This window comes from Triticum aestivum, chromosome 6D, assembly GCF_018294505.1.
Source record: "Triticum aestivum cultivar Chinese Spring chromosome 6D, IWGSC CS RefSeq v2.1, whole genome shotgun sequence".
NCBI lineage: Eukaryota > Viridiplantae > Streptophyta > Magnoliopsida > Poales > Poaceae > Triticum > Triticum aestivum.
The window spans coordinates 176906591-176978679 of NC_057811.1; positions in this window are offsets into that span (position 1 = coordinate 176906591).

Here is a 72089-nt window from a genome sequence, read left to right on the forward strand (position 1 = left end):
CGCCAGACTCTACCCATTGGCGGATGCATTTTGATGGTTCAAAAATGCGCACCGGTCTGGGAGCCGGCATCGTCCTCACCTCTCCCAAAGGCGACAAGCTCAAATATGTGCTACAAGTCCATTTTGCCGCCTCCAACAACGTAGCTGAGTACGAGGCACTCATACACGGGCTCCGGCTTGCCAAGGAACTCGGCATCCGCCGGATCCTGTGCTATGGTGACTCCGACTTGGTGGTCCAGCAGTCGTCAGGCGACTGGGATGCCAAGGATGCAAATATGGCAAGCTACCGCTTCCTTGTACAGCAACTCAGTGGGTATTTTGATGGATGCGAGTTCCTCCATGTGCCGAGAAATGACAACAAGCAAGCAGATGCCTTGGCACGGATTGGCTCCACCCGACAAGCGATACCAGCCGGCGTCGCCCTCCAGCGCCTCCTTAAGCTGTCTGTCAAGCCATCACCAGAGTCCGACTCCATCTTCGTGCCGGCCCCTCCTGAAGCAGTCGGATCCGACTTGGTGGCCCCAGAAGTTGGCGCAGGAACTTTGGCAGGCGGCCCGGGGACTGCTGCCGTCGCACCTGGCCCGGGGACTTCAGAACCCAGCCCGGGGACTACAGCAGTCGGCCCGGGGACTTCTTCAACTCAGCAGGCGGCAGCCAACTCCAACCCGCCGCCTCCCGGCCCAACCGCCCTTGTACAAGTTGCAGCCGTGGCAGTCGAAGAAATAGCAGCGCCTTCATGGGCTCAACCCATCCTCAACTTTCTGGTGAACAAAGAGCTGCCGACTGATGAGATTATAGCCCGACAAGTGCAACGGCGGGCAGCAGCTTACACCATAGTCAGCAAAGAGCTGGTACGACGCAGTGTCACTGGTGTGTACCAGCGCTACATGGAGCCGGACCAGGGCCAAGCAATCCTCAAAGATATCCACCAAGGCGAATGTGGTCACCACGCGGCTTCAAGATCACTTGTTGCCAAAGCTTTCCGCCATGGTTTCTTCTGGCCGACTGCTCTAGAAGAGGCCAAAGAATTGGTCCAGAAGTGCAAAGGGTGTCAGAAGTTCCGCTCCAAGCCACACTTACCGGCTTCTGCACTCAAGACTATCCCCATTGCCTGGCCCTTTGCTGTTTGGGGGCTGGACATGGTGGGGCCATTCAAGACGGCTCGTGGCGGCATGACTCATTTGTTTGTCGCTGTGGAGAAGTTCACCAAGTGGATAGAGGCAAAGCCAATCAAGAAGCTGAATGGGCCGACTGCCGTGACTTTCATCGCCGACATCACCACTCGGTACGGCATACCACATAGCATCATCACCGACAACGGCACAAACTTCGCCAAAGGAGCCTTGGCTCGTTTCTACGCGACGCGGGGCATCCGACTGGACTTAGCATCCATTGCCCATCCGCAGTCAAATGGCCAAGTAGAGCGAGCAAACGGCCTCATTCTGTCCGGCATCAAGCCCCGACTAGTCGAGCCTCTAGAGCGTTTGGCCGGCTGCTGGCTCGATGAGCTGCCGGCCGTCCTCTGGAGCCTGCGCACAACTCCGAATAAGTCGACCAGCTTCACGCCCTTCTTCCTCGTCTACGGCGCTGAAGCCGTCATCCCGACGGACATAGAGTTCGACTCCCCGCGAGTCACCATGTACACCAAGGCGGACGCCAAGGAGGCACGAGAAGACGGTGTCGACTTGCTGGAAGAGGGCCGGCTGCTGGCACTCAGCCGGTCCACCATATACCAGTAGAGCCTGCGCCGGTACTACAACCGCAAGGTGAAGCCAAGATCCTTCCAAGAGGGAGACCTTGTGCTCCAGCTGATCCAGCGAACAACCGGCCAGCACAAGCTCTCGGCACCTTGGGAAGGTCCTTTTATCATCAGCAAAGTGCTGGGCAACGGTTCCTACTACCTGATCGACGCTCAGAAGCCCAGAGCATGCAAAAGGGATGACTCACGCAAGGAGACGGAGAGGCCATGGAACGCAAACCTCCTCCAAAGATTTTACAGTTGAAAGCAGTATGTATCACGCTACCTTTTGTATTAAGTACGAAGACTCCGGGTTCCCCGAGAAGAGCTCGGGGACTACCCTCTTTTATCTATATGATAAGTGTTCTGCCTATGAACGTGTTGTTTTATTATTCCGCCTGGCACCGGGTTCGACCAGTCGGCCCGGAGGCTCGCCGCCCTCTGCTATATGCCACCTCCTGCAGCCGGACAAGTAGTGTGTCGACACCAAAAAACTTCCCCTGTCAGAAGCCGCAGCTTGCAGAGCAACTGTACGACGGGCAGGGGTTGCAAAACAATGCCCACATGAAAAATGGCCAAGGAAAGTACGCATATAGCCGAGGCCGGCACCCTACCTCTTCGGCCGGTTGCCGAGCAGCCGGCCGACCGGCTTCCGCAGCTAAGTACTTGCCCTCCCACAAACAGCTAAGTACTCGACCCAGCCACAGTCCGCAGAGCGGCTGTTTGGCTGGTAAGAGGATAGCCAAGGGAGGGCGGCAAAGGAAAAAAGCAAGGAGCATAAAGCAAGAAAAGTCAGAAGCCGGCAAAGCAAAACATGAATTACGAGAACATCTTTACATAGATAAAGGCCCACTGGCCAGCATTCAACAGCGTTTGATATACACCCCGCGGGTGGAATTGTGCAAATTTAACCAAAGTTTGTCCAGACTAGTGAGGAGAAAAAGAAAAAAAAGATAACACCCTAAGGGGCAGCAGAAGGCTCCGGCTGGACTGTGGAGTCGGCAGTGCCGGTCGGCGCAGCAGAGGGATCTGGCTGGACGACAGGGTTGGTGGTGCCAGTTGGGGCAATGGACGGCTGGACGACAGAGTCGGTGGCGTCCGTCGGTGGAATGGGCGGCTGGTCAGTCTCCGCCTGGCCGCCTCCAGTAGCAGTTGGCGCTTTGGAGCGCGGGTTGTTGCTCGAGGCCTGGTCAGGATGAGGCTGGCCATCCGCTCCGACCTCTGGCGCGTCCTCTTCGCTTTCCTCCTCCTCCTCATCCTCCCCTTCATCGTTGGAGTCGATCACCTCAGCCGAGTCCTCGCTGTCCTCCGGGTTCAGCCCGAACCACTCCAGTGGTGCTTCGGCGCCATCTTCGACCACTTTCGGGATGAAGACGCTGGTGTCAGTGTAGTCGGCGATCGCCGCTGCCCTGCTGACATGGTCGGCCTCCACCGTCACCAGCTCCTCCTGTGCCTCCTGTTGAAACATGGTCAGCTGGGCCAGGTCCAGCCTAGGGTACCACGCCTTGGCGAACTCCAGGGCCCGGCGCACCCCAGCCCGAGCCGCAGAGCCCTTCCACGCCTCCAGGCGACCGGCTGCCACCTCCAGCCAGTCGGCAGTCCGTCTGGGAGTGCGCGGAGGTTGCACGCCTGGCCAAAGGACAGAGATCTCCTGGGCCCCGACGCGCTGAAGGCGGCGCAACATCTGATGGGCAGGCCGAAGACGAGCTTGGATGCTGAGGAGCTACTCATTGAGGGTACGAGGGGCATCAGTGGCAATCTGCACACCTGCCGCCCTCCGCTCCTGGCGTTGGGCCTCGATGATCTGGTTCATGGCAGTGGAGTGGCCTGGGAAGAAGTCTGTTTGAACAAGGGGCAAGAAAAGCCAAAGGTTAGAAGCTAGCAGTCGGCCTAGTTAAGGGCTGGCGACTCAAAGCAAGAAAGAAAAGAAGAAGAGGATTACCGTCGACCAAGTCTTCAATGCTGCTGAAGCAGGCAGTCATCCGCGCCTCCTTGTCGGCCAGGCGGAGCGCTCGATCTCGAACTCAGCAAGGAGGTCGGTCTGCTTCGTCTTCGCCTCCCTCTGAGCCGTCTTGAGGGCCTCCGACTGCTCCGCGAGCTGAGTGACCAGTCGGTCACGCTCCTCGGCCAGTTTGCTGCACTCCGCCTCCTTGCCGCGTAGTGTGGTGTTGGTTTCGCCCAGCTGCTGCTGCAAGGCGGCGTTGGCCTCTGCAAAAAGGAAGGAAGAAAAGAGCGTCAGTCAATCAACAAAGAAGGGACGCAGTTGCCAGGGAGATCCGGCCCGACTGCTCGGCAGTCGTCCCGAATCTCGGGGACTACAGCCCGCGGGTGCGCCAGCGCGCCCCCGCGAAGGAAGGAATTCAAAACTTACGCCGGCTCTCGGATAAATAGGTGGTCTACTTCTCCAGCTCTCGGACCTTGGAGTTGAAGGAGGACGCACGAAGGTTGTGATAATTCTGCAAGAGGGATGTCAGATGAAGTTAGCGTTCGACGCTTGCAAGTTAAAGTTCCGGACCGCGTGCTCAGCAGCCGGCCCGAAACTTGGGGACTACACGCAGTGGGTGCGCTGGTGCGTCCCCACGAAGGAAGCAAGAAGACCAAAAATAAAAGAGAAATAAGAAACTTACTCGGATGGCTGCCCGTGAATCTAGGAACGTCTCGTTGCATCGCTTGAGGGCTTCGGCTTCAGCCCGGAGCTTGGCCTGGACGTCGAGGGCCGCCTGGTTCAAGGCTCCCGTCCCGCCTCCGCATTCCCAGCCGGCGAGCGCAGCGCTGGTTGCCTCGGCGTCGGGGATCGACGAACTCGCGGCACCGGCCTCCAACGGCCACGGTGCCGAGGCCGCCCTGGAAAGACGGCGGCGCACGGGTGTGCGGACCTCAGGAGTTAGGTCCATTGCCCCCTCGTTCCCGGCTGATGGTACCGGCGGGGCGGCCGGCTGCCCGCCTTGCGCTCCGCCGGTTGGCGGTGGCGGCGGCACGATGACGTCCGGCATGGCCACGTCGCCGCCCTCCCTCTCCATGGCCGGCTGCTCATCGCCGGCTCCCCCAGTTGTCGCCACAAACTCTGGTGGAGGTGGCGCAGTGTTCAGGGGAGTCACGAACAACGGCTCCTGACGGCGCGCAGCCTCTGCAAGCCGCTCCTTCGCCGCGGTGTCAGCCTCTGCCTGCGCCAGCTTCCTCGCCGCAGACGCCGCCGCCTTGTCAGGATCCGCCTTTGCCAGGCGGTCGGCTTCCTGCTCCTCGCGCACCTCCCGCGCGTTTCGCTCCTGCGCCTCTTGGAGGTCGGCAGCCAGGTCGATTCGCCGGGTGGTGGTGGAGGTCTCCGCCGAATTGATGACCGAGGCAGTGGCCGACTTCTCGAGGGTGAGCGGGGCCCTGAGATAAGAAAGCAAGATAAAGAAGTTTTTAGGCCAGATCGGCAGAAGAGTGGAAGCGTAAGGAGGAATGCTTACGCTGACACCATGGCGGCACCTTCGGTTGCCTTTGGAACTTGGCCACCTTCGCCGCGGCTTCTTTCCGCCTGGTCGCTGCGGCCGGGTTCTTGGGTTTCTTCGGCGCGCTGCCGAACAGGGCGACGCCCTGCTTCTGCTTGCGCTTGCCGCCTTGAGTGGATGGCCCGGCAGAGGGACCTGCGCCGGTGTTTGCGGTGCTCCGGGGGGGGGGCTCATCTTCGTCATCATCATCGGGCCAGGTCTCCACGCCGCCGCCTTCTTCGGAGCCGCTTGCTCCATCGCTGCCGCCTGCTGCGTCGTCCTCCAAGGCGGCCGCCCCCAAGTTGGGGTCGTCCTCGTCGCTCACCTCCCGGTCCGGCTGGTAGTCACTGCCCGGCCCCACGACGGCGGCCGTCGCCGCAGACATATAAATTTGTGCTCCATAGAAGGAATGGTTTCACACCAAGGACAAGACTGAAATCAGATCCAAAAAGAAGAAATCAAGAGACTTACGATAGGCGGAGGGTTGTCACGGGAGTACGGTCGCTTCCCGAAACGCCAGGCACCCTCTGACACCTTGAGGTCGGAGATCTCGTTCACCATCCTCGCCACCTCGGCAGATGGCATATCCTTTGTGCACATCCTGCTCGGGTCGCGATGCCTGCTCATCCGACATATCAGATGAGGGCGGCGCTGAAGCGGGAGAACCCGACGCTCGACGAAGGCGATGAGCAGGTCGGACGCCACGAGACCCTCCGACTCCTGGAGCACCCGGAGCCGGCCGATGGCGGCAGCCGCGTCCGCCGACACCGGCTTCGGCTTGTAGCCCCAGTTGGGCCGAAGCCCGATAGGGGGGCTGGCCTCGTAGGCCGGCAGGTTGATGAAGTCGGCTGCCGGGTCGACGTTCTCGATGTAAAAATAAGATTGCTGCCACAGTTTCACCGACTGTGATAGCTTGATGACCGGGAAGGCATTCCTCTTCGCCGGCCGGCGCACGGCGACGTAGCCTCCGCACTCAGCCGCCGTCTCCTTGGCAGAGGTGCCCAGCTTGCCGTAGAAGAAAGCTCCCCACAGCTCGATGGTGGGGAGGATGCCGAGGTAGCCCTCGCACGCCGTGACGAAGGCGAAGAGCAGCGTCACGGTGTTGGGCGTCATGTGATGCGGCTGGAGGCGGTTGAAGTCCATGAACGAGCGAAGAAAGCCACTCGCCAGGAGGCCGAAGCCGCGGAGGAAGTGTGAGCGGAAGACGACCCGCTCGTCCCCCCGCGGCGCCGGCGAGATCTCCTTCGGTGGCGGCACCCGCACCTTGACGAATGCCGCGTCGGGCATCCGGCGCGTGTTCCGGAGGAAAGTGAGGTGATCCTCGATCACCGTCGAGCCGTCCCAGTCGCCGCCCTTCTCACGCGCCATGGCTTCGAGTGGAGCTGCGTGGGGGGAGAAGCACAACGGCGGCGAACTGCGGCAGCACTTCGGCGAGCACTGAGCAGCAGCAGCAGCGACAAAGAGAGGAGGAAGAGAGTGCGGGGAGGAGGGCGCGCGTGCTCCGCCGCTCCCCTACCTCCCCTACTTATAGCCCTCGGGCTGCGAAGCCGAGGGGGCGGGGCGAGAGATCATGGGATTAACTGTGCCCGCGACCCCACGCCCCCCGATTACTGCGTAGAGTTACTGCGCCATAACGCCCACGGGAATCGCAACCGTCCGCCGCAGCCACAGCGGATCCGCCCGCGTGCCGAGGCCCGGTAGTGGCGGGCCCGATCCACTGTCACGTCCCATCAGGAGCGTGGCGTGGCAGGCCGGCCGGGCTGACGAGTGCCGCGTGGCGTGCTCGTGGCGGGCGGCAGGCCTGGGAAGCTTAGCAGGCACGTCACCTGTTTCCCGCCTTGATGTTCGAAATTGGCAGATGATCCCGCCTTGTCAAACCAACTCCCGCAGTCGGCGCATCGCAAGGCGGATCAAGCATTACCTCAGAGCATGGTGAGAGGGGAAGCTGCTGAGACTTCATGACCCCTCGGCCGTGATGCCTCACCAGCTTCGGGGACTACTGTCGGAGTAATGGGCCACGGGTAGCCTCACCCGAGGCCCCGAGCCTTTCAAGACTTTGGGCCGGCTTCGCCCCAAGACACCTCATATCGAAGCGCCACCTCCCGGTGGCCGGCTGGCTCAACGGCCGGCTGCCCGAAGGCGGCCAAGCACCAGTAGACGACACCAAGACCGACCGGCTCCTTGCAGAAGGCCTCCGGAGAGGCCGGCGTCTGACAGGCGGACGGCGAGCGCCCTCAGAGTCTGTGCCCTCATCAAGAGGACAAGACAGGGCGAGGCTATAGCGTAGCCCCTCACCCCCGAATCTTGGGCCCGGCGTGGCTACAGTGCCCCGTACAGGCGGAGATCTCCGCCCGGCGCGGCACTGTTGCCATTCCCCCTTGACGTCACTCCTGACAGGAGGAGTCCTGCTCCCCACGATGACCTGTCGGTACGGCCAGCAGGCGGCGGGCCCTACCAGGCAGAAAGAGCCCGGAAGACGGCGGAAGCCAGACCAGCCGGACCTAAGGGAGGCCGGTCTGCAAGAAGGCGGCCAGTTCCTCGTTCGGGACCCATGCGCCATCAACCAGATAAGACGTGGTATGGCTACAGTGATCTCCCACCAGACGGCGGGACTGTAGCCACACTTCACTGACCAAGCATGCGTCATTAGCAACACAGCTACAGTGATCAGCCGCCAACCTGACCCGCCAGCGGCGGGAGCAGCCTGTCGGCTCCGTACCAGACCAGTCGGTGGGGCCCACCAGGCGGCGGGCCCCAGCGGCCGGCGGAGAAGCCGGCAACCAGAGACGCTGACAGCTGGGCCCAGCACCCAGCCAGATTACCAATGTACCCCTGGGGGTAGGCCTATATAAACCCCCCAGGGCACCCATGCAAAGGGTTCCCACTCCATTAGAACTAGCCAATACCCTAGGGGAAGAAGAAGAGCTAGCCCTGCCACCTTCTGCCTCTAGCACACAGCTCAAGGAGCACCATTGTATCACTTGTTCCTTAGTGATCATGCGGAGACCCTGCAGAGCAGGACTAGGGGTGTTATCTCCTAGGAGAGCCCCGAACCTGGGTAAAGTGTGCCAGCGTTCGTGTCTACGCCTCATCCCGCTTCCAGGCACCGGATACGTTCTACTCGCTCCCACCATGATAAGCCATCCTTTGGCATATGTCGCACCCAACCCCTGACAAAGAACTCAACAACTTCGAGCATAACCAAGTGTGTAAATTAGTGCCAAGGCCAACCGGGAATCATAATGTCATTGGAACCAAGTGGATATTCAAGAACAAGCAAGATGCTCATGGGATCATTGTTCGCAACAAGGCTCGTTTGGTGGCTCAAGGCTACTCCCAAGTCGAGGGTATCGACTACGGTGAAACCTTTGCTCCCGTTGCTCGCCTTGAATCTATTCGTTTGTTGATTGCTTATGCTTCTCATCATAATTTCACGTTGCAACAAATGGATGTGAAGAGTGCTTTTCTTAATGGTCCCATAAATGAGTTGGTGTATGTCAAACAACCCCCCGGGTTCGAAGATCCCTATTTCCCCGATCATGTGTACCAACTCCACAAGGCGCTCTATGGCCTTAAACAAGCCCCACGTGCGTGGTATGAGCATCTTGCGGAGTTGTTACAAGATTGTGGGTTCGAAATCAGGAAAATCGACCCCACTCTTTTTACTAAGAAGGTCAAAGGGGAGTTGTTTGTGTGCCAACTATATGTTGATGATATTATTTTTGGTTCCCCTAACAAAGCTTTCAATGAAGAATTTGCCACTCTCATGACCTCAAAGTTCAAGATGTCTATGATGGGAGAGTTGAAGTTCTTTCTCGGGTTCGAAATCAAGCAAAGAAGAGAAGGAACCTTCATCAACCAAGCCAAATACACTCAAGACATGCTCAAGAGATTCGAGTTAAGTGATGTCAAGCCGGCCTCCACCCCAATGCCCGTCAAATGCCAACTTGACATTGATCCCAATGGTAAAGCGGTGGATCAAAAGGTATATCACTCCATGATTGGATCCTTGCTTTACCTTTGTGCGTCTAGACCGGATATCATGTTGAGTGTGGGAATTTGTGCACGGTTTCAAGCCGCACCTAAGGAAAGCCACTTTGTGGCGGTCAAGCAAATCTTTCGATATTTGGCTCATACCCCAAACTTTGGCTTATGGTACCCAAGAGGAGCCAACTTTGATCTTTTGGGTTATACAGATTCAGATTGGGCGGGAGACAAAGTGGATAGGAAGTCCACCTCCAGAGGGTGCCAATTACTTGGTTGCTCTTTAGTGAGTTGGTCTTCTAAGAAGCAAAGTTGTGTGTCTCTCTCGTCCACCGAAGCAGAGTATGTGGCTGCCGGTAGTTGTTGTGCTCAACTTCTATGGATGAGGCAAACTTTAAAGGATTACAGTGTCACTTGTGACGAAGTGCCTATTTGGTGTGACAATGAAAGTGCCATCAAGATCTCTCTCAACCCGGTGCAACACTTCAATACGAAGCATATTGAGATTCGGTATCACTTCATCCGGGATCACACTAGGCGGAAGGAGATCAAGCTCAAGTATGTCAACACTCATGATAACCTCGCAGATATTTTCACGAAGCCCTTGGATGAAGTAAGATTTCGCGAGTTAAGGCATGAGCTAAATATCATTGATTCGAGCAATGTGGTTTGAACCTTTGCACACCCCACCATATTCATCATGCCTTCTTGTCTAGGTGTAGGCATGGACATAGGGGGAGTGTTGTTCTCTCAATGAACTCTTCCTCCCCCCGTCATGCATAAATTGATCGAGTCTTTCACATTAACCATTTTTGATGGTACTTGTGCTTAAAAAGACGAGTTTTGGTCATGGGCCCAAGGTTAAAATCTTCGCGGCGCCGTACCTCTTGACTCAAACATAGGTGGCCTCGGCCACCGCCTCTCTCTTGAAGAGGTGTGTTTTCCTGTCCTCTTGCTAGTGTTCTTTTGTTGGATCTTAGTTTCCTCTTCTTGCTGTCGGTTTCCCTTCTTTTTGAGCCGAGCGTTTGTGTCTAGTTGTGAGTCATGCTGGGCGGTACTACCACTGGTGGTGTGCGGTACTACCGCTTATGTTGATAAGCGGTACTACCGCCCATCAGCGCGGTACTACCGCTGAGGGGCGGGACCAGGGGGTTATGTCGAGGCAGGGGGAGGTTTCGTCTCCCCCATACCCATTCGCTTCGCCCCCTCGTTCCTCTTCGTCTCTCCAGCGCCGTCTCGCCGCGGGAAGGATCCGGCGGGTGTCCGTCTCTGGGCCGTCCCTCTCCATTTCCTTCGGTGGAGTCGATCCCCACCTCGTCCTCTTGCCATGGATGCCGGTATTGCCCCCGTTCCTCCTCTCTTCTTGTCTAGATTTTAGATCTAGTGTTTTAGGGGCAATAGTGGTTGCATCTCTCGATTTTTGGCTAAATCTAGGCTTGAGTAGGTTGGAGAAGGCAACTAGACTCTGTGGATTGTTGTTTGGTAGGCTTATTTTTGAATTTGGCATCCCCGGTAGTGCCGGATCTGTCCACGGCAGTAGGGAACCGCCGTTCCCCGTCTCGAGCGGTACTACCGCCCATCTTGAGCGGTACTACCGCACGAGCGGTACTACCGCCCAGCTTGAGCGGTACTACCGCGCACGCGGTACTGCCGCGGTAGGGTCGCGGTACTACCGCTGGATGCCGAGTTCCATCATCTCCTACCACATTTTGATCCATGTTTGTTTTGTTTGGTGGCTTATGCTCTTTCTTTCGTGTTTCTTCTTCTGTCCATGTGTTTGGTTCCAGGTGATGAACATCCTGAGCAGTAAGTCCGCCGTGTCAACCCCGGGCGTTCAACGTCAAAGCGCTACCGCACATCTGAGTCAGCAGGTGGTTCCTCAAGTGCTCCACCTCCGCCTCAACTCAAGAAGAAGCCAGCCAACAGGCCGAAGCCGAGGGGCAAGACTGTGACTGAGATGACTGCCAAGGAATTCTGGGACAGGCGTCGCCGCAACCCCTATACGGAAGACCAAGAACCCAATTTGGTTAACCGCCCGTTCTGGAACCGTTTTCAGTATGCCACCTACTTTGATGTGATCAAGACTAAGAAGAACCTCTATGTCGATGTACGTTCCATCAACACGGATGCTATGGAAGAGGACCCTGAGTACTTTGGTGAAGCCCTTCAGATGTGCTCTCAGCTGAACATTCTCAGGATCATGCAGTTCAACAAGGACTTTGATGCAGATTTGGTGGCTCAATTCTATGCCACTGTCCATCTAGGAACTGATGAAGAAAGGACTCTGACTTGGATGACTAATGGCAAGTTGCTTTCTGTCAAGTGGAAGGCCTTCATGGAGCTACTTGAGGTGGAAGACCACGGGCTTGAGACTCCAGTCGGCTTTCGTCCTCACCGCAATGCTACCTCCACTCACAAACAAGCCCTCTGGCCCTACCGTTCTTTGAAGATTCACCCCGAGACTAAGAAGGAAACCTATGAGCTTCCTGCCTTTCTGGACATCCTTCACCGTGTCTTCCGCAAGACTCTCTTCCCTCGTATCAGGAATCTGGATATGGTTCACTCCTATCTTGTGGACATGCTTCTCTTCTGCCAGCATGAGAAGGAAGCAAACACTGGCGAGTCCCTGGACATTTCTCATGCTATGTGGTCTGAACTTGTTTCTGCTATTTCTGAGTGCAAGTGCCCGATTTATGGTCCGTTCATCATGTTGCTCATTGAGAAGGCCTGGAGACGTACCTATCCCACAGTGATGCTGGAAACTGGAGAATTGGTTTCTCATGAGATCAAGTGCCTGAGGATAAAGGACAATTGGGGCACCTCGGTCCCTAAATCTGGGGGTCCATCTTCTGCTGCTGCCATGGAGACCGAGGGCGAGGCTGATGCTGATGATGACGATGACTATGAGCCTTCTGGAACAGAGCCCTCTTGGGCAAAGAAGCTCAAGCACAAGATGAAGAAACTTTTCTGCATGGAGTCTCATGGTCAGTACATGACTCATGTGGCTGAGAAGAAGGCCAGGGGACGTCACAAGGAGCTTATGCGCCAGTTGGGTGCGACCGTTACCAGCGGATCTGAGGGCCAGATAACTGAGGAGGAGGAGTGGATTCAGCAGCACTGCCCGTGGACCGATTCCGACGCCGAGCAGTTTCCGACCGATGACGGCGGTGCAGACGATCCCGCTGGGATATGATGTTCGAGATCCTCAGCTTGCTTTCACCCGGAGTCGTAGCAACGCTCTTTGCCCCTTTTGGTGTCTCGATGCCAAAGGGGGAGAGAGTTTAGGGATTTTTGTCGTTGAGTTGCGAGTGTTTCTTTGTGGTTTCGTTGTGTTTTCTCGCCGTTTGCTTTGTTTGGTTTTGTGCCAGTGAGACCTAAGTTCCAGACATATGGTATGAGACATATGCTACCTTATCTTTATCTTATCATTATCTATGTCTATCTAGTCCGTTGGTATCTTATGAGTTGCATCCTTATCCTGTTATATACCCTGCTCTCTTGGATCCTGCTTAGGTTGTTGGTCTCTAAAATATAGGGGGAGTGTTGATCCTAGTATGTGTGCCGTGCAGTCCAAAGCACTTATCTAGATAGCACACATCTAGGGGGAGCCCGTCTATATTTTAGAGATGTGGGGTTTGCTTATGTCCTATGTCTTTTCCCGTTTGTGCAAATCCCGTATTGTCATCAATCCACCAAAAAGGGGGAGATTGTAAGGGCATATTTATCCCTAAGATGTTTTGGTGATTGATGACAATGCTTTTGCGGACTAATCATGTGCACTGAGTTTTTCAGAGATTCATCCTTTGGCACGAGACGATTCCCTCCCCTCGGAGTTTGAAGCGAAGACGGTGTAGCCCTTTCGATTCAGTTTTGGTGGACTAGTTTCGTAGGAGTCACCGTACTATCAAGAGGGGGTCTGCCTTGGTAAGGCTAGGGTGGAATCAACACGTACACATCCGCTTCAATGGAGAGCTCATTCCACTTTAGTTGTGCTTCTCTTGGTCCCAGTGGTAGTACCGCGGGCCACAGCGGTAGTACCGCCCGAGTGCTACAAGCGGCAGTACCGCTCCTCAGCGGTAGTACCGCTTGGATCCCTTAGCCGTAGTACCGCTGCGGCTCCATGCTACTACCGCCTCGACTCGAGGGCCCTTTTTCTCGTGTCGGGTTTTGCGGTACTAAGTGCGGCAGTAGAGGCGGTAGTACCGCTCTTAAGCGGTAGTACCGCCCTTACCACCGCAGTAGTACCGCTCTGGGCCTGGGTCCTCCATCCGCTCCTCGCCCCCTGGCTGCATGGCAGTACCGCGAGGGGGAGCGGCAGTACCGCTAGGGCCAGCGGTAGTACCGCTGCCCCCTGCGGTAGTACCGCCCTTTGCGGGGCTGCTTTGGGGGGTAACGGTTGGATTGTTCCCCCCACTATAAAAGGGGGTCTTCTTCCCCAAAGTTGACTTACCTCTTCCCCCAAAAAGCTCCATTGTTGCTCCAAGCTCCATTTTCGCCCGATCTCTCTCCCTAGCCAATCAAACTTGTTGATTTGCTCGGGATTGGGTGAGAAGGCCCCGATCTACACATCCACCAAGAGAAATTTGATTCCCCCCACTAATCCCTAGCGGATCTTGTTACTCTTGGGTGTTTGAGCACCCTAGACGGTTGAGGTCACCGCGGAGCCATAGTCCATTGTGGTGAAGCTTCGTGGTGTCGTTGGGAGCCTCCAATTAAGTTGTGGAGATTGCCCCAACCTTGTTTGTAAAGTTCCGGTCGCCGCCTTCAAGGGCACCAATAGTGGAATCACGGCATCTCGCATTGTGTGAGGGCGTGAGGAGAATACGGTGGCCCTAGTGGCTTCTTGGGGAGCATTGTGCCTCCACACCGCTCCAACGGAGACGTACTTCCCCTCAAAAGGAAGGAACTTCGGTAACACATCCTCGTCTTCACCGGCTCCACTCTTGGTTATCTCGTGCCTTTATGTCGGAGTAAATGACCACGGGTAGCCTAACCGACTCCCCCTGGCTCCTCAAAAAATTATCAGGTCATTTAAGCCTTCAAGCATACGAAGCATAGGGCCGCCTTCCCCCGGCCGGCTATCCCCAGGGCCGACTCCCAGAAGGCGACCCAGTCCCAGAAACCTTCCCCAAGAAAGCTACGAGATGGCCGACTCCAGGAAGCCGGCTCCAAAACGACCGACTCCCAGAAGCCAGCCATGAAGAACGCCGACTCCCAGAAGCCGGCCAAGACCGCACCCGCCAAGACTGTGTCCACCTAACGGTGATAAGACGGGGCGTGGCCACAGTACAGCCCACTACCCCCGAATCCCGAAGCAGGCATGGCCACAGGACGCCGTACGGGTCAGCCATCTCCCGTCTGGCACGGCACTGTAGCCATGTTGGCCTCAACGTCATCCACGACAGACGCCAGTACGGCCCGCGGGCGGCGGGCCCCTTTAGCCAGAGAGACGCTCGAAGGCGGCCCGGCCTCCCCTAGTCGGCCAGGGGCGTAGCCGGCCCCCAGGAGCCGGCTACCTCCCTCCCTCGAAACATGTGCCACATTAAGGAGACAAGACGAGGTAAGGCTATAGTGAGAGCCCGCAAGGCGGCTACGCTGTAGCCATGCTTACCTCGACAAAGCCCTCGTCATCAGGGGCGAGGCAACAGTAACCAGCCGCCGACAAGACCCCCAAGCGGTGGGGCCGGCCTGTCGACCAAGAGGCCGGCAGCCGGCGGGACCCACCAGTCGGCGGGCCCCAATGGCCGGCGGAGAAGCCGGCGAACACAGACACTGATGGCTGGGACCCGCGCCTAGCCGGATTACTATTGTACCCCTGGGGGGTAGGTCTATATAAAACCCCCGGGGCACCCATGCAAAGGGTTGGTCTCATAGAATTACACACACCATATAGAGAGAAAGGGAGAGCTAGCCTTGCTCTTCTTCTCCCTCGAATCCGACAGCTCAAGGAGCAGTTGTAGCTACTCGATTTGATCTAGTGATCATGCGGAGACCCCGCAGAGCAGGACTAGGGGTGTTATCTCCACGGAGAGCCCCGAACCTGGGTAAGATTCGCCGGCGTGCATGTCTTCTCCTCATCCCGTTTCCAGGCTCCGGCGACGTCTTACTGGCTCCCACAATGATAAGCCACCCGTTGGCATATGTCGCACCTACCACCCGACATTTGGCGCCCACCGTGGGGCCAGGTGCACCGTCGTCCGGAGACCTGTTCTGGACGGGAACCCTTTTCCTCCCCCGCGAGCGCAGCCAGCCTGCTGCGCCCGACGGCGTTTTCCCCGACGCGCTGCAAGGCGTCGACGACGTCTGCGCAGCGAGCTGCCTCGCCGATCAGCTCGGCGAGACTTGCATCTCTGACGAGCCCGCGTCCGACGCGGGCATGGACTACCCCGAGAGCCGCCTCGTCAGCCTCCTCGACCAACTTCACGTCTCGAGCGAGCTTGCTATGGACTTGGAGTCGGTCGGCTCCACCGACCCGATGCTTGTCGACTCCGACACGACATCGCTCGATGCCTACCCCTCCGACGTGGTGGTCTTCGTCGACCCTCTCCCTCGAGCTGACAGCGGCAGCAGCGCTGTCACCGAAGTGCTGGTCATCAGCCACATCGCCAACTCGGGCGAGAACACCCACGACGCCCTGCAAGCGGCGATGCATGACTTATCCGTCCCCATCCCGGTTGACGCCGACGCCGAGACCTTGGAGGCACGCCGCCTCGCCCTCATCGCGGAAGGCCAGAAGATAGCCTCCATGAGACGCCTCACCGAGGCTCACCAGCGCGAAGTCGACCGCGCCGCCTTTGGCACGCCACCTCATGGCGGGCCGAGCCGAGCCGGCCTCGTCCAGAAGCGCGGCGCGGCCATCGCCAGCATGCTGGGGGCGGACCGCCCCGTCTACGCCACCACGCTCGAGAATCTGCGAGCCGCTCAGGCGGCCGCTGAAGAGCTAAATGGGCCGGGAGCCGATGAGCTCCCCTACATGACAAGGCGAATCCAGCAGCTGATCGACGCGGCCGTGGAGCGGCACGAAGCCGGCGCCCGCGCTGAGAGTCCTCCCCCGCGCCGAGAGCACGCCGCGACATCCCGGTCGCCGACTGCGAGCGGCGCCCGCGCGAGGAAAGACAAGGAGCCGGCTGCTAGCCGCAGCCGGACTCGAATCACCATCGAGCGCGACGCGGAAGGCCGCCCTCGAGCAGTGGAGCGCCAAGGAAATCTGCCTCCTCCCCCACCTCGAGGGGAGAGATATCCCACCCCGCCGCCTGTCACGCATCCGACTCTTGGTGGCCGACTAGGCCACCGCGAAGGAGTCGACGAGAACGACGCCCGCCACCGGATCGACCGCCTGGCTCGGTCCCTGGTGCTAGAAGAAGAAGACGATGTCGGCCCGCCATGCTTTGGCCCCCGCATTCGCGACGAGCCCTTCCCCAAAGGGTTCTCGCTCCCTAGAGACACGCCCAAGTACAACGGCTCTGTGAAGCCGGAAGATTGGCTCATCGACTACTCTAATGCTGTCAGCATAGCCAACGGCAATCGGCGTGTAGCCGTGAAGTACGTCCCCCTCATGCTACAAGGCACGGCGCGCACCTGGCTCAACAGCCTCAAGCCCTACAGCATCAACAGCTGGCTGGACTTCACGGAAGTCTTTGTCCGCAACTTCACCAGCACGTACAAGCGGCCTCCCAAGCCTCACCAACTCTCCCTATGCGTCCAAGGGCCAAACGAGTCGACCCGCGACTACCTCACGCGGTGGGCCGAGCTCCGCAACTCCTGCGAGGGGGTGCACGAGGTTCAGGCCATCGAGTACTTCACCGCCGGGTGCCGAGAGGGCACCCTCCTCAAGCACCGACTCCTCTGCGACGAGCCGGCTACCCTCGACGAACTGCTGATCATCGCGGACAAGTACGCCATGGCCGACTCCTCGATGAAGATCGAACTCCGAGTGGACGCCTCTGGGAAGATGATTGCTCCGGCTCCCAAGACGCCGGCTGGCGACTCCAATCGGCGCCCCTACCAGAACGATCACAAGCGCAAGGCCCCTATGCCGCCTTCCACCAGTCGGCAAGTGGCCACAGTTGAAGATGAGCAGCCCGAAGAGCGGCCCGCTCCCAAGAAGAAGGGTGGCAGGCCGGCTTGGCAGCCGGCTTTCTCCTACGAGCAGACTCTCGATGCCCCCTGCAAGTTCCACAGCGGCGCGAAGCCGTCCAACCACACGACCCGAAAGTGCCACTAGCTCACACGGATCTCCAAGGGCGAGGGGCTGGTGCCGCCTCCGCCTCCCGGCCCGCCGCCTCCAGCCCCCCAACAGCCGGCGGCTCGACCAGCAGTCGGAGCCATTCAAGATGAGTTCCCTGAAGAGCACGCCGCCTACGTAGTCTTCACAAGCCAAGTTGAAGACAAGCGCAGTCAGCGCCGACAGCACCAAGAGGTCAACACAGTCGCCTCCCACAACCCCGAATTCATGCACTGGTCCGAGAAGCCCATCAACTGGAGCCAGGCCGACCACCCAGAGGTGATGCCGTCCCCTGGCTCCTACGCACTAGTATTGGATGTCACCCTCGCGACGGAGAGGCGAGCTGCCCAATTCTCCCGCGTCCTGATCGATGGCGGAAGCAGTATCAACATACTATACCGCGATACCATGGAGAAGCTGAACATCAAGGCGAAGCAGCTCATGCCAAGCCGGACCGTGTTCCATGGCATCGTACCCGGCTTGTCCTGTTCCCTGATCGGCAAGATCAAGATGGATGTTCTCTTCGGAGACAAGGATCATTTTCGCCGAGAAGCGATCTGGTTTGAGGTAGTGGATCTGGAGAGCCCTTACCATGCTTTGCTTGGCCGACCTGCTCTGGCCAAGTTCATGGCTGTGCCCCACTACGCCTACCTGAAGATGAAGATGCCGAGCTCGAAGGGGATCATCACTGTAGCCGGCGACTACAAGAAGTCCATCGAGTGCGCTATGGCCAGCAGTCGGCTGGCCGAGTCCCTCGTAGTGGCAGAAGAGAAGAAGATACTGGAACGGGTTGTGGCCATGGCCGGCAAGCAGCCGGCCTTGTTCCCCAACCCCAAAGATTATGATGCGCAGGGCTCCTTCTAGCCAGCCAAGGAGACGAAGAAGATACCTCTGGACCCGGAAAACCCGGAAAGGTTTGCTGTCATTGGGGCAAACCTGGACAGTAAATAGGAAGGCGAGCTCGTCGACTTCCTCTGTGAGAATCGAGACGTCTTTGCATGGTCCCCAAAGGACATGCCGGGTGTCCCGAAGGATCTCGCCGAGCACAAATTACACGTCCGAGCCGACGCGAAGCCGGTCAAGCAGCCCCTCCGCCGACTGTCAGAAGAGAAGCGAAGAATCGTAGGAGAAGAGATAGCCCGGCTCCTCGCCGCTGGCTTTATTATGGAAGTATTTTTCCCAGAGTGGCTTGCCAACCCAGTCTTGGTATTGAAGAAGAACAACAAGTGGCGTATGTGTATAGACTACACCAGCCTCAACAAGGCCTGCCCCAAAGATCCGTTTGCTTTGCCATGGTTTGACCAAGTGATAGACTCCACGGCCGGATGCGAGTTGTTGAGTTTTTTGGATGCCTACTCAGGGTACCATCAGATCAAGTTGGACCCAGCAGACCGCCTGAAGACTGCCTTCATCACACCATTCGGAGCTTTCTGTTACCTGACTATGACATTCGGCTTAAGGAATGCCGGTGCCACTTTTCAGCGTTGCATGCAGAAATGCCTCCTCAAGCAACTCGGCAGAAATGCCCACGTCTACGTAGACGATATTGTGGTGAAGACAGAGAAGCGCGGCACCCTGCTGGAGGACCTCAAAGAAACATTTGCCAATTTGCGCCGATTCCAGATCAAGCTCAACCCCGAGAAATGCGTGTTCGGAGTACCAGCTGGCCAGCTGCTAGGCTTTCTGGTCTCCGAACGCGGCATTGAGTGCAACCCTGTGAAGATCAAGGCCATTGAGAGGATGGAGATTCCCACCAAATTGCGGGACGTGCAGAAGTTCACTGGGTGCCTGGCCTCCTTAAACCGCTTTATCAGCTGGCTAGGAGAGAAGGCCCTCCCCCTGTACCGACTCATGAAGAAATCCACTCATTTCGAGTGGAATGACCAAGCTGACTAAGCCTTCCATGAGTTGAAGAAAATGCTGACTACTCCACTTGTCCTGGCGGCGCCGACTGAGAAGGAGCCCATGCTCCTCTACATTGCCGCGACTAGCCGAGTGGTCAGTACAGTTGTCGTGGTCCAGCGCCCGGAAGAAGGCCGAGCCCAGCTAGTCCAGAGGCCGGTGTATTATCTAAGCGAAGTACTATCCAGCTCAAAGCAAAACTACCCGCACTACCAGAAGATGTGCTATGGGGTGTACTTCGCCGCCAAGAAGCTGAAGCCCTACTTCCAAGAGCATCCCATCACGGTCGTGTGCACCGCCCCGCTTGCCGAGATCATAGGCAGCCGGGATGCATCCGGCCGGGTGGCTAAATGGGCCATTGCGCTGGCACCATACACAATCTTCTACCAACCCCGCACCGCCATCAAGTCCCAAGCATTGGCCGACTTCCTCGTCGACTGGGCCGAGACCCAGTACCTACCGCCGGCTCCTGACTCTACCCATTGGCGGATGCACTTCGACGGGTCCAAGATGCGCACCGGCTTGGGAGCTGGCATCGTCCTCACCTCTCCCAAAGGCGACAAACTCAGATACACGCTGCAAATCCACTTCGCCGCCTCCAACAACGTGGCCGAGTACGAGGCGCTCATACATGGGCTCCGGCTAGCCAAAGAACTCGGCATACGCCGGATCCTGTGTTATGGCGACTCAGACTTGGTGGTCCAGCAGTCATGTGGCGACTGGGACACCAAGGATGCAAACATGGCGAGCTATCGATTCCTCGTCCAGCAGATCAATGGGTACTTCGAAGGGTGCGAGTTCCTTCACGTACCACGGGCCGACAACGACCAAGCAGATGCCCTGGCGCGGATCGGCTCCACCCGACAGGCTATACCGACCGGTGTCTCCCTCCAGCGCCTCCTCAAGCCGTCTCCAGAGTCGGACTCTATCTTCGTACCGCCTGCCCCCGATGCAGCCGGATCCGACTGGAGGGACCCCACAGGTGGCACGGGGACTTCGACAACCGGCCCGGGGACTGCCGTAGTCACACCCGGCTCGGGGACTACAGCAGTCGGCTCGGGGACTGCAGCAACAAAAGAAGCGGTGGCCGACTCCAATTCCACGCCACCCGACCCACCCACCCGAGTCATGGTGGCAGTACTAATAGTAGAAGAAGTCACAGCTCCATCATGGGCCTAGCCCATCCTCAAATTCCTAGTCAACAGAGAGCTGCCGGCTGATGAGATCTCAGCAAGACTAGTGCAACGACGAGCCGGAGCATATGCAATAATAAACAGAGAGCTTGTCAAGCGCAGCGTCACTGGAGTCTTCGAGCGCTGCGTCGAGCTAGAGAAAGGAGTGGCAATCCTCAAGGATATTCATCAAGGTGAATGCGGCCACCACGCAGCCTCAAGATCACTTGTGGCCAAAGCTTTCCGCCACGGTTTCTTTTGGCCGACTGCTTTGGAAGATGCTAAAGAGATAGTCAAGAGCTGCAGAGGATGCCAAGTCTTCAGTTCCAAGCAACACCTGCCGGCTTCTGCACTCAAGACCATCCCCCTCACCTGGCCCTTTGCCGTCTGGGGACTGGACATGGTGGGCCCATTCAAGACAGCCCGCGGTGGCTTGACACATCTGCTTGTCGCCGTGGACAAGTTTACCAAGTGGATCGAAGCGAAGCCGATCAAGAAGCTGAACGGGCCGACTGCCGTGACATTCATCACCGACATCACTACTCGGTACGGCGTGCCGCACAGCATCATCACCGACAATGGCACAAACTTTGCCAAAGGAGCACTGGCACGTTTTTGCGCGACGCAGGGTATCCGACTGGGCTTAGCGTCCGTTGCCCACCTGCAGTCAAACGGCCAGGTCGAGCGAGCAAATGGACTCATCCTCTCCGGCATGAAGCCCCGACTGGTCGTACCACTGGAGCGATCGGCCGGCTGCTGGCTCGATGAGCTGCCGACTGTCCTCTGGAGTCTGCGTACTACCCCTAACAAGTCAATCGGCTTCACTCCGTTCTTCCTTGTATATGGTGCCGAGGCTGTCATCCCAACCGACATCGAGTTCGACTCGCCTCGGGTCACCATGTACATGGAGGCGGAGGCCAAGGAAGCGCGAGAAGACGGTGTCGACCTGCTGGAAGAAGGCCGGCTATTACCACTCAGCCGGTCCGCCATCTACCAGCAGGGGTTGCGCCGTCACCACAACCGCAAGTTCAAGCCAAGATCTTTCCAGGAGGGCGACCTTGTGCTTCGGCTGATCCAGCGAACAGCCGGCCAGCACAAGCTCTCGGCCCCTTGGGAAGGCCCTTTCGTCATCAGCAAGGCACTAGGCAACGACTCGTACTACCTGATCGACGCGCAAAAGCCAAGAGCACACAAGAGGGATGATTCTGGCAAGGAGTCGGAGCGACCATGGAACGCGAACCTCCTGAGAAGATTTTACAGTTAAAAGCAGTGTATGATGCTACCCTTTTGTATTAAGTACGAAACAACAGGCCCCCCGAGGGGCACTCGGGGACTGCCTTCCTTTATCTATGAATGATGAGTGTCATATTCATGAATGTATTATTACATTTGATTTCTGTCTCACACCGGGTTCGACTAGTCGGCCTGGGGACTGGCCGCCTTAAGTTATATTAAAGTTCTACCTGAAGTCAGACAAGTAGTGTGCCGGCTCCCGAGTCCTCTCTTTTTGAAAGTCGCAGCTCAAAGAACCGACTGTCCGACTAGCAAGAGCCAAGGCAGAAAGGATGCCCACACAAAAAACGGCTAAGGACTAATGAACTTGTATAGCGAAAAGACGGCCTCCAACCACGCTTGCCGGCTGTTAGAACAGCCGGCTGGCCGGCTTCCCAAACACTTCGCTATAATCCAACAAAGCTAGAGTACTTGCCCTCCCAACTGGCCAAGCACTTCTCCAGCCACAGATTGCAGAGCAACTGTCCGACTGGGGAGGCGGCAACCAAGGGAGGGCGGCAAAGGAAACAGCAGAAGGATGAAAAGCAAAGAACAAGGGAAAGCCAAACACATGCATAATCATATCTACATATAAAGCCCCCAACAGGCCGGCAATCAACATAGTTCGAATACACCCCCAGTGGGTGGAATTGTGCAAACTTACCAAAATATTGGTCCAAAAGTGATAAGACAGGAAAATAAAGATAGCAGACTAGACTAAAGGCGCGGTGTGGGAGCCGGGTTGGTCGGTGGAGACGGCGCCACCGACTAGAGGAGTGGCCGACTGGCGGGTCTCGGCTTGATCATCGCCGGCTGCAGGCGGTGCACCCGCGCGTGCCGTGTTGCTGGAGGCACGGTCAAGCTGAGGCTGACCGGCCGCTCCACCATCCGGCCCGGCGTCTTCACTCTCCTCCTCCTCCTCTTCGCCCTCGTCGCTGGAGTCGATCTCCTCCGCCGAGTCTTCGCCGTCTGCCGGGTTCAGCCCGAACCATTCCTCCGGCTGGGCAACACCGTTGTCGTCCACCTCAAGGGCGAAGGCGCTGGTGTCGGTGTAGTCGGCGATTGCTGAAGCCCGCCGGATGATAGCCGGCCGCGCCGGCTCCAGCTCCGTGCCGGCCTGCTGCCGCCAGGTGGCCAGCTGGTCCAGACTCAGCCCAGGATACCAGGCCTTGACGAACTCCAGCGCCCGCCTAGCGCCGGACCGAGCCGCCGAAGCGTTCCAAGCCTCAAAGCGGCCGACCGCCACCTCCAGCCAGTCGGCAGTCCGACTGGGGGTGCGGGGAATCACTTCACCAGGCCAGAGAGCGGCCAACACCTGCGCCCCGACACGTTTAAGCCGGCGGAGCAGGCGATGAGCCGGCTGGAGGCGAGCCTGGATCGCCAAGAGCTGCTCCTCCAGCGACCGGCGAGCGTTTGGCGCGATCTCGGCGCCAGCCTGCCTCTGTGCCTCGCGGCGGGCCTCGTTGATCTGGTTGGCGGCGGTAGAGTAGCTAGGGAAGTACTCTGCGCAAGAAAGAAAGAGAAAGAAGAGAAAAAAACACCAAGTCAGAAAACGAGCCAAAACGGCAAGGGGCAAGCAAGGACGAAGAAGAAGGTGGCTTACCGTCAACCAGATCTTCGATCTGGCCATAGCCGTTGATCAGCGTCTGCTTTGCTTCGGCCCAGCTAGCCGCCTCTATCTCATACTCGGCCTGGAGGGCGGCCTCGCTATCCTGCACCGCCTTCAGGGCCGCCTTGTGGCTCTCCTCCTGGTCGGCCAACCTCTTGGCCAGGCGGTCACGCTCCTGCGCCAAGGCGGCAAACTCGGCCTCCTTAGCACGGAGGGCGGCCTGAGACCCTCCCAGCTGCTCCCTTAGACTGGCGTTGGCCGCTGCAGGGATGGCAGAGAAAAAAGAAGCAATAAGAAGAAGTCGTCAAGGAAGACCCGACCCGACTGCTCAGCAGTCGGCCCGAATCTCGGGGACTACACCCAGTGGGTGTGCTGACGCGCCGCCATGTGAGATAAAGGACGAAGCACTTACCCCGGCTCTCAGATAGGTCAACAGTCTTCTGGGTGAGCTCCCGAGCCTGGGAGTTGAAGGCAGCCACGCGGAGGTTGTGGTAGTCCTGCAAGTCAGGCAGAAGAGCGAATGAGAACAAGAATAGCAAAACAAGGTCCGCTAGGAAGTTCCAAGCCGCCTGCTCAGCAGCCGACTCGGAACTCGGGGACTACACCCAGCGGGTGCGCTGACGCGCCCCCACGGAAGAAATCAAGATCAAAAAAGCAAAGACAAGAAGACTAACCCGGATGGCCGCCCGCATCGCAAGGAACTCGTCGTTGTACTTCCTTAGCGCCGTAGCCTGGGCTTGGAGCCGGGTCCGGACGTCCTGCGCGGCCACGTTCATCACGTCCGTCCCTCCGCCCGACGTCCACCCCGAGCTGGCGCTGGCCGCCTCCATATCCTGGGCCGACAAGCTGGAGCCCACGGCCGGCTGCGGCTCCGATGCAGCCTTCTGCGGCTCTGATGCGGCCTTCCCCGCACGCTGGCGCGACGGCGTCCGGACCACCAGATCAGTCCTCGCGGCCGGCTCGCCCCCGACCGATTGCACAGGCGGCAAGTTAGGCCGGCCGCCTTGAGTCGCCCCAGTCGGCGGGGCCGGTGCCGCCTCCCTCTCCAGGACGACGACGTCGTCCTCCCTCTCCAGCCCCGGCTGGTCACCGCCGGCTTCTTCTGGCGAGGGCTCTGGGGCCCCAGGCGCCGCGACGCGCAGTGGGGTGACCAGCAAGGCCCCCTCCGCCGTCGCCGCAGCCGCAGCCTCTGCTTGGGCCTTGGCCGCGGCGTCGGCGCGCGCCTTCGCCGCCTCCTCCTCCTGCGCCGCCTTGGCGGCCGCCGCCCTCAATGCCTCTGCCTCCCGCGCCTCCCGCTCCTCCCGCGCCTCCCGCGGGTTCCGCTTCGTCGCCGCCTGAAGATCGGCACGGGGGTCCACGCGGCGAGTAGTGCTCCCGGATCCTCCTGGCGACCCAACGACGGAGGCGGCAGCAACCCGCTCGAGCGATAATGGAGCCCTGGTTTTTTGAGAAAGGACAAGGATTAGGAACTACCAGAGAAAAGAAGAAAGAATACACGAAGGAGCGGGCCGCCTTCGCGGCGGCCTCTTCCCGCCTGGTCGCCGCCGCCCCGCCTCTGGGCTTCTTCGGCCGACTGCCGAACAAGCCCGGCGCGGCACGACACTTTTGCCCGCCGCCCCGAGCAGGCGGCGGCGGCGGAGGAACCCGCGCCGTGGCCAGACGCCGGCTGGCAGCGTGGGACGACTTCCGCCTCGTCGTCGTCTGGCCAGTCGTCGAAGCTGACTCCAAGCCCGGAGCCGCCTGCCTCGCCGCCGGCTTGGCCACCGCCCGCCTCGGTGTTGTCATCCATGGCGGCCGCCCCCAAGTCGGGGTCCTACAGGTCGTGCTTCGTCCGGTCGGGGACGAATCGGCGCTCCGCGTCCGACCCGCCTGCAGGCCGAAGAAGAGGGCTCTGTCGAGACAAGCCGACTAGTCAGAGTCGGCCAAAAGGAACTCGGCGACAAAACTGAGAGAAGAAAGGGAAAAAGAGAACATACCGTGGGAGGCGGGTGAGCTCGGCAATATGGCTCCTTGCCAAACTGCCACTCTACGGAGAGCTTGCAGTTCGCAAGGTAGTTCACCATGTGGGCCACTTCGTCGCGCGGCATGTCTTTGGTGCACATCCGACTCGGATCGAGCTGGCCGCTCATCTGATAGATCAGATGAGGGCGGCTCTGGAGCGGAAGCACCCGGCGCGTGATGAAGGCGGCCAGCAGGTCGGGCCCAGATAGGCCCTCCGACTGGATCATCACCCGCAGTCGGGCGACAGCCGCGGCTCCAGCCGGCGTCAGCTTCACGGCCCGATAGGACCACTGGGGCCGCCTACCCGCTGGCGGGCCGGCTTCGTAAGCTGGCAAATTGACGTAGTCGCCTTGCGGGGCGACGTTCTTCACATGGAAATATGACTTGTGCCAGAGCTTCACCGACTGGATCAGCGTGATGACGGGGAAGGGGTTGTCGGCTGTCACCCTCCGCATCGCGATGAAGGCGCCACTCTGAGCCGGCACGCCCTGCATACGCGTGCCCAGGTTGGACTAGAAGAACTCCCCCCAGAGCTTGAGGGTGGGGAGGACGCCGAGGTAGCCTTCGCACAAGGTGACGAAGGCGGACAGCAGCACCACCGTGTTCGGGGTGAGGTGGTGCGGCTGGAGTTGGTAGAATTCAAGAAAGGAGCGGAAGAAGGCGCTCGCGGGCAAGCCGATGCCGCGCAAGAAATGCGAGCTGAAGACCACCCGCTCGCCCTCCTCCGGCTCCGGCGTGATCTCCTTCGCGGGCGCGAGACGGACCCGCACCTTGTCCGCGCCGGGCAGCCGCCGCGTCTTGCGGAGGAACTCGACGTGGTCCTCATGGACGTTGGAGCCGTCGCAATCCCCGCCGTACTGCATCGCGGCATGAGACCGGCGGGAATGAGCGCGGCGGCGGAGAAAGGAGTGGTGGAACGGTACAGCGGCGAGACGCTACTGTGAGGGAGAGCAGAAGGAAGAAGATGGCGGCGAGGAGAGGTGCGTGCGAGCGCCTGCCGCTTCCCCCTCCCCCTACTTATAGCTTCGCGCGGCGAAGCCGAGGAGGCGAGGCGTGGGGTGGAACGTGGGATTAACTGCACCCACTCCCCCACGCCTCGCGATTACTGCGCCCTAAAGACGTGCCGAAACCGCCGCAGGAAGACGTGCGGGCGGCTTTGGGCCGCAGAGAATCCGCGCCTGGGCCCGGGGGTAGGAGTGGTGGGCCCCCGACCTGCGGCGACGTCTCATCGCGCGCGTGGGCTGGCAGGCTTTTTAGCCAAGGGATGCCATGTGGTTCGCAGGCGGCGAGTGGCCGGCCCGTAGCCCAGCGCGCGAGCCAGCAGACTCCCGCCCTCCGACTTCAAAAAATTTCGCCAAGGCGGTGCGCCCAACCGAAGCCGGCTCCCAGCTGCCAGCTCGTCAAGATAGGAAGCTGACCGAGCTACTCGACTTCCACCCAACCTCGAAGCCCAATCAGCTTCGGGGACTACTGTCGGAGTAAATGGTGACGGGTAGCCTAACCGACTCCCCTGGCTCCTCAAAAAATTATCAGGTCATTTAAGCCTTCAAGCATACGAAGCATAGGGCCGCCTTCCCCCGGCCGGCTATCCCCAGGGCCGACTCCCAGAAGGCGACCCAGTCCCAGAAACCTTCCCCAAGAAAGCTACAAGATGGCCGACTCCAGGAAGCCGGCTCCAAAAGGACCGACTCCCAGAAGCCAGCCATGAAGAACGCCGACTCCCAGAAGCCGGCCAAGACCGCACCCGCCAAGACTGTGTCCACCTAACGGTGATAAGACGGGGCGTGGCCACAATACAACCCACTACCCCCGAATCCCGAAGCAGGCATGGCCACAGGACGCCATACGGGTCAGCCATCTCCCGTCCGGCACGGCACTGTAGCCATGTTGGCCTCAACGTCATCCACGACAGACGCCAGTACGGCCCGCGGGCGGCGAGCCCCTTTAACCAGAGAGACGCTCGAAGGCGGCCCGGCCTCCCCTAGTCGGCCAGGGGCGTAGCCGGCCCCCAGGAGCCGGCTACCTCCCTTCCTCGAAACATGTGCCACATTAAGGAGACAAGACGAGGTAAGGCTACAGTGAGAGCCCGCAAGGCGGCTACGCTGTAGCCATGCTTACCTCGACAAAGCCCTCGTCATCAGGGGCAAGTTAACAGTAACCAGCCGCTGACAAGACCCCCAAGCGGTGGGGCCGGCCTGTCGACCAGGAGGCCGGCAGCCGGCGGGACCCACCAGTCGGCGGGCCCCAATGGCCGGCGGAGAAGCCGGCGAACACAGACACTGACGGCTGGGACCCGCGCCCAGCCGGATTACTATTGTACCCCTGGGGGTAGGCCTATATAAACCCCCGGGGGCACCCATGCAAAGGGTTGGTCTCATAGAATTACACACACCATATAGAGAGAAAGGGAGAGCTAGCCATGCTCTTCTTCTCCCTCGAATCCGACAGCTCAAGGAGCACTTGTAGGTACTCGTTTTGATCTAGTGATCATGCGGAGACCCCGCAGAGCAGGACTAGGGGTGTTATCTCCACGGAGAGCCCCGAACCTGGGTAAGATTCGCCCGCATGCATGTCTTCGCCTCATCCCGTTTCCAGGCACCGGAGACGTCTTATTGGCTCCCACAATGATAAGCCACCCGTTGGCATATGTCGCACCTACCACCCGACACTTTACTTGTGCAAGCTTATTTGTGTTGTATCCCTTGCTTGCTTGTGTGCTTGTTGTTATTGCATCATATAGGTTGCGCACCTAGTTGCATATCGAGACAACCTACTTCGATGCAAAGTTTAATTTGGTAAAGAAAAGCTAAAAATTGTTAGTTGCCTATTCACACCCCCCTCTAGTCAACTATATCGATCCTTTCACCGGTATAGAACCGAAAGCAAAGAGGCAACGACTTCCTAACAAGGTCAGGACTACTAGACTGGTGGTCACGGAGGTGGACGGCGGCAATTTTGAGCCAAACGCGCCCGAGGAAGCGCGCGCGTGCTACGGCAATCAAATAGGCTGCATCATACGGACAACCGCCACCATCAACGATGAGAAACTACAGAAGATAGATAATATGAAGCCCTCCCTCCTAAAGAAGCTGCACCAGATATTCTTGTTCCCGGGCCGGAATGAAAAGGATTATAAAGATCCAGAAGGACCCGGCAATGAAGAAGATAAACAAACACGCCATGACCAAGTTTAGCGACGCGTTGTACGCCAGGAAATCAAGGGTGAAATATCGGATCGTCAACAAAAAGGAACCCTGCTATGAGATTGTAAAGGATAATCCGACAATCATGGCAGAGCACTTTGAAATATTCAAGGTGGCTTGCGAGGCCAAAGCTGCCAAAAAAAGTCGAAGTACATGAAGGGGCTTCAACAGAGGAACATTGGGTGCCACCACCTCGGAAGCCGTGGTTACAGCAGGAAGAGGTCCATATGGGCCAAGGAGGACGCGGAAGCCGCGTGTCTGGGCATCCCAGACCCCTTGGCAGAGTTCACCGTCCCGCAGGAGCGTGACGTCCTCAGGGCCCGGCACCGTTGGGGCCCAGTGAAGAAGATTTTCAAGACGAACGCGGTCACGACGGAGTTCATGAGACTGCTGGTAATTTTAGTTTCTGATCAATTCGACTGCACATTAGTCATATTTGTAAACGATCCTTGTGCCTTTTGCAGAGAGAGTAGCACAGGATTGCGGCCGAAAGCGACTCGCCGTCTGAGGCATTGGCGAGGCCCAAGTGGGACACTCCATTCAACCTGGCGTTGAACATATTGAAACGACTCCCGATGGAGACTCGACCGTCGTATGGACGCATGCACGGTGTCGGAGACGGCGCCACGTGGAAGAAGTACTACTGTGAGACCACGGAGGAGAGAAAGGAAAGACAGAGGTTAACTGAAGAAAACATCGACAAGAAGGTTGAGATTGCGGTTGAGAAGAAATCATCTGAGACAGTCGCAACAGCGGTAGCTGCCACAAAATAGGTGCTTGTAGATATGTCTACTTCCTTGGTTCCGTCTGTTTTCAATTGGAGCAGGCAAAATCCAGAAAAAAATGCAGCGGACTTTCCCCTTGCTCACTTCTTGGGGAGCAGCTCGACCAGCGTTGCACCAGCACCTGCAGCGGCACCGACTCCCGCACCGGCTCCTGCACCTGCTCTGGCACCGGCTCCGCCACCGGACGTGCTCGGCGGTGCTTCGTCTTTGGCTGAGCTCGACGCCCTCACGGTATCTGTCACACCGGCCCCCTTCAATAGATGTATAATCTCACGTTTTCATTGCCTTTCGGATGTCTCACCTCGCAGACTTTTCTTTGCAGGCCGACGAAACCCCGTGCACCATATTGTACACCATCGGCGACAAGAAGGTGGACATGGGGAAGGCGACGATAATGGAGCCTAAGGAACCATTGTTCCACAGCCGGCCAATCCCCCCGGACGTCTTCAAGGTTTCTGTGGCCAGTGTCAAACCGGGCCACGAGAATTTGCCTCCTCTGGTACTGGTGGGGGATGACGACGAGACCCCGCGGTGGCTTGGTGATTGTTGCAATGGGTGGGTCCTGTTGTGGCCAAAGAGTCTGCTTCGTCTGGAGGCGGCCGGGAGCACACCCACGAGCACACAGTTAGGTATGAACATTAACACCTCACCCACCCAATTAGCGCTGGCTGTTGTGCTGGGTGATAGCGGAGGGGGTGAGGAAAAGGCTCCATTGTCGCTAGTGACGTCGCCATAGATGAGGATGAGGATGAGGATGACACTCAACAGTATGTCAATACTGGCACCTACTTAGGGTTTGAGCGTCATGAGTCGGTGCCTGAATTGCCGTCTCCGGAGGCTGAACGCATTATGGACGACCTTCCGGTAGTAAAGAAGTCTAGGAAGAGACCGAGGAAAGGCAAAAAAGCTGCTTCTATGATCCAGCCGCCTCAGCAGCCTCGGGTTCAAGACCGTATAGATATCCCCGGTGCGGAAAAATGGCATATCCCCGGTCAACCAATCCTACCTGAAGCAGTGCTAGGGGCCAGATTCGGTGATCTAAGGAGACTTCATGACGATGTGCTGCGGATAGAGAAAGGTCTCATCGCCTCGAAAGATCCAGGATACCCACTCTATGTGGTTAACGTTCCGCGGCAATTGTCGTACAACGACACATTCCCCGCGGAGAAGTTCTTCCTTCGATTCGATTACATATTCGACATGTTTCACGTGAAGAAGCTAGATTTTACGTTTGTCCGCCTTTATTCCTTGCACATGAACTACATCATCGGGGTTGAGCAGATACCTCATATCTGTGTCGCTGACCCGTACTTCATGCACGAGAGCCTCTTGGGAGTCTGCGCAAAGCACCGTGAATACGAGAGGGAATACATCGGCAATTTCATGCTCGCCAATAAGGACAAGGAGGCGACTCTCGTGCCTTGTCATCCCCAGTAAGTCATCCGTGCGGATATCCTTCCTTCGATTTCAATCACTCATTTGCACGGTGGAGGCTAATTAATTTGAGGTGTACTTATTTTGCGCAGCGGCGGGCGCGCCGTCCTCATCATCCTCTACCCCCGATACTCCCATGCTCTTTACTTGGACTCATCGAAGAACATTAACAAAAAGTATTACACCCACATCAAGGATGTTCTCGACAGTGCTATGTTTTACTACGACGCACGGGGTGGAGAGGTCAAGGACAAGAAGAGAAGGGACGGCAGGCCCGCCTTCGGCCATAAGACCGACTTCTGCTGCATCCAGCAACTGAGTGATTCTCTTAATGATGGATTCTATGTCCTACACCACATGCTGGAGTACAGACGGGATCACCAGAACCTTCGCATGTCACCTACATCCGGCGATGCCCATATTCTGCAATGGGCAAAGAACGTAGGAGATATCAAGGATCATCAACTTCGAGCTGAGTTCTATCACATCCAGCGCGAACTTGCCCAAATCATCATGAAGGAGGTCATCGGAAAAACAGGGATGTTCTATGAAGAAGGACAAATGTCGTGGGAAAACGTCCGAACACGGGTAGCCGCTCAGCGTCTCGACCTGAAGCCTTTCACTAGGCTCGGGGACTATCTCCCTGACTTGGATGGATGGCACTACATGTTGGAGTGATTGTCGATATATGACAATGTGTCAGTTTAGTCCATACTTTCTGTATGACGAAACTTTGAGTTATGCACGACGAAACTTTATTTGCGATGTAATTAAACCGTCCTCCTCGACTAGCGACGATCACTCTAGTTAGGGCATTTTGGGTACGATCAACTTTGTTATTTATGCTTATGATATGTTGCTTCTATTTTTGCCAAGTCTGTCTCTTTCTATTGCTCAACTATATATGTTGCATACCAACAACTCATGTGACGATGCAGGTGCATAGATCATCGATGGCGAAGAAGTGCTACGCCAGGAGTATATATACGATGAGTGGCCAGAGTGTCAGGCTCAGGTGTACCGGTTTCCGGTTTTCGAGCGACAGGCAGTACTTAGTTTAGGTTCACGCTAATGCGAGAGAGGGATACCAACTCATGTACTGCATAGTTCCACTCTCACTCAAAGTGATAGCTCTTCTCGCGTATATAATTGTTTAGATGGATGACGATGTAGTTGCAAGTAATCGAGACTTGTGATACGTCTCCAACGTATCTATAATTTTTGATTGTTCCATGCTATATTATATTCTGTTTTGGATGTTTAATGGGCTTTATTATACACTTCTATATTATTTTTGGGACTAACCTATTAACCGGAGGCCCAGCCCGAATTGCTGTTTTTTTGCCTATTTCAGTGTCTCGAAGGAAAGGAATATCAAACGGAGTCCAAACGGAATGAAACCTTCGGGAACGTGATTTTCTTAACAAACGTGATCTAGAGGACTTGGAGTGGACGTCAAGCAACCGACGAGGAAGCCACGAGGCAGGGGGCGCGCCTACCCCCCTGGGCACGCCCTCCACCCTCGTGGGCCCTTCGTGGCTCCACCGACCTACTTCTGCCTCCTATATATACCTACGTACCCCAAAACCATCAGGGACGAAGCCAAAACCCTATTTCCACTGCCGCAACCTTCTGTACCCGTGAGATCCCATCTTGGGGCCTTTTCCGGCGCTCCGCCGGAGGGGGCATTGATCATGGAGGCCTTCTACATCAACACCATAGCCTCTCCGATGATGTGTGAGTAGTTTACCTCAGACCTTCGGGTCCATAGTTATTAGCAAGATGCCTTTTTCTCTCTCTTTGGATCTCAATACAAAGTTCTCCTCGATTCTCTTGGAGATCTATTTGATGTAACTCTTCTTTTTGTGTTGTGTTTGTCCAGATCCGATGAATTGTGGTTTTATGATAAAGATTTTCTATGAACAATGTTTGAATCTCCTCTGGATTCTTTTATGTATGATTGGTTATCTTTGCAAGTCTCTTCGAATTATCAGTTTGGTTTGGCCTACTAGATTGATCTTTCTTGCAATGGGAGAAGTGCTTAGCTTTGGGTTCAATCTTGCGGTGCTCGATCCCAGTGACAGTAGGGGAAACGACACGTATTGTATTGTTGCCACCGAGGATAAAAAGATGGGGTTTATATCATATTGCACGAGTTTATCCCTCTACATCATGTCATCTTGCTTAAAGCGTTATTCTGTTCTTATGAACTTAATACTCCAGATGCATGCTGGATAGCGGTCGATGTGTGGAGTAATAGTAGTAGATGCAGGCAGGAGTCGGTCTACTTGTCACGGACGTGATGCCTATATACATGATCATACCTAGATATTCTCAAAACTATGCTCAATTCTATCAATTGCTCGACAATAATTCGTTTACCCACCGTAATACTTATGCTATCTTGAGAGAAGCCACTAGTGAAACCTATGGCCCTCGGGTCTATTTTCCATCATATTAATCTCCCGTCAACAAGCTATTTCTGGTGCCGTTTATTTTGCTTTCTTTACTTTTACTCTTTATCATAAAAATACCGAAAATATTATCTTATCATCTCTATCAGATCTCACTCTCGTAAGTGATCGTGAAGGGATTGACAACCCCTTTATCACGTTGGTTGCGAGGTTCTTATTTGTTTGTGTAGGTGCGTGGGACTCGAGCGTGGTCTCCTACTGGATTGATAGCTTGGTTCTCAAAAACTGAGGGAAATACTTACGCTAGTTTACTGCATCACCCTTTCCTCTTCAAGGGAAAACAAACGCAGTGCTCAAGAGGTAGCAACTTGTATCGCTATTTTCGAGATGATGACGAGAGACCACTTTGTGTTGGATGATGATTATGATTATGACATGATTTGATGAGACTATTTGTATGTATATGCTATGATTACATTTGTATGTGTATCATATGCTAAAGATTATTGTATAAAGCCTATTCAAATACAAAACAAATATGCAGAAAAAAACGTAAACAAATAAAACTAGCAGTAGCGAGGGGAACAAAGTTAGCAGTAGCGCTGCCTTACCAGTAGCGCTTCCTGCTAAAAAGCGTTGCAGATATTAGCAGCAGCGCTCTGCACTAAAGCGTGCTACTGCTAGCCATTTATAGCAGTAGCGTGGGATGGTAGGCGCTACTGCTACACGTTAGCTGTAGCGCCTTATCAGTAGCGTGTCGTCCCGCGCTACTGATAGGCAAAATACCCGCCCTACTGCTAGGGTTTTCCCTAGTAGTGATCGCACACTCCCTTTACCTTCGGGATTAGTGTTGAACCTAAAATAAATGTTATTTGGTGTTTGCGTTGAGCATAAATATGATTGGATCATGTTTATTGCAATACGGTTACTCATTTAAGTCAAAGAATAATTGTTGTTCTATTTACATGAATAAAACCTTCTATGGTCATACACTCAATATAAATGGTTTCTTGAATCTCGATCGTAGTGATACACATATTCATAATATTGACGCCAAAAGACGCTAAGTTAATAATGATAGCGTAGCTTATATGTGGCACTGCCGTTTAGGTCATATTAGTGTAAAGCGCATGAAGAAACTCCATGCTGATGGACTTTTGGAATCACTTGATTATGAATCACTTGATGCTTGCAAACCATGCCTCATGGGCAAGATGACTAAGACTCAGTTCTTCGGAACAATGGAGCGTCCAACAGACTTGTTGAAAATAATACATACTGATGTGCGCGGTCCAATGAGTGTTGAGGCTCGCGGCGGGTATCGTCATTTTCTGACCTTCACAGATGATTTGAGCAGATATGGGTATATCTACTTGATGAAACATAAGTTTGAAACATTTGAAAAGTTCAAAGAATTTCAGAGTGAAGTAGAGAATCATCGTAACAATAAAATAAAGTTTCTGCGATCTAATCGCGGAGGCGAATATTTGAGTTACGAGTTTGGACTTCAATTAAAGCAATGCGGAATAGTTTCACAAACTCATGCCACCTGGAACACCATAGCATGATGGTGTGTCCGAACATCATAACCGTACTTTATTAGATATGGTGCGATTTATGATGTCTCTTACCGATTTACTACTATCGTATTGGGGTTATGCATTAGAGACAACTAAATTCACGTTAAAAAGGGCACCATCTAAATCCATTGAGATGACACCATATGAACTGTGGTTTAGCAAGAAACCTAAGCTGTCGTTTCTTAAAGTTTGGGGCTATGATGCTTATGTGAAAAATCTTCAACCTGGCAAGCTCGAACCCAAATCGGAGAAATGCGTCTTCATCGGATACACAAAGGAAACCGTTGGGTACACCTTCTATCACAGATCCGAAGGCAAGATTTTCGTTGCTAAGAATGGATCCTTTCTAGAGAATGAGTTTCTCTCGAAAGAAGTGAGTGGGAGGAAAGTAGAACTTGATGAGGTAACTGTACCTTCTCTCGAATTGGAAAGTGGTTCATCAGAGAAATCTGTTCTTGTGATGCCTACACCAACTAGAGAGGAAGTTAATGATGATGATCATGAAACTTCAGATCAAGTTACTACAGAACTTCGTAGGTCAACCAGAGCACGATCCGCACCAGAGTGGTATGGTAATCCTGTACTGGAAGTCATGTTACTAGACCATGATGAACTTATGAACTATGAGGAAGCGATGATGAGCCCAGATTCCGCAAAATGGCTTGAGGCCATGAAATCTGAGTTGGGATCCATGTATAAGAACAAAGCGTGGACTTTGGTTGACTTGCCCATTGATCGGCAAGCCATTGAGAATAAATGGATCTTCAAGAGGAAGACAGACGCTGATAGTAGTATTACTATATACAAAGCTCGAATTGTCGCAAAAAGGTTTTCGACAAGTTCAAGATGTTGACTACGATGAGATTTTCTCACTCGTAGCGATACTTAAGGTTGCCCGAATCATGTTAGCAATGGCCACATTCTATGAAATCTGGCAAATGGATATCAAAACTTCATTCCTTAATGGATTTCTTAAAGAAGAGTTGTATATGATGCAACAAGAAGGTTTTGTCAATCCTAAAGGTGCTAACAAAGTGTGCAAGCTCCAGTGATCCATCTATGGACTGCTGCAAACATCTCGGAGTTGGAATATACGCTTTGATGAGTTGATTAAAGCATATAGTTTTATACAGACTTGCGGTGAAGCCTATATTTACAAGAAAGTGAGTGGGAGCACTACAACATTTCTGATAAGTATATGTGAATGACATATTGTTGATTGGAAATAATGTAGAATTTTCTGGAAAGCACAAAGGAGTGTTTGAAAGGAGTTTTTCAAAGAAAGACCTTGGTGAAGCTGCTTACATATTGAGCATCAAGATCTATAGATAAAGATCAAGACGCTTGATATATTTTTCAATGAGTACATACCTTGACAAGATTTTGAAGTAGTTCAAAATGGAACAGTCAAAGAAGGAGTTCTTGCCTGTGTTGCAAGGTGTGAAGTTGAGTAAAGACTCAAAACCCGACCACGACAGAAAATAGAAAGAGAATGAAAAGTCATTCCCTATGCCTCAGCCATAGGTTCTATAAAGTATGTTATGCTGCGTACTAGACCTATTGTGTACCTCACCAAGAGTTTGGCAAGAGGGTACAATAGTGATCAAGGAGTGGATCACTAGACATCGGTCAAAATTATCCTTAGTGGTATTAGGATATGTTTCTCGGTTATGGAGGTGACAAAAAGTTTTCCGTAAAGAGTTACGTCGATGCAAGTTTTGACACCGATCTAGATGACTCTGAGTCCCAATCTGGATACATATTGAAAGTAGGAGCAATTAGCTAGAGTAGCTCCGTGCAGAGCATTGTAGACATAGAAAAATTTGCAAAATACATACGCCTCTGAATGTGGTAGACCCGTTGACTAAATTTCTCTCACAAGCAAAACCTGATCACTCTTTGGGTGTTAATCAAATAGCGATGTGAACTAGATTATTGACTCTAGTAAACCCTTCGGGTATTAGTCACATGGAGATGTGAACTACTCACATAAAGATGTGAACTATTGGTGTGAAATCACATGACGATGTGAGCTAGATTATTGACTCTAGTGCAAGTGGGAGACTGAAGGAAATATGCCCTAGAGGCAATAATAAAGTTATTATTTATATTTCCTTATATCATGATAAATGTTTATTATTCATGCTAGAATTGTATTATCCGGAAACTTAGTACATGTGTGAATACATAGACAAACAGAGTGTCCCTAGTATGCCTCTACTAGACTAGCTCGTTAATCAAAGATGGTTAAGTTTTCTAGCCATAGACATGTGTTGTCATTTGATGAACGGGATCACATCATTAGAGAATGATGTGATGGACAAGACCCATACGTTAGCTTAGCACTATGATCATTTAGTTTATTGCTATTGCTTTCTTCATGACTTATACATGTTCCTATGACTATGAGATTATATAAGTCCCAAATACCGGAGGAACACTTAGTGTGCTATCAAACGTCACAACGTAACTGGGTGATTATAAAGATGCTCTACAGTTGTCTCCGATGGTGTTTGTTGAGTTGGCATAGATCGAGATTAGGATTTGTCACTCTAATTGTCAGAGAGGTATCTCTGGGCCCTCTCGGTAATGCACATCACTATAAGCCTTGCAAGCAATGTGACTAATGAGTTAGTTGCAGGATGTTGCATTATGGAATGAGTAAAGAGACTTGCCAGTAACGAGATTGAACTAGGTATGATGATACCGACGATCGAATCTCGGGCAAGTAGTATACTGATGACAAAGGGACCAACGTATGTTGTTATGCGGTTTGACCGATAAAGATCTTTGTAGAATATGTAGGAGCCAATATGAGCATCCAGGTTCCGCTATTGGGTATTGACTGGAGATGTGTCTCGGTCATGTCTACATAGTTCTCAAACCAGTAGGGTCCGCACGCTTAACGTTCGATGACGATTGGTATTATGAGTTAGGTGATTTGATGTACCGAAGGTTGTTCGGAGTCCCGGATGAGATCACGGACATGACGAGGAGTCTCGAAATGGTCGATACGTAAAGATCGATATATTGGAAGGTTATATTCGGACATCGAAAAGGTTCCGAGCGATTCGGGTATTTTTTGGAGTACCGGGGAGTTACGGGAATTCACCGGGAGAAGTAATGGGCCTTATTGGGCTTTAGTGGAGAGAGGGGAGAAGGGACAAGAGGTGGCGCGCGCCTCCCCCCTGCCCAAACCGAATTGCACAAGGGGTGGGGGCGCGGCCCCCCTTTCCTTCTCCCTCTCCCTCTCTTTCCTTCTCTCCTACTCCGAATAGGAAAGAGGAGGGGAATCCTACTTGGACTGGGGAGTCCTAGTAGGATTCACCACACCTGGCGCGCCCCCTTAGGGCCGGTGTAACACCCACTATGCGGCTATATCTCCCACGTGTTGGGGCACGACTTAGAGGCATAACCGCATTGTAGGTTTCGTCGCAAGAAGGGTCATCTTCACACAATCCCATGTAATGAACAAGAATGGGATAAAGAGGGTTGGCTTACAATCGCCACTTCACACAATACATAAATAAATTCATACATCATCCAAAATACACACATAGACCGACTACGGTCAAATCCAAATGAAAAGAAGATAACCCCAAATGCTAGATCCCCGATCGTCCCAACTGGGCTCCACTACTGATCATCCGGAAACGAAACATAGTAACGACCACGTTCCTCGTCGAACTCCCACTTGAGCTCGGTTGCGTCGCCTGCACTGGTATCGTCGGCACCTGCAACTTTTTTGGTAGAATCTATGAGTCACGAGGACTCAGCAATCTCACACCCACGAGATCAAGACTATTTAAGCTTATAGGAAGGATGGGGTAATGAGGTGGAGCTGCAGCAAGCACTAAGCATATATGGTGGCTAACATACGCAAATAAGAGCGACAAGAGGAGCAACGCAACGGTCGCGAAGCTAGAGGTGATCAAGAAGTGATCCTGAAACTGCTTACGTTCATACATAACCCAAACCGTGTTCACTTCCCGGACTCCGCCGAAAAGAGACCATCACGGCTACACACACGGTTGATGTATTTTAATTAAGTCAAGTGTCAAGTTCTCTACAACCGGACATTAACAAATTCCCATCTGCCACATAACCGCGGGCACGGCTTTCGAAAGATAATACCCTGCAGGGGTGTCCCAACTTAGCCCATTATAAGCTCTCACGGTCAACGAAGGATATTCCTTCTCCCGGGAAGACCCGATCAGTCTCGGAATCCCGGTTTACAAGACATTTCGACAATGGTAAAACAAGACCAGCAAAGCCGCCCAATGTGCCGACAAATCCCGATAGGAGCTGCACATATCTCATTCTCAGGGCAACACCGGATGAGACTAGCTACGAGTAAAACCATCCCTCAAGTTTCCCCAAGGTGGCCCCGCTGGCAGCTCGGTTCGGACCAACACTCGAAGGAGCACTGGCCCAGGGGGGTCTAAAATAAAGATGACCCTCGGGCTCGCGAAAACCCAAGGGAAAAATATAGGTGGTAGGTGGTCAAATGGTAAAACCAAGGTTGGGCCTTGCTGGAGGAGTTTTATTCAAAGCGAACTGTCAAGGGGGTCCCATAAATCACCCAACCGCGTAAGGAACGCAAAATCAAGGAACATAACACCGGTATGACGGAATCTAGGGAGGCAAGTGTGGGACAAAACACCAGGCATAAGGCCGAGCCTTCCACACTTTACCAAGTATATAGATGCATTAAATAAATAAGAGATATTGTGATATCCCAAAATATCCATGTTCCAACATGGAACCAACTTCAACTTCACCTGCAACTAGCAACGCTATAAGAAGGCTGAGCAAAAGCGGTAACTTAGCCAAACAACGGTTTGCTAGGAAAGGATGGTTAGTGGCTTGACATGGCAATATGGGAGGCACGATATAGCAAGTGGTAGGTAGCGCAGCATAGCGATAGAGCGAACAACTAGCAAAGCAAAGATAGAAGTGATTTCGAGGGTATGGTCATCTTGCCTGCAAGGTTCTCAGAGTTGTCGAAAGCTTGATCCTCGTAAGCGTTCTCAATAGGTTCCTCGTAAGAGTTCTCGTCTCCCGACTCTACCCAAAGCAAGAACACAAGCAAAGGACCAACAATCAATCACGGGAAATGCACAAGCAACATGATGCAATACATGGCATGATATGCGAGATGTGATGTGCAATGCATATGCGTGCTCCGGAAGGTAAAAGATGAACAAGGCATCAACTTGGCAAACCAAGTATGCCGCTGGAAAGATGAGATGATTTCGGTTGAAATCGATATAAAGATCACCGGAATCGGATGCACGGTTTGCAAATGATAAGCAAAACAAGGATGGCACAATTCTGCGATTAACAGCACGATGCCACATAGAATACATCAAGAAGCTAAGCTACAGCACCCCAACATAGCAACAAAGCATACGGAAGTGATCTACAAGAGATCCTTGACAAACGATGAACACTGAGCTACGGCTAGATCACACTATAACAGGTTCAAACAAGCATGGCAAAAGTGCAAAAGATAACAGCATCAGGTAGCAATGTTCAGAGCAAGCAATCAACATGCTACAGGAACTTATCATAGCAAAACAAGGCATGGCATGAATCTACTAAATGTATAGAACAAAAGTCCTTTACTGACCATGAGCCAAAAAGGATCAGAAGATATGATGGCACCCATGTAAGCATAGCAAGTTTTATTAACAGTTTCAGACTTAGCAGAAAAACAGAGCATGGCATAAACAGAATTATGAAGGCATCTTTGTGAGCTCGATTCACTCATCACAAAGTAATGCATGACAAAACAAGCATACCTACAGCAACAAAACATGTTCATGAAGCTAATCATGGCAAGATCAAGTTCATAGCATGCATGGATCACTAGCAACGTCCATGGAAAAATTGAATATCATGTTAACATTCTGCCAGGAACATTTTATCGCAAAAGTAGAGCAAGATTGAGACATGCTAGGGCACTCCATAATTGCCAACAGGGCCATGGATGGATATAGCACAACTATATGTCCAAAACATCCTTACTGAACATACTCAAAAGAAGTATGGATCTCACTGTAGCCACATGGATACATGACATCAAAATAACAGCAGGAAAAGACGGCAAAAATCCTGTCCCTGAAAACAGAAACATCACGAAGCCTAGCTTGCATGCTTGTGCTAGTCACCACATAGATCAAAAAAATACATGGCATGCACTCCTGTAAAGATGGCATGGCATAGATCAAAACACATGTAGAGGTCATGCTCATAAGATGCACACATCAAATGCAACAAAAATGACAAAACATCAAGTTCTGATAAGTAACAGCAGTAAACATCATATAGCACTCTTGCATCAGAGATTTGAGCACCCAGATGAAATCAAACGAGCATGGCACAATGGAACAAAATGAAGAGCATCTCGTGATGAACATTCCGATATATCATGCGCATGAAATGGAGCAGCATGCAAGGAGATATGATGTGAGGAACAGAGCCACGTAATAAGATAATTTCGGGACTTGGCAGAAAAGCGAGGGGGAAATCAACCTCCGATCTAGGGTTGTTCGTGGGCATGCGAACCGAGGTCGCCGGAGCTCGCCGAAGACGGGGCGGCGGCGGCCGGGGTCGGAGAAGAGGAGGACGGGGCGCGGCGGAGGCGGCGACGACCGGGACGGGCGACGGCGGCCGGGGCGCGGGCGGCGGACGGCGGCGCGGCGGCGGCGAACGGGACGGGCAGCGGACGGCGGCGCGGCGCCCGGGCGGCGGGCCGACGCGGGAGGCGCGCGGAGGCGCGGGGCGGCGATGGGCTCGGGGAGGGCCAGCCTCGGGCCCGGCGGACTGGCGGCGGCGCGGGTGGCCGAGGCGCCACATGGCGGCCTCCGGTTGGTGCGGGGGCGGCGGCGGACGCGTCCGGCCCGATCCGGACGTGTCCGGCGGCGGAGAGGGGTGAGGCCAGGGTTTCGGGACCCGGGATTTCGGAGGAGTGCACATATTTATAGCTAGAGGGAGCTAGGGGACTCCAAATGGGGTGTAGTTTTCGCCCACACAATCGTGATCCGACGACGGAGAGCATGGAGGGGGTTTAGATGGGTTATTGGGCTGTTTTGGAGGGGTGTTGGGCTGCAACACACAAGAGGCCTTTGCGGTTACCCGGTTAACCGTTGGAGCATCAAATGACCTCCAAATGGAACGAAACTTGACAGGTGGTCTACCGGTGGTGTACCAAGGTCACTTGGAAAACCTCGGTCCATTCCGAGAACGTTTAACACCCACTCACGAAAAGAGACAAGAGGGGTGCGCCGGTGCATGTGGGAGTGTCGGATTGCAAAATGGACAACGGGGAAAATGCTCGGATGCATGAGACGAACACGTATGCAAATGAGATGCACATGATGACATGATATGAAATGCATGACATGAACAACATGCAAAATGAGAGACAAAACCCGACCACTAAGGGAATATCATAACACATAGCCGAAAATGGCAAGAGTTGGAGTTACAAATATGGAAAGTCACATCCGGGGCGTTACAACACTCCACCACTACGAGAGGATCTCGTCCCGAGATCTAGGACTGAAAGAACTCCGGATATTCGGAACAGAGGTGGTCCTCACGCTCCCAGGTGGCTTCTCGATCGGAATGGTGTGACCACTTCACTTTCAGGAATTTGATTGACTTGTTGCGAGTCTTGCGCTCAGTTTCTTCAAGAATAGCAACGGGGTGCTCATGATAAGACAGATCTTCTTGGAGATCAATCTCTTCGAAGTTGATGGTGCGCTCAGGAGTCTTGAAGCACTTGCGAAGCTGTGACACGTGAAACACATCGTGCACGTTCGCGAAGTTGGAGGGAAGCTCAAGTTGATAGGCGAGGTCGCCTCTTTTGCCAATGATCTTGAAAGGACCCACGTATCTAGGGGCAAGCTTCCCTTTGATACCGAAGTGACGAGTACCTTTCATTGGAGAGACGCGGAGGTAGACATGGTCTCCGATCTTGAAAGCCAAGTCACGGTGCTTGTCATCATAATAGCTCTTCTGGCGCGATTGCGCGGCCTTGAGATTCTCACGAATGACTTTGCACATTTCTTCGGCTTCTGTGATCAAGTCATTGCCAAGAAGTTGGCGTTCACCAGTCTCTGACCAATTGAGAGGAGTACGACACTTTCTGCCATATAGGATTTCGAATGGGGCCTTGCCCGAACTCACTTGGAAGCTGTTGTTGTAGGAGAACTCGGCATATGGGAGGCAATCTTCCCACTTCATGCCAAAGGACATGACACAACCCCTGAGCATATCTTCAAGGATTTGATTGACTCGCTCAACTTGGCCACTAGTTTGAGGATGGAAAGCTGTGCTGAAGCGAATGTTGGTGCCCATGGCCTTCTGGAAGGAGTCCCAGAACTTAGAAGTGAAGATGCTTCCACGATCTGAAGAAATCAATTGTGGAATGCCGTGCAAGGAGACAATCCTGGAGGTGTATAGCTCTGCCAACTGAGCTGCTGTGATAGATTCTTTGATTGGAAGGAAATGAGCCACTTTAGTAAGCTTGTCGATGACAACGAAGATAGCATCATTTCCGCGCTTGGACTTGAGAAATCCAGTCACGAAGTCCATTTCGATATGATCAAACTTCCATTCTGGAATAGCAAGAGGTTGGAGGAGACCAGCTGGTCGTTGGTGTTCTGCTTTCACCCTTCTGCAGACGTCACATTCATTGACGAATTGAGCGATTTCTCGCTTCATTCGAGTCCACCAAAACGACTGCTTGAGGTCATGGTACATCTTCGTACTTCCAGGATGAATGGATAGAAGGGAATTGTGTGCCTCGTTCATAATTACTTTTCTCAGATCGCCTTTAGGAACCACAATTCGATCCTCGAAGAAAAGAGTATCTTTGTCATCAATGTGGAAGCACTTGTATTTGGAAATGCCCTTGTCGATACCACGTTTCACCTTCTTCACCATGGCATCAAGAAGTTGTGCCTCAGGAATTTGATCTTCCAAAGTAGGAGAGACTAGGAGGTTGGCAAGAAAGCCTTGAGGAACAACTTGGAGATTCAGTTTGCGGAAAGCTTCGCAAAGATCCGGTTGGAAGGGCTTGAGAATTAAGCTGCTGCAATAAGCCTTCCTGCTCAAAGCATCTGCAATGACATTGGCCTTGCCTGGAGTATATTCAATACTCGGATTGCACTCTTGAATCATTTCGACCCATCGAGTTTGCCTGAGGTTGAGGTTGGGCTGAGTGAAGATGTACTTGAGACTCTTGTGATCGGTGAATATGTCCACTTTCCTTCCCAACAAGAGATGTCTCCATGTTATTAATGCATGGACAACTGCCGCCAACTCAAGATCGTGAGTGGGGTAGTTCTTTTCGTTGGGCTTCAACTGACGAGAGGTATAGGCCACAACTTTCTTCTCTTGCATTAACACAGCACCGAGACCTTGAAGAGAAGCATCACAGAAAACTTCGAATAGCTTGGATTCATCAGGAGGAGTTAAGACAGGAGCTGTGACGAGTTTCTCTTTGAGAGTGTTGAAAGCAACGTCACACTCAGGCGTCTAGACATACTTGACATGCTTCTGGAGGAGGTTGGAAAGAGGTTTTGCAATCTTAGAGAAATTCTCAACGAATCTTCGACAATAACTTGCAAGACCAAGGAAACTGCGGAGCTGCTTGACATTCTGAGGCGGTTTCCAATTCACATTTGCGGACACCTTCTCGGGATTAACAGCGATGCCCTTGGCAGAGATGATATGACCAAGGTAAAGAACTTCATCAAGCCAAAACTCACATTTGGAAAACTTCGCATAGAATTGATACTCTCTGAGCTTGTCGAGCACCAATCGCAAATGTTTGGCATGATCCTTCTTATTCTTGGAGAAGACCAAGATATCATCGAGATACACCAGCACAAATTCATTGGTGTAGGGGTTGAAGATGAAGTTCATCATTCGAGAGAATGTTGGAGGAGCATTGACAAGGCCGAAAGACATGACAGTATATTCATAAGAACCAAAACTTGTTCTGAATGCTGTCTTGGGAATATCTTGTTCGCGAATGCGAATCTGATGATAACCCATACGGAGGTCAAGCTTGGAAAATACTTTTGCACCTTTAAGTTGCTCGAATAGCTCATTGATGTTGGGAAGTGGGTACTTGTTCTTTATTGTCTTCTTGTTCAATGGGCGGTAGTCGACACAAAGTCGGTCCATGCCATCCTTCTTCTGGACAAAAAGAACACCACAACCCCACGGAGATGAACTCGGTCTGATCAAACCCAGACGCTCTTGTTCATCGAGCTGTTTCTTCAATTCTTTCAGCTCCTTGGGTCCCAGCTTGTAAGGACGCTTGCAAACGGGTTCCGTGCCAGGCTCAAGATCGATAACGAACTCAACTGGCTGGTGAGGAGGCATACCCGGAAGCTCTTCTGGAAAGACATCTTGGTACTCACAAACGACTGGAATTTGAGAAATAGCATCCAACTCGCCCTTCTCATTGAGAGAAAACAACTGAATGGTTTCATTACGAGCGGCATAGATGATCACATCCTCAGAAGAGTGTGTTAAATGAATTTCCCTGGCAGCACAATCAAGTTGAGCCTTGTGCTTAGAAAGCCAGTCTATGCCGAGAATTAGATCAATATCCGAGTCACCAAGAACAATTGGTTTAGCCAGAAATTTATAGTCGCCCATCTTGATACCAACATTCGGAACCATCATGCTAGAGATCAAACTCTTAGCCGGAGAAATAACTTGCATTGCTCTAGGTAATTCCTCTGTGTCAAAATTGTGCTTCGATGCAAAAGGATATGACATGAAAGAATGCGATGCACTGGTATCAAATAAAACTTTTGCAGGAATATCATTAACTGGAAGATTACCCATTATCACATCAGTAGATTCCTCCGCTTGAGCTGCATTAATCATGTTCACCTTTGCAGACTTGGGATTATGCTTGACCACTGCATTGTTGGAACATCTCACAGGAGGAGGAGGCGGAAGGCGCCTTTGGTTGAAGCACTTGTTAGCATAGTGACCTTTCTGCTGACATTTGTTGCAAGTCACCTCTGAGAGCGGACGATGATAAGGAGAATTTGACCTTGGAGCTTGATTCTGAGACTTGTTCTGATAGCCAAGGTTAGGTGGGTGGGAAGATCCATGGCCACCTTTGTTCTTCTGCTGGAAAGGCTGACGAAACGGAGGAGGAGGAGGCAACCAGAACTTCTGTTGCTTAGCAGCCACTAGTGAGGAAGAAGAAGACTGAACTGCGTCCCTGACTCTCTTCTTAGAAGCCTCACACTTGAGCTGAGCAGCTTCTTGCTTCAGTGCCATGTTGTAGAAATCGTCATACTTGGTCGGCTCAAAAAGCACGAGAGGTAATTGCAGATCTTCTCTAAGGCCACCTCTGAATTGATAGATCATGCTCTTTTCATCAGGAACGTCTTGCTTAGCGAAGCGAGCGAGTTTCTGAAACTGGGTATTGTATTGATACACGGACATGCTGCCTTGCTTGAGATTGCGGAAATCCTCACGCTTGCTCTCAACAACACTTTGTGGAATGTGGTGAGCTTTGAAGTCTCGGCGGAAATCATCCCAGGTAATCACACGACCTCCTCTGGAATCTTTGTATTGTTGATACCACTCGGCAGCTTGATCCTTGAGTTGAAAAGAAGCAAACTTGACAAAGTCCTCAGGCCTAACATTGCTACATTCAAAATGCTTGTTGATGTCCACGAGCCAATCATCGGCGTCTGTGGCCTCAGCACAGTAGCTGAAAGACTTCGGCTGATTTGCGAGGAACTGGTTGAGGGTAGCGAAGTGAGGCTGGTTGTTGCCTTGGCCTTGATTTCCTTGGTTGCCTTGCCCTTGGGTGCGCTCTTGCAAGAGTTGCAAAATCATCTGAGCATTGGCGTTGGTGGCTGCCATGATAGCTTGCCATGCCTCCGGAGGTGGAGGTGGTGGCGGAGGGTTCGCCTGACTCCCATCATTGCGTTCCGGATTCTGACGCGTTGGCGGAGCCATCCTGAAGAGGGTGACATCCGTTAGAATCTTGATAGACAGATAGACAAGTTGAATCAACGGATAGAAATTGCAACATATAGTCTTCACAATAAACATTCGAACAAGGATTAACGAATGAATTCCAAAGCTAACATCACACGTCCATTAAGGTGAGAAGCCACTTGATAAAGGGTTGATGAATGAAATAACAAGGTGCAACTGGAACAAATAAGTGGTAAGGATTACCCAATCAAAAACCAAATATCTGCGGGAAGAAATGCTAAGAGCTACTTGAATCCCACCTATAGACTTCCGAAACTTTCTGGTTATGCAATCTGGTATTGGGGATACAGGGGACACAAAATATATCACCCAAACTAGCAATCCCTAGATCCAGCTGTATCCATCCGTCAACAAATAACCAAGAAACCTTCGGAAATCGTGTACCTCAACCTTCGAAAAGCATCCGTTATACGAGTTATGGCAATACTCCCGAACTCCCGCCCCAGTACTGGGTGGCGTCGAGGTGATCTCACCAACAACTACATAAAAGAGATTTTCGATGTCGGCGAAACTCAGGTATTCCAGAACTGCAACGATAAAATTGTGACGACAACACCTCGGAGCTCAACTCCCCGGGACACTGCCACAACCCCTAAATGTCAGGAGGCACCAAGAACAATGTTCTTGTCACAAAACCATCGGAACGATTCCAAGATACCCGCGTGATCCTAAAAAAAAATTTAGTGAAATTTTTAGGAGAGAAGAGTCAAAACTTCTACGTCAGGAGACCTCACCAGAGCGACGAAGGGACTGAGGAGTAAAAAGAATCCTACTCTCCGATATATATAATCCTAAGACTCAAAACATTTTTGTTCTAGACTCAACAACGCCAGCGATTCGATCAAGCAGGGGGCTCCTAAGTCTGGGATGGCTCTGATTACCAACTTGTAAGACCCACGATGCGGCTATATCTCCCACGTGTCGGGGCACGACTTAGAGGCATAACCGCATTGTAGGTTTCGTCGCAAGAAGGGTCATATTCACACAATCCCATGTAATGAACAAGAATGGGATAAAGAGGGTTGGCTTACAATCGCCACTTCACACAATACATAAATAAATTCATACATCATCCAAAATACACACATAGACCGACTACGGTCAAATCCAAATGAAAAGAAGATAACCCCAAATGCTAGATCCCCGATCGTCCCAACTGGGCTCCACTACTGATCATCCGGAAACGAAACATAGTAACGACCACGTTCCTCATCGAACTCCCACTTGAGCTCGGTTGCGTCGCCTGCACTGGTATCGTCAGCACCTGCAACTTTTTTGGTAGAATCTGTGAGTCACGAGGACTCAGCAATCTCACACCCGCGAGATCAAGACTATTTAAGCTTATAGGAAGGATGGGGTAATGAGGTGGAGCTGCAGCAAGCACTAAGCATATATGGTGGCTAACATACGCAAATAAGAGCGAGAAGAGGAGCAACACAACGGTCGCGAAGCTAGAGGTGATCAAGAAGTGATCCTGAAACTGCTTACGTTCATACATAACCCAAACCGTGTTCACTTCCCGGACTCCGCCGAAAAGAGACCATCACGGCTACACACACGGTTGATGTATTTTAATTAAGTCAAGTGTCAAGTTCTCTACAACCGGACATTAACAAATTCCCATTTGCCACATAACCGCGGGCATGGCTTTCGAAAGATAATACCCTGCAGGGGTGTCCCAACTTAGCCCATTATAAGTTCTCATGGTCAACGAAGGATATTCCTTCTCCCGGGAAGACCTGATCAGTCTCGGAATCCCGGTTTACAAGACATTTCGACAATGGTAAAACAAGACCAGCAAAGCCGCCCGATGTGCTGACAAATCCCGATAGGAGTTGCACATATCTCGTTCTCAGGGCAACACCGGATGAGACTAGCTACGAGTAAAACCATCCCTCAAGTTTCCCCAAGGTGGCCCCGCAGGCAGCTCGGTTCGGACCAACACTCGAAGGAGCACTGCCCCGGGGGGGGTCTAAAATAAAGATGACCCTCGGGCTCGCGAAAACCCAAGGGAAAAATGTAGGAGGTAGGTGGTCAAATGGTAAAACCAAGGTTGAGCCTTGCTGGAGGAGTTTTATTCAAAGCGAACTGTCAAGGGGGTCCCATAAATCACCCAACCGCGTAAGGAACGCAAAATCAAGGAACATAACACCGGTATGACGGAATCTAGGGAGGCAAGTGTGGAACAAAACACCAGGCATAAGGCCGAGCCTTCCACCCTTTACCAAGTATATAGATGCATTAAATAAATAAGAGATATTGTGATATCCCAAAATATCCATGTTCCAACATGGAACCAACTTCAAATTCACCTACAACTAGCAACGCTATAAGAAGGCTGAGCAAAAGCGGTAACTTAGGCAAACAACGGTTTGCTAGGAAAGGATGGTTAGAGGCTTTACATGGCAATATGGGAGGCATGATATAGCAAGTGGTAGGTAGCGCAGCATAGCGATAGAGCGAACAACTAGCAAAGCAAAGATAGAAGTGATTTCGAGGGTATGGTCATCTTGCCTGCAAGGTTCTCAGAGTTGTCGAAAGCTTGATCCGCGTAAGTGTTTCTCAACAGGTTCCTCGTAAGCGTTCTCATCTCCCGGCTCTACCCAAAGCAAGAACACAAGCAAAGGACCAACAATCAATCACGGGAAATGCACAAGCAACATGATGCAATACATGGCATGATATGCGAGATGTGATATGCAATGCATATGCGTGCTCCGGAAGGGAAAAGATGAAAAAGGCATCAACTTGGCAAACCAAGTATGCCGCTAGAAAGATGAGATGATTTCGGTTGAAATCGATATAAAGATCACCGGAATCGGATGCACGGTTTGCAAATGACAAGCAAAACAAGGATGGCACAATTCTGCGATTAACAGCAAGATGCCACTTAGAATACATCAAGAAGCTAAGCTACAGCACCCCAACATAGCAACAAAGCATATGGCAGTGATGTACAAGAGATTCTTGACAAAAGATGAACAGTGAGCTACGGCTAGATCATACTATAACAGGTTCAAACAAGCATGGCAAAAGTGCAAAAGATAACAGCTTCGCAGACTTGGTGAAAATACTGAACATGGCTTAAACAGCATCAGGTAGCAATGTTCAGAGCAAGCAATCAACATGCTACAGGAACTTATCATAGCAAAACAAGGCATGGAATGAATCTACTAAATGCATAGAACAATAGTCCCTTACTGACCATGAGCCAAAAATGATCAGAATACATGATGGCACCCATGTAAGCATAGAAACTTCTATTAACAGTTTCAGACTCAGCAGAAAAATAGAGCATGGCATAAACATAATTATGAAGGCATCTTTGTGAGCTTGATTCACTCATCACAAAGCAATGCATGACAAAACAAGCATACCTATAGCAATAAAACATGTTCATGAAGCTAATCATGGCAAGAGCAAGTTCATAGCATGCATGGATCACTAGCAACATCCATGGAAAAATTGAATATCATGTTAACATTCTGCCGGGAACATTTTATCGCAAAAGTAGAGCAAGATTAAGACATGCTAGGGCACTCCATAATTGCCAACAGGGGCATGGATGGATAGAGCACAACTATATGTCCAAAACATCCTTACTGAACATACTCAAAATAAGCATGGATCTCATTGTAGCCACATGGATACGTGACATCAAAATAACAGCAGGAAAACAGAAACATCACGAAGCCTAGTTTGCATGCTTGTGCTAGTCACCACATAGATCAAAAAAATACATGGCATACACCCCTGTAAATATGGCATGGCATAGATCAAAACACATGTAGAGCTCATGCTCATAAGATGCACACATCAAATGCAACAAAAATGACAAAACATCCAGTTCTGATAAGTAACAGCAGTAAACATCATATAGCACTCTTGCATCAGAGATTTGGGCACCCAGATGAACTCAAATGAGCATGGCACAATGGAACAAAATGAAGAGCATCTTGTGATAAACATTTCTATATATCGTGCGCATGAAACGGAGCAGTATGCAAGGAGATCTGATGTGATGAACAGAGCCACATAATGAGAGAATTTCGGGACATCAGAAAAGCGAGGTGGGAAATCAACCGCCGATCTAGGGTTCTTCGTGGGCACGCGAACCGAGTTCGCCGGAGATGGGGCGACAGCGGCCGGGGTCGGAGAAGAGGAGGACGGGGCGTGGCGGCGAACGGCACGGGCGGCGGCGGCGGCGACCGGGGCGCGGGCGGCGGACGGCGGCAGCGAACGGGACAGGCGGCGGACGGCGGCGCGGCGCCCGGGCGGCGGGCCGACGCGGGAGGCGCGCGGCGGCGATGAGCTCGGGGAGGGCCAGCCTCGGGCCCGGCGGGCTCGCGGCAGCGCGGGTGGCCAGGGCGCCACGTGGCGGCCTCCGGTTGGTGCGGGCGCGGCGGCGGACACGTCTGGCCCGATCCGGACGTGTCCGGCGGCGGAGAGGGGTGAGGCTAGGGTTTCGGGACCCGGGATTTCGGAGGAGTGCACATATTTATAGCTAGAGGGAGCTAGGAGACTCCAAATGGGGTGTAGTTTTCGCCCACACGATCGTGATCCGACGACGGAGAGCATGGAGGGGGTTTAAATGGGTTATTGGGCTGTTTTGGAGGGGTGTTGGGCTGCAACATACAAGAGGCCTTTGCGGTTACCCGGTTAACCGTTGGAGCATCACACGACCTCCAAATGGAACGAAACTTGACAGGTGGTCTACCGGTGGTGTACCAAGGCCACTTGGCAAACCACGGTCCATTCCGAGAACGTTTAACACCCGCTCACGAAAAGAGAAAAGAGGGGTGCGCCGGTGCATGTGGGAGTGTCGGATTGCAAAACGGACAACGGAGAAAATGCTCGGATGCATGAGACGAACACGTATGCAAATGAGATGCACATGATGACATGATATGAAATGCATGACATGAACAACATGCAAAACGAGAGACAAAACCCAACCACGAAGGGAATATCATAACACATAGCCGAAAATGGCAAGGGTTGGAGTTACAAATATGGAAAGTCACATCCGGGGCGTTACAGCCGGCCACCTCTTCCCTCCCCTCCTTTATATACGTGGCCAGGGGGCACCCCATAGACACACAAGTTGATTTCTTAGCCGTGTGCGGTGCCCCCACTCCACATATTTCCACCTCGGTCATATTGTCGTAGTGCCTAGGCGAAGCCCTGCATTGGTAACTTCATCATCACCATCAACACGCCGTCGTGCTGACAAAACTCTCCCTCAGCCTCAGCTGGATCTAGAGTTCGAGGGACGTCACCGAGCTGAACGTGTGCAGATCACGGAGGTGTCGTGTGTTTAGTACTTGATCGGTTGGATCGCGAAGACGTTCGACTACATCAACCACGTTACTCAACGTTTCTGCTTTCGGTCTACGAGGGTACGTAGACACACTCTCCCCTCTCGTTGCTATGCATCTCCTAAATAGATCTTGCATGATCATAAGAATTGTTTTGAAATACTACGTTCCCTAACAGTGGCATCCGAGCCAGTTTTATGCGTAGATGTTATATGCACGAGTAGAACACAAAGGAGTTGTGGGCGTGGTTATATACATATTGCTTGCCGTCACTAGTTGATTCTTGATTCAGCGGTATTGTTGGTTGAAGCGGCTCAGACCGACATTATGCATACGCTTACGCGAGATTGGTTCTACCGACGTGCTTCGCACACAGGTGGCTAGTGGGTGTCTGTTTCTCCAACTTTAGTTGAATCGGTTTCAATGAACAGGGTTCTTTCTGAAGATCAAAAAGCAATCACTATACTACGTTGTGGTTTTCATGCGTAGTAAGAACGGTTCTTGCTAGAAGCCCGTAGCAGCCACGTAAAACTTGCAACAACAAAGTAGAGGACGTATAACTTGTTTTTGCAGGGCATGTTGTGATGTGATATGGTCAAGACGTGATGAGATATAAATTGTTGTATGCGATGATCATGTTTTGTTAAACTTATCGGCAACTGGCAGAAGCCTTATGGTTGTCTCTTTATTGCATAAGATGCAAGTGCCATATAATTGCTTTACTTTATCGCTATGCGATAGCAATAGTTGCAAAAGCAATAGTTGGAGAAACGACCATGTGACGACACGTTGATAAAGATGAAGACGATGGTGATCATGGTGTCATGCCAGTGATGATGGAGATCATGACGGTACTTTGGAGATGGAGATCAAAGGCACAAGATGATGATGGCCATATCATGTCACATATTTTGATTGCATGTGATGTTTATCTTTTATGCATCCTATTTTGCTTAGTACGACGGTAGCATTATGAAATGACCCCTTAATAAAATTTCAAGGTATAAGTGTTCTCCCTGAGTATGCACCATTGCGACAGTTCGTCGTGCTGAGACACCACGTGATGATCGGGTGTGATAAGCTCTACGTTCACATACAACGGGTGCAAGCCAGTTTTGCACACGCAGAATACTCGGGTTAAACTTGACGAGCCTAGTATATGCAGATATGGCCTCGGAACACTGAGACCGAAAGGTCGAGCGTGAATCATATAGATATGATCAGCATAGTGATGTTCACAATTGAAAGCTACTCCATCTCATGTGATGATCGGACATGGTTTAGTTGATATGGATCACGTGATCACTTAGATGATTAGAGGGATGTCTATCTAAGTGGGAGTTCTTAAGTAATATGATTAATTGAACTTAAATCTATCATGAACTTAGTCCTGATAGTATTTGCATATCCATGTTGTAGATCAATTGCTTGCGTATAGCTTCCCGTTTTATTTATGATATGTTCCTAGAGAAAACTATGTTGAAAGATGTTAGTAGCAATGATGCGGACTAGCTCTGTGATCTGAGGATTATCCTCATTGCTGCACAGAAGAATTATGTCCTTGATGCACCGCTAGGTGACGGACCTATTGCAGGATCAGAGGCAGACGTTATGAACGTTTGGCAAGCTCGGTACGATGACTACTTGATAGTTTTGTGCGCCATGCTTTACGGCTTAGAACCGGGACTTCAAAAATGTTTTGAACGCCACAGAGCATATAAGATGTTCCAAGAGTTGAAATTAGTATTTCAGACTCATGCCCGTGTCGACAGGTACGAGACCTCTGACAGTACTTTGCCTACAAGATGGAGGAGAATAGCTCAACCAGTGAGCATGTGCTCAGATTGTTTGGGTACTACAATTGCTTGAATCAAGTGGGAGTTAATCTTCCAGATAAGATAGTGATTGATAGAGTTCTCTAGTCACTATCACGAAGTCACTGGAACTTAGTGATGAACTATAATATGCAAAGGATGATGTAAAACAATTCCCGAGCTCTTCGCAATGCTGAAATCGGCGAAGGTAGAAATCAAGAAAAGCATCAAGTGTTGATGGTTGACAAGACCACTAGTTTCAAGTAAAAGGGCAAGGGAAAGAAAGGGAACTTCAAGAAGAATGGAAAGCAAGTTTCCACTCCCATGAAGAAGCCCAAAGCTAGACCCAAGCCTGAAACTGAGTGCTTCTACTGCAAAGGATATGGTCACTGGAAGTGGAACTGCCCTAGATACTTGGCGGATAAGAAGGATGGCAAAGTGAACAAAGGTATATTTGATATACAAGTTATTGATGTGTTATTTACTAGTGTTTATAGCAACCCCTCAGTATTTGATACTGGTTCAGTTGCTAAGAGTAGTAACTTGAAATGGGAGATGCAAAATAAACAGAGACTAGTTAAGGGTGAGGTGATGATGTGAGTTGGAAGTGATTCCAAGGTTGATAAGATCACCATCGCACACTCCCTTTACCTTCGGGATTAGTGTTGAACCTAAAATAAATGTTATTTGGTGTTTGCGTTTAGCATAAATATGATTGGATCATGTTTATTGCAATACGGTTATTCATTTAAGTCAAAGAATAATTGTTGTTCTATTTACATGAATAAAACCTTCTATGGTCATACACTCAATATAAATGGTTTATTGAATCTCGATCATAGTGATACACATATTCATAATATTGAAGCCTAAAGATGCTAAGTTAATAATGATAGTGCAACTTATATGTGGCACTGCCGTTTAGGTCATATTAGTGTAAAGCGCATGAAGAAACTCCATGCTGATGGACTTTTGGAATCACTTGATGCTTCCAAACCATGCCTCATGGGAAGATGACTAAGACTCCGTTCTTCGGAACAATGGAGCGAGCAACAGACTTGTTGGAAATAATACATACTGATGTGCGCGATCCAATGAGTGTTGAAGCTCGCGGCGGGTATCGTTATTTTCTGACCTTCACAGATGATTTGAGCAGATATGGGTATGTCTACTTGATGAAACATAAGTCTGAAACATTTTAAAAGTTCAAACAATTTCAGAGTGAAGTAGAGAATCATCGTAACAATAAAATAAAGTTTCCGCGATATAATCGCGGAGGCGAATATTTGAGTTACGAGTTTGGCTTTCAATTAAAACAATGTGGAATAGTTCCACAAACTCATGCCACCTAGAACACCATAGCATTATGGTGTGTCCGAACATCGTAACCGTACTTTATTAGATATGGTGCGATTTATGATGTCTTTTACCGATTTACTACTATCGTATTGGGGTTATGCATTAGAGACAACTGCATTCACGTTAAAAAGGGCACCATCTAAATCCGTTGAGACGACACCATATCAACTGTGGTTTAGCAAGAAACCTAATGTAACATCCCCAATTTTCAATTTGGAATGTTATACATTAGATCATCATTGCATAGCATATTTTATTGCATTTTGGCAAATCCTCAAAAATCCTAAGCAACTCAAGGACCCTCGGAGAGAGTTGGGGATTTTTCCCGGTTTTCATATTTGATTTTTATCAAATAATAAAACGAGGATTTTTGGTTTTAATTATTTTTCTCTCCGAAAAATATTTCATACTAAAATAAATGAGAGGAGAAAATATGACTTCTCCACAATAATTGAAATATTGGAGGAAAAATATTAAAATCAAATATTTGGTTTTATTCGGATTTTATTTGCAATTTTAATTGCATTAGAAAAATTGCACGTTTTAAAAACTGCATTTTTAGGGCCAAGAAAATGTTCACGTCGTTCTAATTATTTTAATTAGACGGTGAAAATTTGTTTTGGCATTTTTGGATTTTTATTTATTTTTCTACGATTTTTTTAGTTCGGCGGAATATTATTTAAAAAAAATCCCGAGCGCGCCGACTGGGCCGAAGCCCAGCCGACGGCCCAGCTCCCCGCTCGGCCCAGCCGCGAGTCGTCTCCCACCTGGAGACGGAGCCGCCGCCCGACTCCCGCACGGCCACGACGTCGCCGCCGTCGCCCCTTCCCCAAGGCAACCCCCCTTCTTATATACTCCCCCCGTCCCTCTCCTCACCCCGCCGCCCTGACCCGCACTCGTCCCCGCCGCCAGGAGCGCCCGACGCCGCCGCCGAAGACGCCGCCGCCAAAGCCCCGTCTCGCCGCGCCGACGTTGCCCCGAGCCCCGCCGCCCCTCGCCGCACCCCCCGAGCCCCGCCGGAGCCCGTCCCGAGCCCCGCCGGAGTGGCCCCGACGAGGTAGCCGCCGCCGAGCCATTTTTTTCAAAAAACCGTTCGGTTTATTTTTTTCCGAAACCCTAGATTTTTTTAATAGATCGGTTTAATTTTTTTGGTTTAGTTAATTAGTGAACGTTCACCGATCCGTTCGTTTTAACGAACGTGTTCGTCAGTTTGTCGCAGCTAACGAACGACCGTTCGTTTAACTGTTCGTCAGTTTTCTTTTTCGTCGGGTTTTCCTCGATTATTCCAGATCGTGATTTCTGATCAGATTTTCATTCTGGTTTATCTTTTCGCACGTTTATCGGAATCAGGCGATTCAAGCGCCTAGAGTTTCGTCTCGAAATTCTCTTTCCGTTTAACCTACTCAAACAAGTTTTTGCTACTATAAAATTTGACCTAGATCCAGATAAGTCAACGAAGCTTGTTTCTTTCGCCGTTTGACTTTCGTTGCTTCGTTCGATTTGCTTCTTTTTGCAAACCGGAGTTCTTAAGTTGAACTTTCTGGTTAGATCTTTTATTTGAGTTTTACCTGTGCATTTGATGAGTGCTTATTGTATGCTTGTTTGTTTGCGATAGAGTACCCGGAGTGCGCCGCTTGCTACTTTGAATCTCTAAGTTTCACGGATCATCAGCAAGGCAAGTAACACTCTGATCATACCTCTTTTACTACCCAATTTTATTGCATTAGACAAATCCTCAAACATTGCATGGTTAGGATCTAATTAAATTATGGGTATTGGGAAGTAGTTGAGGTAGTACCTATTACCTGTTTTATTATCAAACCCTTGGGAGTTACTTCTACGTTTGCTTATATTGCTATGCTATGCTAGTAGACGTGGATTGGGTTTGAGTGTATCCATGACAGATGTGAGATTGTTAATATATGGTTAAACTTAAGGTGGCAACTAAAACTCACATCTGGGTGGATTGAGGTACCTGGGTATTCCAGGATTGCCTGTTTTTCTAAGGACCGCCACCCAGGCTCAAAGGGATCATGAGATTATTCATGCTAGAAACTTCCGTGTGCAGCCACAAGCTATTATGGGCTCTAGCATAGTTGATTAAGTTGTGTGAGCTCTTGAAGAGGTAGACTAGCAGATGTAGGGGTTGTAGGTGGTACTGTCTACCCGGAGTAGAGAGTTAACGCTTCTGAAAGACTGTGTCTCGGTCATCCGTTTCTCAAACACCATGAAGTGCGAGAATCCCAACGGAGGAGATCGAGTCTTGTGGGGAAAAGTGCACAAACCTCTGCAGAGTGTACAAACTAATCATGGTTAGCCGTGTCCCCGGTTATGGACATCTTGAGTATCTAGTACTTGGATTATCATGTGAATCTCATCACCATGTTACTTTAATTAATTTTGTTGGGTTAATGATGATACTTAATTGGGATTGAGAATGCTGTCAACCATTCTCAATGTTTAACAACCACCATGATAGTTAAATAAAATTTATTCCTTTGCAGTAGGGAAAAATTGGCTTTTCGCAAAACTGTAACCATAGAGCCTTCTACCAGCCATATATGCATGTAGTATAGCATTATTATGTTCATTACTCTCTATGTGTTACATTGCCAGCATATTCCATGTGCTGACCCGTTTCGGGCTGCAACGTTTCATGTTGCAGACTTTTCAGACGACGAGTAAGGTGCCTTAGGTCGTGGTCTTATACTCAGTGATGCCGTTGGAGTTGATGGACTCACTTATCTTCCAAGTCTTCCGCTGTTATCGTATTTAGATGGCCTTAAGCCATATTTATCATACTTATTCTCTTTTGAGATACTCGTTGTAATAAGTGTGTGATTGCTACTCTGTTATAAATCCTCCATTTGTACTGTGCGTGTCAGCATTACTGATCCAGGGATGACACTGGTGCACAGCAGCACAGACTGTTTGAGGTCTGGTCGCTACAAAGGTGGTATCAGAGCACACGCTGACTGTAGGACACGACCACTAAGCTTAAACCCTAGAACACTACTCTCTTCTCATTTCTGACTCCTCTCCACTTTCTACTCTTTTAGGAATGGCGGATGCAAGGAACAAGTTCATGCAACCGGATGAAGAGACACCTTTTGGACGACACTTGAAGGAAGTCACTAAGTACCTGAACATCGGAATACCAAGCTTCACCGGAACCTACAACGCCACACTACCAGAAGAGGAGCGCTGGAAGATTCAAGTTCAAGTTCAGGAAGGACTTTTACGCCAGTCACTGAGCCTATAGAGTTTTCCTTTGATGCACCAACCTGGAGTTTAGGGAAGAGCATGGCAGCCCACATCTCTATGGGACGCATTGGAGAAGTCTACCGCAGGGAGCTTAAGGATACTATTTATCAGATTTGTGGACGCCGAGATGAGCAATGGGAGATGATCAGCACCAAGAAGGATAGATCAATTGCAGCTTTCATCCAGGGGCAAAACCAACACATTCGTCGCCAGGAAAACCAGATGTGCGCAGACATGATAGAACTGAAGAAGGCATTGACCAAGATCACGGAGTTGGAGGAAGAACTCAAGGCTACGCGTGATGGATATGAGGAGGAGATCGCCACGTTGTTGGAAAAGAACGGCGACCTGATACAGAAGATTGGAGTATTCATGGGAGACCCAGCTCCAGGAGGAGAAGATGACGATTCCACTTGCCCGGATAACTACATCATCATCGACGACACCGACTCAGACCCCAGTGAAGATGACTTTGTTGATGAAGTTGGAGCAGATATCATGGAGTCTTCGACCGATCACAATTTCTAGTAGACCACCATATCAGTAGTAGTATTCCCCCATGTAAATAGTATAGTCCGAGCACTTTTGTAACGATAGTTAGATCGATTGTATGCCTTGTTTGATTGATTGAGTGATATTGATTGTGTTTGTCTCATGAGCATATGGGTAGTGTTTTCTCTCTAGACCTCATTCTATTCTATATCTCATCTTTTCTAAACCTATCAGATGCCTCCGAGACGCGACACCGGATTTGTTTTCCCACCGGAGATCACTCAGTTGATTCAGCAGCAGAATGCCCTGATGCAAGTGTTAGTACAGAACCAAGGCAACAACAACAACAACAACAACCCACCACCACCACTTGTTGATCACTTAGCCCGTTTCTTGTGGCTAAATCCGCCGGTGTTTTCCAGCAGCACCGAGCCGATTGTTGCAGATGATTGGCTCCGCAAAGTTGGAAGGGAGTTGACCACTGCAGGATGCACAGATGCGGAGAGAGTGCGTTTTGCCGCACATCAGCTTGATGGACCCGCAGCATCATGGTGGGAGAATTACACAGCCACACACCCTATTGACACTGTCACATGGGACCAATTTCAGCAAGCTTTCCGTACTGCCCATGTTTCAGCAGGAGCTATGGCTATGAAGAAGCGTGAGTTTCGCAACCTACGCCAAGGAGGACGCACCGTAGGCCAGTATGTGGAGGACTTTAGTAAGTTAGCACGTTATGCTCCAGATGACGTTGCTACAGATGCAGCCAAGCAGGAGAAGTTTCTGGAAGGACTGAATGATGAGCTGAGCATGCAGCTGATGGTAGCAACCTTCAACAACTACCAGGAGTTGGTAGATAGAGCACTCATGATTGAAGGGAAGCAGCAGCAGATTGAAAACCGTAAGAGGAAGTATGGACAAGGGAAGTACAATTCTGGAGCTCAGCAGAAGCCACGTTTTACCCCGAAATCGGGAGGACAGTTTCAGCATACCCATGGAGGAGGTAGTTCGCACAACCATAGTGGACCCAAGAATGGTAATGGGAATGGAGGAAGCAACGGGCAGAACCGTAATAACCCATCTACCCCAGCCAAGAGGGATCTAAGTCACGTTACTTGTTTCAAGTGCCAGAAGACTGGACATTATGCAACTGAATGCCCTGAAGCCCAGAATGGAAATGGCAATGGAAGCTCTGGGAAGAAGCCGAACCCTTTCAACAAAGGACATGTGAACCACGTTAGCGTGGAGGAGGTAGAAGCTCAGCCAGATGCAGTAATAGGTAAGTTTTTGGTTAAGTCATTTACTGCACTCGTTCTTTTTGATACTGGTGCATCGCATTCATACATATCAAGGGGATTTGTGGATAAGTATAAACTGCCAACCCAAGCCCTTAGGTCACCCATGTTAGTAACCTCGCCAGGAGCAGAGTATATGGCTAGTTTATGGTGTGATCGGTTACCATTAAGGATTGGTAACTACGTGTTTCCCTCGGACCTAATAGTATTGGAATCGCAAGGATTGGATGTGATATTAGGCATGGATTGGTTATCAAAGTATGGAGGGAACATTGAGTGCGCCAGTAAGACGATTTTGCTTACCACCCCAGAAGGAAGAAGGATTAAGTATGTATCCCGGCATATGCCGAAGAGGACTCAGGTGAATTCCTTATCAGGAGTTGTACAGGAGGAAGTACCAGTGGTGAAGGATTTCCCTGACGTATTTCCAGAAGAGTTGCCAGGCATGCCACCGGATAGAGACATTGAGTTTCTGATTGAACTTTTGCCAGGCACAGGACCAATATCTAAGAGACCGTACAGGATGCCCGCAAAAGATTTGGAGGAAATTAAGAAGCAGATTAAGGAGTTACTGGATAAAGGCTATATTCGCCCAAGTTCGTCACCTTGGGGATCACCCGTACTTCTAGTGGAGAAGAAAGATGGATCGTTGAGGATGGTTGTTGATTATCGAGGATTGAACGAAGTGACCATCAAGAACAAGTACCCACTGCCGATGATCAATGATTTGTTTGACCGCTTACAAGGAGCTAAGGTATTTTCCAAGATCGATCTACGATCAGGATACCATCAGTTAAAGATTCGAGAGCAGGATATACCTAAGACGGCTTTTACCACCAGGTATGGGCTATATGAGTATACCGTTATGTCATTTGGTCTGACTAACGCACCTGCCTATTTCATGAACCTGATGAACAAAGTGTTTATGGAGTTTTTGGATAAGTTCGTCGTGGTGTTCATTGATGATATTTTGGTCTACTCAAAGAACGAAGAGGAGCATAAGGAGCATTTGCGTTTGGTACTTGAGAAGCTCAGAGAACATCAGTTATACGCCAAGTTCAGCAAATGTGAGTTTTGGCTGAAGGAAGTTGGATTCCTCGGACATGTTATATCCGGAGAAGGAATAGCAGTAGACCCCGCCAAAGTTGACACAGTAACAAGCTGGGAATCACCCACGTCAGTTGGAGAGATCCGGAGTTTTCTTGGACTTGCAGGATACTACCGGAGGTTCATTGAGAATTTCTCGAAGATTGCTAAGCCCATGACAGAGCTGTTAAAGAAGGACACCAAGTTCAATTGGACTGAGGATTGTGAAGCTAGTTTTCAGGAGTTGAAGAAACGTTTGGTTACATCACCAGTGTTGATTCTGCCAGACCAACGCAAGGATTATGAAGTTTATTGCGACGCTTCTCGTCGAGGACTTGGAGCAGTGCTTATGCAGGAAGGAAGAGTTGTTTCATATGCTTCACGACAACTTAAACCCCATGAGAAGAATTATGCCACGCATTATTTGGAGTTAGCAGCCGTAGTGCATGCGTTGAAGACATGGAGACATTTTTTCATCGGAAATCACTGTGAGGTGTACACAGATCACAAGAGTTTGAAGTACATTTTCACGCAAAAGGAGTTGAATCTCAGGCAAAGGAGATGGTTGGAGCTCATTAAGGATTATGATATGAGATTGCATTATCACCCAGGGAAGGCTAACGTAGTAGCAGACGCGTTGAGCCGCAAGAGCCATGTCAACACACTCATGACCGAAGAGTTATCGAAAGTATTAGTCGAGGATCTTCGCGAGCTATATTTGGAGATAGTTCCAAGAGGTTACATAGCAACGATGGAGATTCAATCTACCTTGATGGAAAAGATCAGGGAAGCTCAAAAGACAAACAAGGAGTTTGACGAGATAAAGGAAAGAATGAGCAAAGGAAAAGCTAAGGGATTTCATGAGGATGAGCACGATACCTTATGGTTTGAGGACCGCGTTTACGTGCCCAATGATCCGGAGATCAGGAAGTTGATCTTGCAAGAGGCCCATGATTCACCGTATTCGATTCACCCAGGAAATACCAAGATGTATTTGGATTTGAAGGATACTTTCTGGTGGACCGGAATGAAGAAGGATATTGCGGAGTATGTAGCAGTTTGTGATGTATGTCAGAGAGTGAAGGCAGAGCATCAGAAGCCAGCAGGATTGCTACAGCCATTGCCGATACCCGAATGGAAGTGGGATAAACTAGGCATGGATTTTATCACGGGATTGCCCAGGACTCGTTCAGGCTATGACTCAATATGGGTTGTAGTCGATCGTTTGACGAAAGTAGCTCATTTCATCCCAGTGAAGACCACTTACACCAGTGCTAAGTTGGCAAAGATATACATGACCAGAATCGTATGTTTGCATGGAGTTCCGAGGACCATTGTATCAGATAGAGGAACCCAGTTTACCTCGAAGTTTTGGAATCAGTTACATGAAACTTTGGGAACCAGGCTAGAATTCAGTACAGCTTTTCACCCACAGACAGATGGACAGACCGAGAGAGTCAATCAGATTTTGGAAGATATGCTGAGAGCTTGTGCGCTAGATTATGGATCTAGTTGGGACGACAATTTGCCATATGCAGAGTTTTCTTACAACAACAGTTATCAAACCAGTTTGAAGATGGCCCCTTTCGAAGCTTTGTACGGAAGGAGGTGTAGGACACCATTGTTATGGGACGAAGTTGGAGACCGCCAGTTGTTTGGACCAGACTTGATTAAGGAATCAGAACAGAAAGTGAAGTTGATTCGCGATAGGCTCAAGGTAGCTCAGTCCAGACAGAAGAGTTATGCGGATTCTAAACGTAAGGAGACAGTTCACGAAATCGGAGATAGAGTCTACCTACGAGTATCACCACTTCGAGCAGTGAAGCGCTTTGGAGTTAAGGGAAAGTTAGCGCCACGTTTTGTAGGACCATACAGAGTTTTGGAGCGTATGGGAGAAGTTGCTTACAAGCTGGAATTGCCTGAAGGATTGTCAGGAGTTCATGATGTATTTCATGTTTCCCAGTTGAAGAAGTGCCACGCAGATATGGCCGAGATACCACTGAGAGATACAGTGCCGCTGGAAGCGATTCAGTTGGAAAGTGATTTGACCTATGAGGAGAAACCAGTTAAGATTCTTGAGTATGCCAGCCGAGTCACCCGCAGCAAGGTTATCAAGTTCTGCAAAGTTCAGTGGAGTCACCACACTGAAGATGAAGCCACCTGGGAGCGAGAGGAAGATCTACGGAAGAACCACTCTCACCTATTTTCTAGCCAACCCGAATCTCGAGGGCGAGATTCATCTTAAGGGGGTAGGTTTGTAACATCCCAAATTTTCAATTTGGAATGTTATACATTAGATCATCATTGCATAGCATATTTTATTGCATTTTGGCAAAACCTCAAAAATCCTAAGCAACTCAAGGACCCTCGGAGAGAGTTGGGGATTTTTCCCGGTTTTCATATTTGATTTTTATCAAATAATAAAACGAGGATTTTTGGTTTTAATTATTTTTCTCTCCGAAAAATATTTCATATTAAAATAAATGAGAGGAGAAAATATGACTTCTCCACAATAATTGAAATATTGGAGGAAAATATTAAAATCAAATATTTGGTTTTATTCGGATTTTATTTGCAATTTTAATTGCATTAGAAAAATTGCACGTTTTAAAAACTGCATTTTTAGGGCCAAGAAAATGTTCACGTCGTTCTAATTATTTTAATTAGACGGTGAAAATTTGTTTTGGCATTTTTGGATTTTTATTTATTTTTCTACGTTTTTTTAGTTCGGCGGAATATTATTTAAAAAAAATCCCGAGCGCGCCGACTGGGCCGAAGCCCAGCCGACAGCCCAGCTCCCCGCGCGGCCCAGCCGCGAGTCGTCTCCCACCTGGAGACGGAGCCGCCGCCCGACTCCCGCACGTCCACGACGCCGCCGCCGTCGCCCCTTCCCCAAGGCAACCCCCCCTTCTTATATACTCCCCCCCGTCCCTCTCCTCACCCCGCCGCCCCGACCCGCACCGATCCCCGCCGCCAGGAGCGCCAGACGCCGCCGTCGAAGACACCGCCGCCCCGGAGCCCGTACGCCGCCGCCGAAGCCCCATCTCGCCGCCCCGACGTTGCCCCGAGCCCCGCCGCCCCTCGCCGCACCCCCCGAGCCCCGCCAGAGCCCGTCCCGAGCCCCGCCGGAGTGGCCCCGACGAGGTAGCCGCCGCCGCCGAGCCGGTTTTTTTTTCAAAAAAATGCTCGGTTTATTTTTTTCCGAAACCCTAGTTTTTTTAATAGATCGGTTTATTTTTTCGGTTTAGTTAATTAGTGAACGTTCACCCATCCGTTCGTTTTAACGAACGTGTTCGTCGGTTTGTCGCAGCTAACGAACGTCCGTTCGTTCAACTGTTCGTCAGTTTTCTTTGTCGTCGGTTTTTCCGCGATTATTCCAGATCGCGATTTCTGATCAGATTTTCGTTTTGGTTTATCTTTTTGCTCGTTTATCAGAATCAGGCGATTCAAGCGCCTAGAGTTTCGTCTCGAAATTCTCTTTCCGTTTAACCTACTCAAACAAGTTTTTGCTACTATAAAATTTGACCTAGATCCAGATTAGTAAACGAAGCTTGTTTCTTTCGCCGTTTGACTTTCGTTGCTTCGTTCGATTTGCTTCTTTTTGCAAACCGGAGTTCTTAAGTTGAACTCTCTGGTTAGATCTTTTATTTGAGTTTTACCTGTGCATTTGATGAGTGCTTATTGTATGCTTGTTTGTTTGCGATAGAGTACCCGGAGTGCGCCGCTTGCTACTTCGAATCTCTAAGTTTCACGGATCATCAGCAAGGCAAGTAACACTTTGATCATACCTCTTTTACTACCCAGTTTTATTGCATTAGACAAATCCTCAAACATTGCATGGTTAGGATCTAATTAAATTGTGGGTATTGGGAAGTAGTTGAGGTAGTACCTATTACCTGTTTTATTATCAAACCCTTGGGAGTTACTTCTACGTTTGCTTATATTGCTATGCTATGCTAGTAGACGTGGATTGGGTTTGAGTGTATCCATGACAGATGTGAGATTGTTAATATATGGTTAAACTTAAGGTGGCAACTAAAACTCACATCTGGGTGGATTGAGGTACCTGGGTATTCCAGGATTGCCTGTTTTTCTAAGGACCGCCACCCAGGCTCAAAGGGATCATGAGATTATTCATGCTAGAAACTTCCGTGTGCAGCCACAAGCTATTATGGGCTCTAGCATAGTTGATTAAGTTGTGTGAGCTCTTGAAGAGGTAGACTAGCAGATGTAGGGGTTGTAGGTGGTACTGTCTACCCGGAGTAGAGAGTTAACGCTTCTGAAAGACTGTGTCTCGGTCATCCGTTTCTCAAACACCATGAAGTGCGAGAATCCCAACGGAGGAGATCGAGTCTTGTGGGGAAAAGTGCACAAACCTCTGCAGAGTGTACAATCTAATCATGGTTAGCCGTGTCCCCGGTTATGGACATCTTGAGTATCTAGTACTTGGATTATCATGTGAATCTCATCACCATGTTACTTTAATTAATTTTGTTGGGTTAATGATGATACTTAATTGAGATTGAGAATGCTGTCAACCATTTTCAATGTTTAACAACCACCATGATAGTTAAATAAAATTTATTCCTTTGCAGTAGGGAAAAATTGGCTTTTCGCAAAACTGTAACCATAGAGCCTTCTACCAGCCATATGTGCATGTAGTATAGCATTATTATGTTCATTACTCTCTATGTGTTACATTGCCAGCATATTCCATGTGCTGGCCCGTTTTCGGGCTGCAACGTTTTATGTTGCAGACTTTTCAGACGACGAGTAAGGTGCCTTAGGTCGTGGTCTTATACTCAGTGATGCCGTTGGAGTTGATGGACTCACTTATCTTCCAAGTCTTCCGCTATTGTCGTATTTAGATGGCCTTAAGCCATATTTATCATACTTATTCTCTTTTGAGATACTCGTTGTAATAAGTGTGTGATTGCTACTCTGTTATAAATCCTCCATTTGTACTGTGCGTGTCAGCATTACTGATCCAGGGATGACACTGGTGCACAGGAGCACAGACTGTTTGAGGTCTGGTCGCTACACCTAAGCGTCGTTTCTTAAAGTTTGGGGCTATTATGCTTATGTGAAAAAGCTTCAACCTGATAAGCTCGAACCCAAATCGGAGAAATGCGTCTTCATAGGATACCCAAAGGAAACTGTTGGGTACACCTTCTATCACAGATCCGAAGGCAAGATTTTCGTTGCTAAGAATGGATCCTTTCTAGAGAATGAGTTTCTCTCGAAAGAAGTGAGTGGGAGGAAAGTAGAACTTGATGAGGTAACTGTACCTTCTCTCGAATTGGAAAGTAGTTCATCAGAGAAATCTGTTCTTGTGATGCCTACACCAACTAGAGAGGAAGTTAATGATGATGATCATGAAATTTCGGATCAAGTTACTACAGAACTTCGTAGGTCAACCAGAGCATGATCCGCACCAGAGTGATACGGTAATCCTGTACTGGAAGTCATGTTACTAGACCATGATGAACTTACGAACTATGAGGAAGCGATGATGAGCCCAGATTCCGCAAAATGGCTTGAGGCCATGAAATCTGAGATGGGATCCATGTATAAAAACAAAGTGTGGACTTTGGTTGACTTGCCCATTGATCAGCAAGCCATTGAGAATAAATGGATCTTCAAGAGGAAGACAGACGCTGACAGTAGTATTACTATTTACAAAGCTCGAATTGTCGCAAAAAAGGTTTTCGACAAGTTCAAGATGTTGACTACAATGAGATTTTCTCACTCGTAGCGATACTTAAGTCTGTCTGAATCATGTTAGCAATTGCCACATTTTATGAAATCTGGCAAATACATATCAAAATTGCATTCCTCAATGGATTTCTTAAAGAAGAGTTGTATATGACGCAACAAGAAGGTTTTGCCAATCCTAAAGGGGTTAACAAAGTGTGCAAGCTCCAGCGATCCATCTATGGACTGCTGCAAACATCTCGGAGTTGGAATATACGCTTTGATGAGTTGATCAAAGCATATAGTTTTATACAGACTTGCGGTGAAGCCTGTATTTACAAGAAAGTGAGTGGGAGCACTACAACATTTCTGAAAAGTATATGTGAATGACATATTGTTGATCGGAAATAATGTAGAATTTTCTGGAAAGCATAAATGAGTGTTTGAAGGAGTTTTTCAAAGAAAGACCTTGGTGAAGATGCTTACATATTGAGCATCAAGATCTATAGATATAGATCAAGACACTTGATATATCTTTCAATGAGTACATACCTTGACAATATTTTGAAGTAGTTCAAAATGGAACAGTCAAAGAAGGAGTTCTTGCCTGTGTTGCAAGGTGTGAAGTTGAGTAAAGACTCAAAACCCGACCACGGCAGAAAATAGAAAGAGAATGAAAAGTCATTCCCTATGCCTCCGCCATAGGTTCTATAAAGTATGTTATGCTGTGTACCAGACCTATTGTGTATCTCACCAAGAGTTTGGCAAGAGGGTACAATAGTGATCTAGGAGTGGATCACTGGAAATCGGTCAAAATTATCCTTAGTGGAATAAGGATATGTTTCTCGGTTATGGAGGTGACAAAAAGTTTGTCGTAAAGAGTTACGTCGATGCAAGTTTTGACACCGATCCAGATGACTCTGAGTCTCAATCTGGATACATATTGAAACTGGGAGCAATTAGGTAGAGTAGCTCCGTGCAGAGCATTGTAGACATATAAAAATTTGCAAAATACATACGACTCTGAATGTGGCAGACCCGTTGACTAAATTTCTCTCACAAGCAAAACATGATCACACTTTGGGTGTTAATCACATAGCGATGTGAACTAGATTATTGACTCTAGTAAACCCTTTGGGTATTAGTCACATGGAGATGTGAACTAATCACATAAAGATGTGAACTATTGGTGTGAAATCACATGACGATGTGAACTAGATTATTGACTCTAGTGCAAGTGGGAGGCTGAAGGAAATATGCCCTAGAGGCAATAATAAAGTTATTATTTATATTTCCTTATATCACGATAAATGTTTATTATTCATGCTAGAACTATATTAACCGGAAACTTAGTACATGTGTGAATACATAGACAAATAGAGTGTCCCTAGTATGCCTCTACTAGACTAGCTCGTTAATCAAAGATGGTTAAGTTTCCTCGCCATAGACATGTGTTGTCATTTGATGAACGGGATCACATCATTAGAGAATGATGTGATGGACAAGACCCATCCGTTAGCTTAGCACTATGATCGTTTAGTTTATTTCTATTGCTTTCTTCATGACTAATACATGTTACTATGACTATGAGATTATGTAACTCCCGAATACCGGAGGAACACTTAGTGTGCTATCAAATGTCACAACGTAACTGGGTGATTATAAATATGCTCTACAGGTGTCTCCGATGGTGTTTGTTGAGTTGGCATAGATCGAGATTAGGATTTGTCACTCCGATTGTCAGAGAGGTATCTCTGGGCCCTCTCGGTAATGCACATCACTATAAGCCTTGCAAGCAATGTGACTAATGAGTTAGTTGCGGGATGTTGCATTACGGAATGAGTAAAGAGACTAGCTGGTAACGAGATTGAACTAGGTATAATGATACTGACGGTCAAATCTCTGGCAAGTAACATATTGATGACAAAGGGAACAATGTATGTTGTTATGCGGTTTGACCGATAAAAATCTTCGTAGAATATGTAGGAGCCAATATGAGCATCCAGGTTCCGCTATTGGTTATTGACCGGAGATGTGTCTCGGTCATGTTTACATAGTTCTCGAACCCGTAGGGTCCGCACGCTTAACGTTCGATGACGATTGGTATTATGAGTTATGTGATTTGAGATACCGAAGGTTGTTCGGAGTCCCGGATGAGATCACGGACATGAAGAGGAGTCTCGAAATGGTCGATACGTTAAGATCGATATATTGGAAGGCTATATTCGGACATCGGAAAGGTTCCGAGTGATTCGGGCATATTTCGGAGTACCAGGGAGTTACGGGAATTCACCGGGAGAAGTAATGGGCCTTATTGGGCTTTAGTGGAGAGAGGGAAGAAGGGCCAAGAGGTGGCGCGCGCCTCCCGCCTACCCAAACCGAATTGGACAAGGGGTGGGGGCGCGGCCCCCCTTTCCTTCTCCCTCTCCCTCTTTTTCCTTCTCTCCTACTCCGAATTGGAAAGAGGAGGGGAATCCTACTTGGACTGGGGAGTCCTAGTAGGATTCCCCACACCTGGCGCGCCCCCTTAGGGCCGGACACTTCTTCCCTCCCCTCCTTTATATACGTGGCCAGGGGGCACCCCATAGACACACAAGTTGATTTCTTAGCCATGTGCGGTGCCCCCCCTCCACAGATTTCCACCTCGGTCATATTGTCATAGTGCTTAGGCGAAGCCCTGCGTCGGTAACTTCATCATCACCATCAACACGCCGTCGTGCTGATGAAACTCTCCCTCGGCCTCAGCTGGATCTAGAGTTCGATGGACGTCACCGAGCTGAACGTGTGCAGATCGCGGAGGTGCCGTGCGTTTGGTACTTGATCAGTTGGATCATGAAGACGTTCGACTACATCAACCGCGTTACTCAACGCTTCCACTTTCGGTCTACGAGGGTACGTAGACACACTCTCCCCTCTCATTGCTATGCATCTCCTAAATAGATCTTGCGTGATCGTAGGAATTTTTTTGAAATACTACGTTCCCCAACACCAGGTACTGCGCTCCAAGAATCGCCTACACGTGGTTAACCTACAGGTTGTCAAGCATGTATGCATGTGTGTGCATGTCGACCACACTTGGCAATGACACGCGCACTTCAGTCACCAGAACTTCGTCGGCCTCGAGAAACTGTCCAAGATGGCTGATGTGGGGCCTGCCCGCAATCACGCATGTCGAGGAGATGTACAAGGCATGCCTCATGTGGAAGCAGCGATGTGCCTCATTCCCAGCAGCGGCTAACTATCGGGCAACAAAGTCACTCGAGCTCGTGCATGGTGACTTGTGCGGCCCAATCACGCCGGCGACAACAGGAGGGAAGCACTATTTCCTCCTACCGTCGACGACCACAAACATTACATGTGGCTCCTTCTGGTGAGGACAAAGGACGAGGCTGCAGCGACGATCAGCCGCTTCAAGGTTCGGCCGGAGCTCAAGTCCTGGTACCCTATTTCTGTCTTCCAAACGGATCGCCGGGGGGGGGGGGCATTAGAGTTTTTAAAGTGGTGTGTTGATCATGGGAGCATGCTTCACTTGACCACCCCATACCCGCCGCAACATAATGGGGTGGCCGAGCGGCAAAATCAGACGCTCGTCGAGACCGCACATTGCATGCTCAAGGCCATGGGCATGCTAGTGATGTTCTGGGGCAAGGTCGCGGCGATCGTAGTCTTTGTGCTCAATCGATCCTACACCCTCAACATGGTGGGGCACACACAGTACGAGGCATGGCACGGAGGCAAGCCCGACATGCACTTTCCTTATGTCCTTCGCGAGAGGGCACATTTGAAGGAAATCAGGCCGGGGTTGAAGAAACTTGATGGTCACAGCAAAACCATGGTCACGCACAGCTATGAGCCCGGCAATAAGGCCTTCCACCTTTATCACCCCATCAATAATTGATTGCACATCTCCCGCGACGTAGTCTACTGTGAGGGAAAAGACTGGGACTAGGGGGAGAACGACGCCGACAATGCTCCCTTCGTTACTAAGAGCTGGACAGCCAGGCTGGAAATGCCCTCCATGGCAGCAAAATCGATCGGGCAAGTAATCCCTTCTACGATAGCGGAAGCGAAAGCTGCCTCGATGGATGAATATGTAAGAACCACTGTTAGGGTAGCTGAAAACATTGCCATGACATAGCCGCCCAACGTCCCTTCTACTCTTGTGGGCGGCCACGCAGTGGAGTTCGTCTCGCATCATCTACGTGTGAGGCCCTCTTCGAAGTTGACGACAAGCTAGAGGCCATCCACCGCTACTACCATGTCCTAGACATCGACGGCGACAACCTCGGGCAGGCATAGCGACTCCTTCTCACCCCTTCAAGTGAGCCCGCGACGCTTGCTAAAGCAGAGTGTGATGAGCACTGGCAAGAGGCAATGCACGATGAGCTCACGTCGATCGAGGAGAATGTCACCTGGACTCTAAATGATTTTCCTATAGGACAAAAGATGATCGACCTCAAATGGGTTTACAATCTCAAGAGCGATGCCATCAGCAACATGGTGAAGCATAAGGTGCGTCTGATCGCGAAGGCCTACGTCCAACAGCCGGGGATCGACTTCAAGGAATTCTTCGCCCGGGCGGCTCGCCTGGATTCCATTTAGCTCCTGCTCGCCGTCACCGCTCAGTTCAAGTGGAAAGTTCATCACATGGACGTGAAGACAACCTTGATCAACGATGAGCTTGGTGAGGAGGTCCACATCACCAGCCTCCAGGATTAATCAACAACATTAGCTCCAACAAGGTCTTGCACCTGCACAAGGCACTCTATAGAGTGCGGCAAGCTCCTTTGTAGGATCGAGAGTATATCGACCAGAGTGGGGGTCAATGGGAGATTTAAAATTTCGCCCAAAACTTCAATTATCTCGAGACAACACAGCGGAAGTAAAACTACACAAGGAACACTGAAACTAAATTAGAATAG